General features: G+C 39.3%; 2 protein-coding genes across 4 annotated transcripts; both read right to left on the reverse strand.

The window, feature by feature from the left end:
- Nucleotides 1–17,706: 17,706 nt before the first annotated feature.
- Nucleotides 17,707–34,537, reverse strand: LOC104590720 (SWI/SNF complex subunit SWI3C-like). 3 transcript variants are annotated; one of them, XM_088887958.1, is made up of 6 exons: nt 34,273–34,531; nt 33,590–34,162; nt 32,970–33,505; nt 31,704–32,055; nt 31,493–31,566; nt 17,707–17,875 (listed from the first exon to the last, which is right to left on the reverse strand). In XM_088887958.1, the coding sequence occupies exons 1-6, from the start codon at nt 34,295–34,297 to the stop codon at nt 17,807–17,809; spliced, it is 1,629 nt and encodes a 542-aa protein (XP_088744084.1). In that variant the 5' UTR covers nt 34,298–34,531; the 3' UTR covers nt 17,707–17,806. The 3 variants fall into 3 exon arrangements, with proteins under 3 accessions (XP_088744084.1, XP_088744083.1, XP_088744085.1); XM_088887957.1 differs by lacking the exon at nt 17,707–17,875 and adding an exon at nt 18,747–20,508 and having other exon boundaries at nt 34,273–34,537; XM_088887959.1 differs by lacking the exon at nt 17,707–17,875 and adding an exon at nt 22,735–29,110.
- A 5,641-nt stretch (nt 34,538–40,178) lies between these two features.
- LOC104590721 (wall-associated receptor kinase 2-like) lies at nt 40,179–44,948 on the reverse strand. Its single transcript, XM_088887956.1, has 3 exons — nt 43,866–44,948; nt 43,611–43,766; nt 40,179–41,633 (listed from the first exon to the last, which is right to left on the reverse strand). Exons 1-3 carry the CDS (start codon nt 44,767–44,769, stop codon nt 40,441–40,443), a joined length of 2,253 nt encoding a protein of 750 aa, XP_088744082.1. The 5' UTR covers nt 44,770–44,948; the 3' UTR covers nt 40,179–40,440.
- Between the last annotated feature and the right edge of the window lie 25,481 nt (nt 44,949–70,429).

Raw genomic sequence — 70,429 nt, forward strand, 5'->3', positions numbered from 1 at the left:
TTGGTATGTAGCTCGTCTTCATTTGCCTTGTTGTCATATGTTTCCAGTCGTAGCAAGGGAACCTCAATCTCAGGTGGGATGACTGCCTCGGTGCCGTAGGTGAGGTTGAAGGGAGTCTCTCCTGTGGTGGTCTTCTCTGTGGTTCTATAAGCCCATAGAACGCTGGGTAGCTCATCTGCCCAAAGTCCTTTGGCTCGGTCCAACCATGCCTTCAGTCCGCGGAGGAGGGCTCTGTTCGTGACTTCTGCATGACCGTTTTCTTAAGGGTGTGCGACTGAAGTAAAATTCTGTTGGATTCGCAAGTCTTGGCACCAGTCTTGGAATTTGATGTCCTCGAACTACTTGTCGTTGTTAGAAATCAACCACCGAGGTAATCCGAAGCGGCACACGATGATCTTCCAAAAGAAGTTTTGGACATTCCGGGCTGTGATCGTTACAAGGGATTCAGCTTCTACCCACTTGGTGAAGTAGTCCACTGCTAAGAACTTCCTCCCACCCGTTGTTGGTGAGAATGGCCCGAATAGATCGATGCCCCATTGTGCAAAGGGCCACGGGCTGGTGAGATACTTGAGGTTGGCAGTGGGTTGGTGGTGAATACTGGCATGTCTCTGGCATTTGTCACATTTCCTAACGAACTCGATGGCGTCTGCTTTCATTGTTGGCCAATAATACCCTTGTCGAAGTGCCTTCTGGGCGAGGGCCCTACCCCTCAAGCGTCCGCCGCACAATCCCTCATGAGTGTCACGGAGTACAAGCTTGGCTTCGGTAGCTCACAAGCAACGCAGGTAGGGGAGTGTGTAAGATCTCTAGTATAGCCGTTCGTCTATCATGACGTATTTGGCTGCCTGGCGCTGCACCCTTCTGGCTGCATTGTGATCTGCAGGGAGGATCCCGTGTAGCAAGAAGCTCACGAGCGGGTCAGCCCAGCTCGGCTCTGCTTGAACAACGGAAGTGACCTCCTCTGCCCCCCCCCCCCCCCCCGAGAATGCTAGGCCGAGGCAAGTCCTCTATGTACACGGTTCTCATGGTGATGTCACTGGCGCTGGCTAATCTGGACAGGGCGTCGGCCTCAGTGTTCTCCGACCTTGGGATTTGCCTGATAAAGTGTGACTGGAAGTTGAGCAGGGCCTCTCTGACTTTGGCTAAGTAGGTGATCATGGTTGGCTTGTGAGCTTCATACTCGCCGGTGACCTAATTGACCACGAGTTGGGAGTCGTTGCATATAACGATGTGCTTGGCTTTTACTTCTCTGGCTAGAGCTAGTCCAACTATCAACGCCTCGTACTCCACTTCATTGTTAGATGTCGCGAACTCGAAGCGTAGCACGTACTCCAGTTTCGTGCCACTTGGGCCATGCAGAACTTTTTCGGTTCCGCTGCCCTGTTGGTTCGAGGAGCCATCTATGTGAAGGATCCAGGGCTCCTCATCCCAGTTCGCGCTTGGCCGGATTAGGAGAGATGCCACACTAGCTACTACCTCACGGGGCTCGGACTCGACCGGCCTGGGGGCTTCGGGCTCACCCGAACTGGGAGCCTCGTGCTCAACCGGCCTGGGGACTTCGGAGCTGAATGTGCATTCGACGATGAAATCTGCTAAGGCTTAGGCCTTAATGGCAGTTTGCGGCTTGTACCGGAGGTCGTACTCACTGAGCTCAGCGGCCCACTTCGTCAACCGACCAAAGACCTCGGGCTTAAGTAAGACTTGCCTCAGAGGCTTGTCGGTGAGAATGATAACAGTGTGAGCCTAGAAGTATGGGCGGAGCTTCCGAGCTGCAATTAACAGTGCGTATGCTAGCCTTTCTATCTCTGGTTATCTCGTCTCTGCCCCCTGCAATACTTTACTAACATAATAGACGGGTCGTTGAACCCGATCTACTTCTTTTATTAGTACCGAACTGACCACTTCGTCACTTGCCGAGAGGTACAGTTCTAAAATATCGCCCTCCACGGGCCGAGTTAAGATCGACACACTAGCGAGGTATTTCTTGAGCTCGTCAAACGCGAGCTGACAGTCTTGGGTCCATTCGAACCCTTTGCTCTTGATTGCCTTAAAGAACGGCAGACAGCGGTCCGCAGATTTGGACATGAAGCGGCTCAAGGCGGCTATGCGGCCATTCAACCTCTGAACCTCCTTCAATATCCGGGGTGGTCTCATATCTAAGATGGCCTTAATTTTGTCCGGGTTGGCCTCAATGCCGCGCCGGTTAACGATGTATCCTAGGAAATTGCTCAAGGTCACACTGCATACACACTTGTTTGGGTTCAGTCTCATATTAAACTTACGCAAAATTTCAAAAACTGAGTGCAAGCCTTGTATTAATTCACGTGAAAATTGAGTTTTGACGACCATGTCGTCTACATAGCATTCTACTTTTCTACCAATTAGTGGCGCAAACAACTTATTTACCAGTCTTTGAAAGGTTGCCCCTGCGTTTTTCAACCCGAAGGGCATAACCTTGTAACAGTATAGACCGAACTCTGTGATGAAGGTAGTCTTTTCTTCGTCCGCCGGGTCCATCTTGATTTGGTTATAGCCCGAATAGGCGTCCAAGAAACTTAGCAACTTGTGCCCTGAGGTCGCGTTCACCAAGCAGTCAATTCTGGGGAGTGGGAAGCAGTCTTTTGGGCAAACCCGGTTTAGGTCGGTGTAGTCGACACACATGCGCCACTTGCCGTCGACCTTCTTTACCAGGACGGGGTTGGCTACCTAGCTAGGGTAGTGGACTTCTCTTATGAAGTCAGCTGCGAGGAGCTTCTCGACCTCCTCGCCGACCGCTTTCCACCGCTCCAGGGCTAGGTTGTGTTTTTTCTGTATAACGGGCCTAACTTCAGGATCAGTATTCAGCTTGTGAGTTATAAGGTCGGGGTCTATACCGGGTATCTTTGCCACGAACCATGCAAAAATATCTAAATTTTGAAGTAAGAAGCTTACCAATTCGGATCGTAGAGGTTCCTGGACTGAAGCACCGATCTGAAGCGTCCGAGCTGGGTCAGCTGCTGAGGTCGGGACTGCAACTGTTTCTTCCGTGGGCGCGGCTCGTTCTTCGCCTTGCTCTGTAGTCCGCTCCAGTTTGAGGTCGTCGGCCACTTTGGTCTTTCCCTTCAGGGCGGCAACATAGCACTTGCGGGACTCGAGTTGGTCGCCCCGCGCTACCCCCACACCGAAGTCTGTTGGGAACTTCATAGCCAAATGATTGGTGGAAACCACCGCCCGTTGGACATGGGTGATCGGCCGACCTATTATGGCATTGTATGGAGAGGGGGTCGCGACCACCAGGAAGTCGTATTTGAATCTAACTACGCAAGGCCATGTGTCGACTTCCACAAGTACTGTTATTTTCCCAAGGGGCCGGACTTCTTCTCCGCTGAAGCCCACCAAAGGAGTGTCTGCAAGCTTCAGGTCACTTCTCTGCAACTGAAGCTGGTCGAATGCAGCTTTGAAGAGGATGTCGACCGAGCTGCCCGAGTCAACGAGTATGCGCCTGACCTCGAAGTCGTTGATTGTCAGCTTTATTACGAGTGCGTCATCGTGGGGGTAGTGGACCCCTCGCGCATCATCTTCTGTGAAGAAAATCGGCTCTTCTGTCCTCGGCTGCTTCGGAGGATTATGTTCTTCCCGGGCGGCTTCACGAAATGACGCCCGAGCTGTTGCTGAAGTACAACCCACGACGATCGAACCTCCCACTATCATGTGGATGGTCCCCCGAACAGGCCTCTCTTCCGGAGGCTGCCTCTGTGGCTGTTTGGCCGGCCTGCGATGGATGAGCTCCTCAATCTCGTCGCGGAGGTTTTTACAATTTTTGGTACTATGACCGTGATCTCTGTGAAAACTACAGTACAAATTCTTATTTCTCTCATTGGGATTTCCCCTCAAACGGGGTGGCCACTTTACGTATGGGGCGTCCTTGATCGTCATCAGGATTTCGGCCCGCTTTGCGTTCAGTGGGGTGTAATCGGTTCGGTCCGCTACAGGAGCTCGGAACGACTGACTCCGCTTTGCCCCCTGAGCTGCATCCTTTTTCTTTCGGTTATCCCCTTGACTGGAAGGCTCTCCTTCCCTTTTCCTTTTTTCAGGCACCCCTTCGCCCTTCTGGTTGATCTCTTCTTCGGTGGCTATAAACATGTCCGCAAGCTTAAGAAATTCAGTTATGGTCGCTAGTTGGTTGACGACCATGTGCCAGGCGTGGTATCTGCATACAAGCATCGTTGAACCGCTTGATGTAGCTCCGGATGGATTCTCCCTCTCTCTGCACTATGTTAAGGAGGCTTTTCTTCAGTCCGCGGGCACCGCTTGTGCGAATTGCGCCCAACTTCTTACTGATCTGGGCGCCAGGTTTCGGTACCATGTGCGGGCTGCTCCCCTAAAAGTGGTGGAGAAGGCTATACACTTGCACGACTCACTGGCTCTTGCCAGGTGCATCTGCGACTGGAAGGCATCTACGTGATCATTTGGGTCGAACGACACGTCATACTTGTCAAGAGGGGGGAGCTTGAAGTCTTTAGGCATTGAGACTGCTAGGAGCTCGGGAGATAGGGGGATTGAACTGAAAGGAGGGGAGCCTTGACTTCAGCCGAGCATACCTCCTCTTTGCCTCCAAGCTCGGGTAAATCGCGAGTGGCAGATCGGCGAGCTCGGCAGTGGCGTCTCTGCTTGGTGGGCTCGGCGTTTGTGCTGCTCACTTCTGTACTGTCAGGGATGGCATGTGCAGGAAGTAGCTCAGGCCGCCGATGATGACTGCGGACAGAGGGATCCTGTTTGGAGCCTGCGGCCAGAATCTCGAACCGGTTATCTAGGAACGGGGTATCGGGCTTGGAGAGCTGAGGCAATGTGGACATGGCGAGCTGAGGTCCTTTCGACCTAACTGCCCGTGGTGAGGTCGGAGTGGCCAGTCTTTCTTGTCTGTTGCGGGAGGAGGCCTGGCTCCTTGGAGGGTTCTGGGGGGCCTCTCCTTGGCGAGAAAGGTGCTCCTCCTGACGGCGAGACCTAGCTCGCTGCGAGGCCGGGTGCCGAGGGGGGAGCTGCGATTGCTGAAGTTGAGGTTGAGGCAGCTGGGGAAATTGTTGTTGATACTGGTACTGGGAGACTTGGTATAGCATATGCTGCTGATAGAGCTGAAACTACTGGAACTGTTGCATTTGAGCCTGCATGGCCTGCATGCACTGCATCAAGTCTTCCAGTTGGTTTGGGCTGGCCGCCGGGGGCACAACCGAGGGTTCGATGAAGGTTGCTCCGACTATAGTAGGGAGCGGAGCTACGATGGGTGCCCCTGTAATAGGCACGTTCAAACTAGGGATCCCGTCCGCTGAGAGGGGGACGGTGAACTGTCCAATGCAAACCGTAAGAAGCTGGGGCTGTTCCCTGGAGTTATCCATCTCCGTACTTCGTCCGATGTTGCTAGAGGAAGCCATGAATGTTGAGTTTTTTTGAAGAGTAAAGAGATGTGAAAGTTCAGAGAAAGGCTTTTCGAAGCGTTTCCCACAGACGGCGCCAATTGATGTAGCGCGATCCGGTCACTCCTACCTAGCACTCACGTGGCTCCTGAAAAATACTTGAGATGGAGAAGAAGAAGAATCCCTTGGGGGTTTGCCCGGCAGGGACCCTCCGATGCTTAAGTTAGTACTCTGTGGAAGCAAGAAGGTAAAAACTAAGAGTGCAGATAGCGCGTTATCACTATTCTCGAAAGATTAGGAGTCTCTAGAAGAAGTTTCTCTTCTGCCCTAAGGGCTTTTATAGGGCATCCATGTTAGGTCGGGCATAACCGCCGCTGGGCTCCTGCCATAGCCGTTACCTGCTAGGATTGCATAGGTAGCCGTTGTGACGTACTTCTCGCCCGGGTGAGTGACACGTCTCCAAAGTGGCAGGCACACCTCCGCCTGCTGAGAGACGTGGACGTAGACTATCGAAAGGACAGGGACTGCACAGTCAGTAAGGGACGTGGCGCAGTCAGATCGGTATGACCTGTCAGATAGAAGCTTCCTGAGGAATGCTCACGCGGCTCTTTCGCAAGCTACTTTGCAGCGAGCTCGGAATACTTCAGGATTACCCTTAATAGAATTGGTCCTTGGGATGACTTGTCTGCTTGGGAGCTCGGGCGAGCTAGTTCCCCTAGCTCGCGAGCTAAAGTTGCCTCGGAGTGTCCCTTCAAAGGTAGCTCGGGGAACCCGGAGCCCGTGTTGTGACGAGTTCCTCCTTTTGTGAGCCACAATGTAGCGAGCTGCTTTATGGGCCTGCCACTTGGTTGCACTAGGCTACAATGCTGAGCTGTTGCTCGTGATGAGTTAGTGTCCACATGTTACCGTTTCATAGATCGGGTCAAATCGTCCTCCATCATTTAATTTTAAATGGTCGGATCAGTGACTCATCACCCTAAAACCAAAAATGGGTTTATCTTCAATTCAGCCACAATTTCAAAGATTGACATCGATCAATGAAACCTGAATGACCTAAATGGGGATAGAACTAATCCATCCCCACAAGTAGCGTTCGCCGTTCAGCAATGATTGACGTTATTTGAGGGTTCAAGGAACAGAAAAATCAAAATAATCTGCTCCACAAAGTTAAAAAATGTCACATTTTCTTTTGATGCATGATTTATCTAATAATCCGGTATGTGGGCTTCAGCTTTGAAAGCGTCTCTTTGCACCACTTTGTGAATAAAAAGATTACTTATTCGGTGTAACATGTTTCAAAAGCTGAAATAAGCGTGCCTTGAGGGTTGGGCAAGGCAACAAGACACCAACAGGAGATTCAGAACTGACAAAGTCAAGGGTGAAAAAGTCAAGGGTATAAGAATCTAAGGCCATGCTTAGTTCTCCGCTGTAGGCCTCATGTTTTTTAATAATAGAACATTTGGTTTAAAAATTCTTGTCGTGAGCTTCATTACATTTTGGCTGCAACAAGAAAAATATTCATGTCCCATCTTGTTCATTTTCAATTTTTAAAGAAACTTTATGTTACTAGTCATAAACCGCTAACCTGCTAGGCCTACAAAATTACCCCCATAAATGTATATTGGCTAATTGTCATGGAAACTTATATCAGGGTATTGATTGTTGGCCATCTACCAGTAAACATCTATGCCGATGATTTCGGGCATTGGTGGAATGCATTTTATAAGAAAAATATGTTTGGTTGGTACCCATTTTTGTCCATTTTAGAATTTCATCTTAAATAAGAATGAGGAAGAATGAGAGTTGAACCAAACATGTCCTAAATCGTTACTTGAGTCAGCAAGAAATGAATCAAATTTCATCCTCACAAATCCGGTCTTCACACTGTCTTCATAACATCTGCAGTTGTACACTCAGAACATCTCTATATTTATATATTTTCATTTATGGGAAGATGTTTCCAATTCATGGATGGAAGTGTTGGGAGGACAGTGTGGGGACCCAATTTGTGAGGATAAAACAAATTAACAAACAATATGCCCTTGACATGGTAAGAATGTCATGGAAAGTGGTATACTTGGATGAGTTAAACACAAGAGAAGAGAATATGTGAATCACTTTGCATGCAAACAACTAAACACACAGTAACAAAACCTAAAAATTAAACTCATGACCAATCTATGTTTATCATCCAATTTTTAACTAATCAACTGATGCCATTCATTGTAATTCATGTGGGCTTCTCACTGGTTAACTTCTTCAGGTATTATTCCTTTCTAGTTGACCGGGGATTAGACCAAGATTGGATCAATTAATGAAGTCGGAATTTCCTATCCACTCTCTATTCATCATGAATTGGAGTCATACATCTCCGAATTGGAGTCATACATCTCTATTATGAATTAAGAGATATGTGGCTGTAGTTCAAGTCGGATAGAGAGTGGGTAGGAAAATGAGTAGGAAATCTGAGCTAATGTTTTCTCTAGATATCTAAATCACATAAATATAAAAATAAATAACCAAAAATAAGGCAGGAAACATCATCAATATTGCATTCGTAGGATGGACCAGTTTTATTTTTATTTTTTATTTCTTTTTTGTTTTTTTACCTGCAGAGTGTGTATCAATTGGTGTCGCATTTGGAGGAGAGTTTCTCTCTGTTAATAAAATTTTATGATAAATGTTACATTAAAAAACTCAATATGAGTTTTTTATTATTATTATTTGATTTATGACATGATGAATTGACCAGTTCAACCCCAACAATTAAACCAATGACCTATGCAGGTTCATAGGTTATTGGTTCTTAAAACATTCATCTAAAGTAATCACCGATATTTCAAATTAAGATATATTAATTGTCGGAAACTAACACAATATGAGTGAATATACAAACTGCTCACTTGTTTGTTGACATGGAGGTGCATGGATGACATAAAAACTTAAAAGAACATATACAAATCTTAGAAAGAACTGAAAAGAAGAAACACTAAGACTATGTTTGGTTTAAAGCAAAAAGTAGGAAAAGGAAGGGAAACCTTTAAAAATCTTGTATAGATTTTCCTACATTTCCCTTCCTTTCCCACTCTTTCTTTCAAATCAAACATAAGTTCATTAATTATAGATGGAAAAGGTCCATTTCAATTGGATAAATACTTTGGACCATTTTAGAGAATGTCCAATTCAATGCGTTGGGTACCATTTTTTTATATAAACTCACATTGGTTTTCTTTGAATCACAATGCAGGCTTTTAAAACATTTAGTTCATTTTGCCAAAATAAATAAAATAAAAGTTTTCTACCAAAGAAACCGGAAAAATGAAAATTTTCATTGGTTAGGAAAACGTGAGATTGTCTCTTATTTATCTTGCTTTTAATAATTTATATTAATAATAAACTATATATGATTTTGAGCTTGACTTTGAGTTCATACTGATTCCACTTAAAATATTATTAAGCAAACTATATATAACATTGTTCATTAATTGACACTGACATATTGCTTAGTTTAACTAGTTACGTAAATTTTAAAACAAAAAATAATAATAACATAAAGTTGGCATTAAGTAATTAAATTGGGAACAGTTCTCTAATTCACATCCGGTTCTTTTTTTTTAAAGCGCGCATTTGGTTCATTTTCAATAAATAATCTACCAAAGAAACCAGAAGAATGCGAAATTTCTTTGGTTAGGAAAACTGAGATCGTCTCTTGTCCTACTTTTAATAACTTATTTTATTAAACTATTAAAATATGAAAGCCCCACATCTCATCTTGGTAAAACTATCATTTTTGAGCTTGACTTTGAGAGCATGTTTTTTTTTGCATGGGCACTGTATAGAAGCTTGGCAGTCCGCGCTTTCATCTTTTTCCATTTGGTTGGGAGAAGACCTAGTTGTTGAAAGACTCTTCATTGAAAAGATGCGGAAAGCTCAATTTTAAGTTTATTTTGGATAGCTATAAATGGAGTTTCTCACTGTTTTTTATATTGTCTTTGTAGGGAAAGATGTACCTCCAACCAACTCCTCTACCCATGCCGGAGAGGCGACTGGGTCTTATATTATGCCAAGGTCTTTAGTCAACTCCGCACCATATCTCTTAGGCTTCTAGGAGTGAATTAAGGTCATCTCTCCAGTTCGTCGTCCATAGGATCAGCTTAATGGTCTTATGGACTTAGTCGTTTTCTGCTTGCATTGAGGCTTACAGGTAATATCTCCTTAGGTGTCAATATTCCAAGCTCGAGGTACCTACTTCCCTTCCATGGTCTCGAGCTCGTAGGTTCCTTCCGAACACCAATCTCACCCGGTAAGGACCTTCTCAATTTGGGCTGAACTTACCCACGCCGGGCTCAGGTACCATTACCTTACGAAGAACCAGGTCATCGACTTGGAATAGTCGCTTCCTGACCCGAGTGTTATAATATCGAGCTATTAATTGCTGGTAAGTTGCAATTCGAATGTGGGCCAAATCGTGTACCTCCTCGGCGAGGTCCAAATTAGTTTTGAGCTCATCGTCGTTTGTCTCTTTGTCATAGGTTCCGAGCTGCAACGTCAGTACTTCAATCTCTGCTGGAACCAGAACTTTGTCCCATATATGAGGTTGTAGTCTGGTAGGTCGAAGGGACACTAGGCAGTTCGTCCATCCACAAGCCATTATCTCGTGCGAGGCGAGCTTTCAGTGCATGGAGGATAGCCCTATTCGTCACTTCGGCCTATCCATTCGCTCGTGGATGCACTACTGAGGTGAAGTTTTTCTGAATCCTATCTTGACGCACCAGTTCTGGAATTTGATGTCTTAGAATTGCTTCCCATTATCCGAAATCAAGACATTGGGCAGTTCAAAACTGCACACGATGTTTTTTAGAAGAAATTTTGCACGTTCCAGGTCGTAATGCTCACCAACGGTTCAGCTTCCACCCACTTCGTGAAGTAGTCTACTACCAAGACTAAGAACTTCCTCTACCTGGTTGCCGGCAAAAAAGGACCGAAGATGTCGATCCAACTCGGTTCCACTTGCAACACAGGAATGATCTCTTTTGCCCCCCCCCCCCGAAAATGCTGGGCAGAGGCAGGTCCTTTATGTACATAGTTTGCATAGTGTTGTCATTTGTACTTGCTAGTCGTGATAAGGCGTCGGCCTTAGCGTTCTCGGATCTCAGAATTTGCCTAATGAAACAAGAGTTGAAGCTTGGTAGGATCCCTCGGACTTTGGTTAGGTAGGCTGTCATAGTTGATTCACGTGCTTCATAGTCACCATTGACTTGGTTAACCACTAATTGAACTGTTGCAGATGATGAGGTGTTTTGTTCCCATTTCCTTTGCTAAGTTCAGCCTTGCAATTAGCACTTCATATTCCGCCTCATTGTTCGATGCCTCGAGTCTGAACCAGAGAGCGTACTCCAACTTCACCTTGCTTGGGCCGTAGAATATCATTTCCACATCGCTTCCTCGCTGGTTGGACGAGCAGCCAACATGGAGGATCCAGGGCTCCTCGTCCCATGGAGGATCCTGGCCATGCTCGAACCGGATGTCGTACTCGCTAAGGTCGATGGACCACTTCATCAATCTTCCTGATACCTAGGATGTTCATAAGAGGTCTATCAGTAAGGACGACGATGGTATGGGCTTGGAAGTATGGGCGTAATTTTCGAGCTGCTACCACTAATGCATACACCAACTTCTCGATATTTAGGTATTTGATTTCTGCATCCTACAACACTTTACTTACATAGTAGACGAGTCGTTGGACCTAGTCTTCCTCTCTAGTTAGTACCAAGCTGACTATCTCGTCACTCGTAGAGAGGTACAACTTCAACACATCTCCTTCCTTAAGTCGGGTTAAAAGCGGGGCGGTACTTAGGTACCTTTTCAGCTCATCAAGCACGAGCTAACACTCTTCAGTCTATTCAAAAGTCTCATTCTTTTTAATTGTTTTAAAAAGGGAAGGCATCAACCTACCGATTTAGACATAAATCAGTTTAAAGTAGCTGCCTGGCCAATTAGTCGTTGTACCTCCTTGATTTTCTAGGGTGGTCACATCTCTAATATGGCTTTGATTTTGTCCAGGTTTGCTTCGATGCCACGTTGGTTCACTATGTAACTGAGGAACTTTCCCGACATGACCTCGAAGACACACTTAGTTGGGTTTAACTTCTTGTTGTATTACCTTAAAATTTGAAAAACAACATCTAAATCATCAATTAAAGATCTAGAAAATTTGGTCTTTACGACTATGTCATCAACATAACATTCCACTTTATTGCCAGTCAAAGGTTCAAAAATTTTATTTACAGAATAACTTTATAATAGTATAGCCCAAGTTTGGTTACAAAAGAAATTTTGTCTTGGTCAGCTGTGTCCATCCTAATTTGATTATAATCGGACTAGGAATCATGAAACTCAGCAACTCATGCCCAGAGATCATGTCTACTAGGCAATCAGTTCTGGGCAAGGGGAAGCAATTCTTTGGGCAAGCTCTGTTCAGGTCGGTGTAGTCGACGCACATGCGCCACTTATCATTAACTTTCTTCACAAGCACGAGGTTAGCGACCCAGCTCGGGTAATGGACCTCCTTGATGAAGTCTTCGACGAGGATTTTTCCGACCTCCTCATCGACTACCCTCCACCGCTGTAGGGCGAGGTTGCGTTTTCTTTGTCTAACTGGCTTGACTAGAGGGTCTACATTTTAAATAATTAATATTTATTTATATTTTATATACTATTTTTAATATTTTTATAATAATAATTAATTTCAGCCAAATTAATAGTCTAATATCTAATAAATAACAATATTTTTATCTAATTATTTAAATTTATTGTGAAAGCACGTAATTATCGAAAATAAAATAAATAACTAATAAAAATACAATAAGTACAATAAATTAAATTTCAAAAACTTAAATAAGAATAGTTTTATCTTGAATAATTATTGAAAATATATTTATCAGAAAAATACAATAAAGAATACTGAAAACATAACAAATATTAATTTTAGTATATATAAATATATAATAGATATAGATAAAGATATTAAAACTATTATTAATAAATATTAATTTTATTGAAAATTATTTTTTATAATTATTAATTGATATAAGTGAAAAAATGATTTTATTATTACTTTAGTAATAATTGTAATTATTATTCTCTTATTTAGTATCTTTTAAAAAAATACATTTTGAAAGTTATTACATATTTTCATTATTATTTTCTAAAAGCTTGATTTTCAACAATAATAATAATATATAGTTTCAAATTATATTATCTTTATTGATTAAATTAAGTAATTTAATATTTAGATTATCATAAAATATTAATACATGGTTCAATTTGTCATTATAATTTCAATTTGTCATTAAAACAAAAATAGACAATCAAATTAATTGAGTAATTCAGTGGTCAAGTAAAAATATTTTGGGGTCTATTTCAAGACAAGTTTTGTTCTAAGGCCGGTTCCACCAAGGCCAACTAAGGTCGGTTTATTGGATCTGTTCGGGTAACAGATTTAGGCGGGGCCAATTTCAAGAATTTAAAACCTACAAACACTATCCCGTAACAGATTGGATAGGATTAGTCTACTGGTACAAGATTGATTCCATTCGGTTTCCGATAGAACCTACCCTATTTACTCACACCTAATTTGAAATTAATGTATAGATCACACCATATTTAGGAGGGGTTACCCATGAATTTGAATGTATATATATATATATATATATATATATATATATATATATTGACAATGAAATCTGGGCAAGTAGATCACGTGAGGGGTCTAGTAAAGAGAAGGGCAGGTTTGAATGTATCTGTATGACCAACTCAACTCATTTAGGGGATCGATGAATTTATAGTGTTCAAGTTGGTAGGAAATTTCCGTGCCTAAACTAAATACAATAGATCATTCTGAGGTAACTTTTGCCTAGAGATTGGGTAACGTCTTTTTATAAACTCATTAAAAATCCAAGTGTATGTATATTAGGGTCATTTATTATCATATTTTATAGTTTCAGATTTTCTTCAACCTATTTTATAGCTTTTATTTTATTAAAATATTTTTATAGTTTTCAACATATTTACTTAATCAACTTTTCAATGAGAAATGTTTGCTTCTTCCTCTAAAAATAGTAATACGATCACTTAAGCTGAATGAAAAATGTCCAAGGGCATAGGCCTATGACTGTTTATTCCAAGAGTATTCCTAATACTTCTTCATACAAAAAGATTAAATTGATCAAATTGAGTCAAATAGAGTGGTTGCTTGTGTCTTATTAGGGGCAAAAATGATATTTTATTTTCTTTTGATTAAGTTTATTCAAATTGGAATTAAGATCAAAATTGTCAATTTTCAATGTCATCTAATGGAAGGTTTATTGGGCTGTGTTTGGAATCGGTGTAAAACGCCGTTGTTGTAAAAGTACAGCGAAGACGTTTTTATATTGAACCATGAGAAGAAGTGACAGTTGTATTTTGAAAACTTGAAGTTAAAAGTATAAAGTTTTATATCAATTTTATCAATGTAGTACTTTACACCGATTCATGACATAAAACTCCACTCCATCCAAAAACATACAAAACTGAACCTGAATGAAGTTTTACATAGATAATGATTACACACTCCTATCCAAATGCCCACAAATCAAATCAACATAAACTTTTACATAACTCTCGATTTACACCCATTCCAAATACAGCCTTAAATAAATGGGTTACAATATTTGGACCCCACGTCTCTACTTGGGAAGACTTGTTCGGACTATCATTTTGATCTTGATTTTGAGAGCACCGAGTCCACTTAAAATATTTTTTGAAATCGATAAACAAACCATATATAACACTGTTCAGTACTAGTTGGCTGTATGATATATCGCTTAGTTTATTTAACTAGTTAAATGGGGTTTTTATGGTTCAATCCACCTCAACTAATTTTGCTGAGTCTTTAACGAAAAAGTCATAGGACAATTCAATGCTTATTTACCATTGACTCCCTCAACTCTTCGTCTCTTGAACTGGCGACTGTACACTGTCCAACCTGGAGGGCTGACGTTAGCTGGAATTTCAATGCATGATGTCAGGTGTGATATCGGCTTCAATCAGAGCAGAGTCCGTTCGAACACTGTTCGAACAGTTTTTATAGCAGCCTTGCATCGGGAATATTTCCATACTTTTATGTTTTATTTCATGGAAGATATTCTCAATTAAAGGCTATGATCGTTGTTCGAACCAACTTTGCTTTCACTGATTCCTGTTTCGACTGAATGTGCTTGACTTCAATCAGATGGTGGGTACAATCAGGTTTTTGTTTACAGTTGAATATATGGGATTTATAGAGAGTTCATTTTTTTCTGGGCATCATTTATCAGATAAGTGATACTTTCTTAAGTGTGTAATTAGTAATTTTTCCCTGTAAAATTGTCAATATTTGAATGGGAAAAAATTACTTTCTTAATAATGGACTCTTAAAGTTAAAACGGCCATTATCTTTTTTACTTGGAAAATTAAAGAACAAATGCACTTACTTGAATAATTTCATTTACCCAAGTAAATGGCTTCTTGAAAAACAAATGTGCCTAGAAAAACAATGATCCCTAATTGCCCAAATAAATAGTTTGTCGAAAAACAAATTGGCTTAGAAAAAGAGCTATCACTAACATTGTGGAGATGTTTATGTTATCATGTGTAAATAGGCCAAATTTCTTTTCATGTTTTTAAGGGTAAATTTATTAAACTACCCTTATGGTTTAGCTAATTAACTAAGTGTACCCTTACTGTTTGAAAATTGACTAACACTACCCTTACTGTTTCTGACAATTGAATAATTCTTCCCTTACCGTTAATGTCCGTTAACAGAAAAATTAAAAAGACCATTTTACCCTTTCTTCTTCAAAATATCAAAATAAAACAGATTCATCCTCCGTTTATCCCTTCTCTTCTCTTCCTTATTTTCCTCCTCCCCACTTTTGCAATCTCTCTCTACTCATCTTCACTTTTGCTACCATTTCTACTCTGGGTTTGAGATAAGAAAGTTGTTTTTTTAGGTTCTGCTACCTTAACATCTCTAGTGGCTCTCATTGGGTTATGTTAGATATGGGTTCAAATACAAGTCAATCATTTTTTCTCTCAGATCTCCACTTCCGCCGATCTCTTTGGTCTTAGCGGGGTTATTTGGGTTTCTCCAAAAAACACTACACTAGCTCACCCAAATCCAACTAAGGGAGAGAGAGAGAGATTAAAAATCAATATGATCTGATGATTTCAATTGTCTGATTAAGTTTGAACAATATATTATATCAGCGTCTAATCTTTTCTACTCTCTAAAAAATAACCAATAATTTAATAACTAGGTGGTTGATGCTAACAATAGGGGTAGAGTTAGCCAATTGTTAGAAGGGTAGTGTTAGTCAATTTTCAAACAGTAAGGACACACTTATTCAATTAACTAAACCATAAGGGTAGTTTAAGAAATTTACCCTATTTTTAATTCTTATTTCTGTTTTTTAAGTACTCCTCTATCTTCACTCTTCAGTTGCAAATGACTTCTAAATCACACTAATGCCCCATTTGGCAATGTTCCGTGAAAGTGTTTTTGTTGTTCCCAATATTCTTGTAGAACAAAAACACATTTGGCAAGAAAAAAAAAAACAAAGAAAACGAAAGAAACGAGCCATTCCTGCATGAGAATAGCACCCAAAGAACGCATTCTTTGGGAGTGACAAATGGATACTCTCAAAAAGCGAGTTCTATAAGAATGTGTGATTCCCACAACATCTATATCTAATAATGAACATATATGCGACATTCCCACGTGAGAGAAGGGGCACTTTTATATTCACACAAAATGGTAAACTCAAGCTCTAGAACTGGATTTCTCATTCATTCGACCTCAAAAAATACTATTGCACAACCCAAAAGAGGGTTGAACATTCTTGTTGCATCAAGAACTGGACAGCGAGCGACCAGAACACATCTTTAACAGGATTTCATCTATTTCTCCCAAACTTATACATCTTCGACAACCCTCTCTTCTCTACCTGTGGATGAGCTTCATTTTATATGATTCGAGTTCATTCCTTTATATTATTTTCTATTTTTTTGTTGAATATCAGGAAATGTGGGGTTAGTTTGTTGTATCGATTGAAATGTGAGGTTCTGCTTCGATGTCTAAACGTGGAACCGAATAAACTAGCTAGTAGCTAGTAATAAAAAATATGTTATCAATTTATCACATATGACATCCTAGAGGCAGAATGAGGATCAATCATCTTTAAATTTTAAACTCTAGGATTCACATGCTTTAATCACTATAATCATATGGGCTTGAAGCAATGATGCTTGAAGGCCGAGTGTTCAATCAAATAAAGATTTTGTTACGATTATAAAGAAATATTTTCATTATCTAAATGTTGTTTTTGTTTCTGTAGAACAAATATCTGTCCTTGAAGAATAAATTGCCAAATAACTCTATTATTTTTGATGAGTAAGAAATAAAATTCTTGTTCTAGAATAGTGATAAGGGATAAATACACCACCCAATTTCTCATTTAAGCTATGAAATACCCCTTAATTCTCTCTCCTCTCAAATACTCCATTAAATTTCCTAAATTTCATTAATTTTATTGCAATTATATCTATTCCATTTCAATTTAATTTTGATTTATATCCATTAATTTACATTAAATAAAATGGACAATAAAACTTAAATTCAGTCAAAATACAATTAACTTAAATATGATTATTATTTATTTCATAATAAAAATTAAGTTCTATTTAATTGTAATTTATAACCCATTTGATATTCAATGGTAGATTATTATAGGCTAAATAATCAATTTCCATTTAAAAGAATTATTTTTTAGTTAATTAATTTTCATAATAAAAATTATTATTATTTAATTGTAATTATAATTATTAGCAAATTTATTTTTTTGAGAAATGATTTGATTATTAACAAAATGTCATTATAAATGGTAAAAGTATTAATAAAAATCGTCCCATTTTAAATTTATTCATTAAGAAAATTTAATAATAATTACATGGGTATTTTGGACATTTTCATGCCTCTTGTTAGAGGATTTTACAAAGGGGGTGACTTGCAACTATTCTAAGAAGTTTAGGGGAGGTGATTGCAATTACCAAACTTATAGGGAAGGTTTCAGCAACTACCATAGTTTTTCTTCCAATTATTGAACAAAAAGAGGGATTTTTGTGTATTTTCCCTAACAAACATTAAATGGGAATGTTAAATAACATTTTTGCCATTGACTTGTTTTATAATATAATTATGAACAAAAAGAATGGATTTTGTGTCTTTTTTGTAATAAGCATTAAATGAGATAGAAGAGTTACTTCCTAATAAATAAAGCTATAAAATGGGCCATGCTGGACTGGCACAACATGACCTGGACTGGCAATAATCCATAACTTCACATCAACTCTATTGGCTCAATTGTAGCTGGTTCTAGCCAAGACTTGAGATCTGTTCTTGCCTTCGCCTGAATTGGATCATGAACAACATAAGTATTTGAAGTTGATCCAAGGGATCATGAAATTCAAGATAGCTTGTGGTGACCAAAATTTGCGCAAGGGATCATTAATAGGAGTGTAATCAAATCTAGCTAGCTTTAATCAAGCTTGATGGTAATTGAGTTTGAATCTTATTATGTGTTTGATTAGTTTTTGAACTCAAAGTAAACCAAGAAAATAGTAGGCTCAAGATCTTGTAAGCCTGACTATATATGATACATTATGCACAATTGAATTCTGAAAAGCAATTTTTCTTTTTTTCTTTTGAATATAGGCTGGAATAATTTATGGGGCACTTTTTACCCTCTTGGTCTCTCACTGTAAAAGGCCTAACAATAGGTGTTCAAAAATCGATTGGAAGGTCAAATATACTTATATCCAAATTTTATTTATAAGATTTGAAAAGATTAATCTTGTCCATTGGATTTAGAATATTAGTGCATGGTGCAAATGCATTGGATTATCAAATATGTAAATGAAACAAAATTATTAAAGTAATATATATATATATATATATATATATATATATATATATATAGAGAGAGAGAGAGAGAGAGAGAGAGAGAGAGAGAGAGAGAGCTGAAAATGACTTTGGATTCTTATAACGAAAATAAAATTAAAATAAGGGAAAATTGTTGAAACCTTCCCTGAAGTTTGATGATTGTAATCACCTCCCCTGAACTTTTTATATAGTTGCAAGTAGCCCCCCTTTATTAGAATCCTCTAAAAAGAGGCATTAAAATGTCTAACATATTCATATTTGTATTCGTACTCCATCCAAACTTAGCCTATTGGGAAAAGTTGTTGAATTTCAACATTGCTTCTTAATTAAAACACTCCTTTAAATAATCACCAATATTAAAAATTGAGATATACTTATTGTTGGTAACACAATATGGTTGGACATACAAAGTGATCATTAATGACATAAAAACTAAACAAGAACTGAAATGAAGAACAATATAAAAAGATAACAATAAGGAAAAACACAACACTGACACTAACACTGACATTGAACTGAAAAGAACAACAAAGAGAAGAATAAGGCAAAACACAACACTAACACACTACACTTCTCTTGCACTTAATTTATTTCCTAACACTAACACTAACATTAACACTAATACAAACACTGGCACTGAATTGAAAAGAAGAACAACAACATGAGAAGATAACAATAAGGAAAAACACAACACTAACACTACACTTCTCCTGCACTCACCTTTTTCATACACTATTCTTCTATGCTTCCATTTACTGTGTTACAGATGTGTCATCAAATGTGTGTTTCACATGAATGAATATTTACACATGTGTAAGGAGACACCTATATATATCAGATTGAATGGAAGTATAGGAGAAATTTGAGGAAAACGATGGTGTAGTAGATCCAAACTACTATAGAAAATTATCTCGCACCATCTAGGGATAATATAACTTGATTCTTTAAGCTGTCAATTCCCCTGCTAGAACTTTCAACTTGAGAGTCCAAAGAAGATTCAACCAACAAGTGCACAGATTCATCATCATAGTTCTCTTTCACCCATGAGTGTTTACCAACTCCACGTCCTCATAAGTAGTCTAAGTCCATAGAAACTTCTCTCATTGTTGGTCTCTCTTCCCCGCTCAATCGTAGGCATTGTTCTGTAAGATCAGCAACTCCTTGAAGCTGCATACGATTTCCTCCATGCATCACTTCATCGTCTAGGATATCAAAGAGACGGTTCTGTTTCATTGACAAAACAAAATACTTTGCCATATTTTTCCGTTCTTCAGGCTTGTCATCAGAATAAATCTTCTTTCCTATTAATAGCTCCACAAGGACTGCACAAAAGCTATAAACATCACTCTTGTCAGTTAATTGTCTTGTTTGCATATATTCTGGATCTATGTACCGAAAAGTTCCTTGTACAAGCGTAGATAACTGCATTTGATTCAGGGGGACCAATCTTGAAGCACCAAAATCTGATACTTTTGTAGTGAATTTATCATCTGAGAGTATGTTCATAGACTTGATATCTCCATGAATGATTGGCGGATCACCTGCCGAATGCAGATATACAAGTGCTCCTACAGTTTCTGCCGCTATTCTTAATCGATCCTCCCATGAGAACACAAACTTTTGTCTCCCATCACCATGGATTCGGTGAAACAAGGTCCCCTTTGTAATAAACTCATAAACTAAAATTGGAACTGGGATTTCTAAACAACAACCTAATAGCTTCACCACATTTTCGTGATTGAGACGAGCAAGAATGACAATCTCATTTATGAATTCTTTAACTTGGCTCTTGTTTGTCTCTTTGGATTTTTTTAATGGCAATATCTCTCTCGTCTAGCAGTGTCCCTTTGTAAACCGTGCCATAACCTCCTTTACCAACGATTCGACTCTCATTGTAATTGTTAGTTGCTTTTATAAGTTCCTCTGAAGTAAATATCCTTAACTTTCTCTCTCTATCATCTCCATGCAAAGAAAGTAATTGATTTAAAAATACACCTCCATTTTCTTCGAAGAATTTCTGTTTGAATTTACGTTTTTGAAAAATCCAGCAGCTCCATGCAACACCAATGATAAGGAACAACAACACACAGGATCCTCCAACTGCATATAAACAAACCAATTTACAGATAAGTAAAAATTATAATATTATTTAATTTATGTATAGGAATTCAGATCAAGAATGGAGCTGTCAATGGACCGCATATTGATCCAATCCAATTTGGTCCACTATGAATCTATTACAAATGGATCAGTCCAATCCAATCTGATGAATACTTTGGATCGTTATGGATTGGCCCAATTCAATGTTTGGACTGTTGAATCTGTTTAAACTGGGTGTATTTTAGATTGGGTCTAACCCAAACCCAAATTTGGTCCTTTGACACCCGTACTCCAATTATATATCTTCTGTCAATGGACCAGATGCTGCTGGTTCAATTTGACCGAATTCAATATAAATCGATTACAGATGGACTAGATCCAGTCCATTCTAATAAACACTTTGGACTATTAAGTCAGGACTGGTCCAATTCAATATGTCTTATTGGATTGTCATTCAAATTGATTTTGATTCGGACTGGGCCAAAACCAAATCTGGTCCCATTGATACCCCTAACCATGTGTTTCAATTAAAAAACAAACATTTTCCCTCCAAAGTGGTAAGTCAACAAGTCAATTTATTTTTCCAACAAATCAAATAGTTGAACCTATGACACTACAATCAAATAATAAAAATATAAACATGGATAAAAATATGTAACATATGTAGAAAATGAGATTAACACCTTTAAAAATATACTAACGGGGGCATGTGCGATGCATGAGATGGGACACTCTTTCTTGTCCTTTGCCCTAGTAAGTCAAGACGCTCTACTCCATCCCTGCCCCAACCCCAGTGGCGGGATGGGTTTTGGGTGAGGCACTCACTCCCCATTGGGAATGGTTAATACCCAAATTTTTCCGACCCTGAGGCAATTATCTAAAAAAATCTAATTTATGGATATTTATAAAGGATTATGGGTATTTTGGAATAGGGGTCGATTCGAGCCAAGCCAAACTGAATAATTAGCTATTCAAGCTCGACTCACCAAGGCAGTATGAGAGTCGAGCTCGGTTAGGTTGCACCATAATTTGGGACAGATTCAAAGAAATATTGGGGCCTGCGAGATTAAAGGCCCAGGTTAGGTTGCACCAAAATTTAGAGAGGTTGATACAACCTGAGGCTTGTTAAGAAAGTCATATACTGTAGAAAGAGTCTTGGGTGTTGGACAAAGAGGAATTTAGTTAGGGCTGGCTCAGGTGGGCCTGAAGACTTGGCTCTTATAGGGGTTTGAGGGTGGGAGAGAAGGGGGGCTCTTCGTATCTTGATTTGGGGGCTGGTTGGACCTCTTGTAGACCCTACTACAACAAGTTTAGTAGAGAAAGAATATTCAGGTAAGTAAGCTCACTAGGTATCGTTCTTTTTGATTGCCCAAGAAACAGCAAGAAAGGAATCCCAGATTTCTTATTCACTTTCTTTTACCCACATTCACAATTCAAGATGGCGATGCGTGGCTACAATGTGCTAGAGTGTGGGTAGAAACTAGAAAGTAGAGGGAAGGAAATCTGATTGTTCTTGGAAGCAGAAAACGAAGGTGAATCTCAAACCGTTTGGAAAAGTTCTTGGTTTAGACATCAGGGTGAGGGAAGAGCAACCGGAGTGCAATTATTATTGCGGTTTGGGATGTAGATGTTTTAATTGAGAAAATGAAATCAGGGTGCATGCTAGGAGTGCAAGAGGAAGGGGTAGAGGTGGCAAGGTTTTGTAATTGTTATTGCGGTTTGGGATGTCGATAGTTTGGCTTGTATTGGTCCTGGGGGCTTGTTTTTGTTTAATTGTTTGCTTTTTTTTTACATTCTTTTTTTTATTTAAGCTCAGTTTGAAAAGAATACAAATGCAAATATGTACAACGTAAATACATACAAAATAATATAAAATATAAGATTTTGTTCTCTACTTATTTGTATCTGTACTTCTTTCAAATTCAGTCTTAAGCTCAGTTTAATTAGAAAGAGAGAGTACAAATACAAATATGTGCAATACAAATATATGAAAAATAATACAAAATATAAAATATAAGGTTTTGTATTTATACTCCTTCCAAACTGAGCCTTAGGGTTTGGTGGTGCTCTCTATACCAAGCGGAGTGTTATTGTTTTGGGACATTGATGACCACAACAGAACCGATATTCCATATGCATGGTTGGATGGGTGTAACCAACAGTGTATTATTGTCAGCACATCCAAACTCTCTTGCTTGTGCTATCCTTTTTCCCTTCTTTGTCATCTTTTTCAAATAAAGTTTTCATTAGGAGGAAATCCAGACTCATAATGGAGACCTGAATATCAATTAACTGGCTGACAAATCAACTGGTCCAACCAGATAAGTTGATATATGGCAAAATTTTCCTAAATGGTGAGGAGTGGATTTGGATGGAGGGTTACTTCTCAACTACAAACGAACTTGCCAAATAGAAGTTTCTTATTGGGTTTGTTTGTCTAAACTCTTTCACAAAACGGCTAAACCAGCAAACCCACTAGTTGGGCAAAGGAAAATGATAATAAGTTGTATTAGATATTATAGTAATCCAAACTACAAATTAACTAGAAGTCAGAGCAAAGGCATGGATCTTTGGAAGTTCATTCGGTGAACAAAATCTAATACCCATTCATCACATACAATTGGGATGAGGTTGTCCATATCATCTCCTTAGAAGGAAAATCTATGATGTCAGAAAGACATAATACCGAAAAGGATTTGACCAATCAAAATCCGTGTGAATTTTGATGGAAATCCACTTGATGAGTTACAATTAGAATTGGCAAAAAGTTGACTCAACCCGCAAACCCAACCCAATCCAACCCAAAAAAACAGGGTTAGGGTTTCATATTTAACTACTTGAATGTGAGAATGGCCTGACCCGACCCAACCTGGAAAAAATTGGGTTGGGTTGGGTCATGGGTCAACCCGCTGACCCGATTGTCAAGTCTAATTGGGACTATTTATGCATTGTTAGAAGTTTCCACTATTTAATTTTTTTCTATTTAGTCTTTACTCTTTATTGTTTACTCTTTAAATTGTTAAATGTTCAAGTTTTTTATTTTATATTTAGAATTTTAAGGTTAGTTCTTTTAATTTTGACATTTTTCATATAGTTTTTCTTTATTTTTTTTGGATGACCCAAATTGACCCATGTGTGAACCCTAGCCCGAACATTTAGGGTTAGCATCTAGCATTTGACAACCCAACTCGAAATTCAACCAAAAGGGTCTTGACCTTAACCCGAATCCGACCCACCCAACCCAATTGCCAGGTCTAGTTACAACTTTTATGATATGGGTTGATTGGCTATATACTTTTCTAGTATCATATCTTTTAGGTATCATAGTCAAACCCCTCGAGCCCACGTTAATTTCTCCCACATATTAAGCCAAAAAAATTACCACTCTGAATCTATTAGTAGGGGTGGATTCGAGCCGAGTTGAGCCGAATAGTACGAGGCTCGAGCTCGGCTCACCTATGAAGTACAAGGCTCGAGCTCGGCTCACCTATGAAGTACAAGGCTCGAGCTCGAGCTCAACTCGAATCAAAAGATTGTAAGCTCGAGCTCGATTTGAGAAAAAAATGTTTTATAAAAATAAAAAATTATGTATAAGAATATTTTTATTTGATATTTAAAAAATTAAGAATTATAATATTTTTATTATATATTATTTTCTATAATTTTATTATTATATATATAAATATGAACTTAGCTCGCGAGCCTCACCAGTCGAGATCTATTAGGCTCGAACTTGACTCGTTTATGAATCAAACTTCTAAGTTCGGCTTGAACTTAACTTGAAGCTCAGTTGAAACTGAATTGAGCTGAGCTTTTCATGAGCCGAACTCAAATAGCTTATAAAGAACTCGACTCGTGGCCACCCCTATCTACTACTTATCTATATCTATTGGTAGGATCCATTACTGCATCCCAAATTAGAATACACCCAAGTATGGACTACCACATATTATGATGCATGTTACATGTCTAAGGTGAAAATCTTTTGGGGTTATTTTTAAAATCAAGGTGGACTAGAAGACATGAATTTTTTTCGGTAAAAGGAAAATGAGGAAAATTTTGACCATCTACTTTGACAGTCTGCCAACAACAAGCTCTCTCAATGTGATGCGACATGTTCGTTCATACAGGGATGCTTCTAGCGGGTTGGACCACGATGAGAATCAATAGTCTGGTCCAACCCTAGGACTTAAAATATTGGGCTCAAGCCGGATCCAATCCATGGTTAATCCTTATTAAGTTTATCTAAGGTAATCTTAATGCTGTACGTCTCAAATATTTATGTTTTACAAATTTATTTCTCAAATCGTTATTTACATAAAAGTAAATAAAATAATTAATATAATATGGTATTATAAAAATAATAAAAACAATAAAAATTAAAAAAATGTTAAAAATGATAAAGCAATTATAAATATAAAAGTAAAAAGCTTCAAAAATATAATAAATAGAAAAAAGTAATATAATAAATACAAATTAGTAAAATGTTATAAACAATAAAAAATAATAAAATGAAAATAAAAATATAAAATATATCATATAATATTATTAAAAATAATATAAAACGAATATAAAATGTAATAAATAGATTTATAAATATTAAACTAATGTAAAAAATGTAAAACAGTAAAAAATTATTATAAATATAATAAAATGTAAAAAATAAATAAAAATTATAAAATAACAGTAATAAAAAGTAAAAATATAAAAATATCATATAATATTATTAAAAAATAATAAAAATAAATATAAGTGATAGTGCTGAGGAAAAATAAAGATATTTAAAATATTTTTAGTAATATGATTAAAATATAAAAAAACAAAAACAAAAATTAGATTTGGGCTTGGGATGATTTAAGCCGTGAGGGTAGTTCTGGATTATCCGAATTCTCAAAGGGGCACCATTGGAATGAGGATTTGTGGGCTACCTCCCATCGCACTTGGACGTAGCTCAAAATCTGAAAAAATTGGAGGAAGTTTCAGCGTTCAGTGGCTCCATTAGGAGGTGCAGCTGAACGACCACCAAGCGCTGAAAAAGCAAGTTTTTCAGCATTGGATGGTCATTCGGCGCTACCAAATGCCACCTACGTTTTGCTACTGCTGCAGTCTGTAACTTAACTAATTTTTTTATATAAAAATTATAGGTTATAAACTGAAAATTTTAATAATCAATTATAATCATAAGAAAGCCCAACTAAAATTTATGTCCGGCTCGAATTTTCTGTCATAAGCCCATCCCGACCGACATCTCAAGCTCAAGCCCAATCCATACATAATTTCAACATCTTCCGTAGGAGGGCTCTGCGTTACTACCCGAAGTTGGGGTAGATTGTGCAAACTTGGGATGCATATAATTTGGACACTCCACCTACTTCGGACAACATTGCTTATGAGGAGGTTGATGGGGATGAAGATGGTGAGGATGGTGAGGATGCTGCTGATCCCCCCACTGAGGATTGATTGGCTACAGATTTCTCTGCTCCTTTTTTTCTTGTAATGGCTCGGTATGCCAAGCCTTAATCGTTGTACTTGAACACTTAACTTAATGAAACTCTTTTGTTCTAAACTTGTACGTGTACGTGTATATATATATATATATATATATATATATTTTCTCCTTTTTTTTTGTTCCTCGGCCTTGCCTTAGCTGAGGTTTAGGGTTGGCCGAGATCTTCAATCTCCGACTAGTGGGGCTGGAAGGTGCTTCGGGCTCTCATCTTTGGGATGCTCAATTTCGGGTCTCAGGAGCTTTTGGGGCTCTTCAAGGGCTAGCCATTCTTTGGCTAGCTCTATCCGACAATTGGTTAATGGACGAGTGAAGTTTGATGACCACCCTCAGACCTTGGTGGGCAGGAGCATTCTTCTCCACCTTAGGCTTGGTCGTCAACAGCCGAGTCGAGTTACTTGGTTAGTGATACATTGTCGAGCTATACGTCTTGGGCTCAGGCTGTTCAAAGATCAGCTGAGTTAGTGAGTTGTGCCGAGCTACGTGTGTATTGTGCGGTGAGTGTTGTGCAGCTGTGTAGTATGGCAGTGTAGTACGGTTTACGTTGTGCATGCATGTAGTGGTGCGTGTGTGTAGAGTGTAGGACAATCAGAGGTGTAGATTGAATAAAACAATTTGCATTAGTCATCAAACTACTGATAATACATTTAAAGGTTCCCTGTGTTCCAACTTCTCAATATTCGTCGGCCATCGAGGTCTTCGAATCTATAGGTGTCCAGCCCAAGAACCCTGGTGACTCTATGTTGCCCTTCTTAGTTTGGTCCAAGCTTTCCTTCCCCGGGTGCGAGTACAATGACTTTGCGGAGGACAATATCACCTGTTTTGAAATCGCATCTTCTGACTTTGGAGTCATAGTATTTCGTCATTCTCTGCTATTGTGCTACCATCTTGATATGTGCTCGATCTCGGGCTTCTTCTACCAAGTCCAACTCTGCCTGGAGGTCCTCATGGTTCTAATCCTTGTTAAAAAGCTCAGCCCAGAGACTTGGGGAGCCTATTTCCACGGGCACCATGGCCTCAACCCCGTAGCTCAGGCTGAGGGGTGTCTCTTCGGTAGTCGCCCACAAAGTGGTCCTATATGCCCAGAGTATGCTCAGCAGTTCCTTGACCCACCTTCCCTTGGCTTGATCCCGCCGAGTTTTCAAGTTGTGCAATAGGGTTCGATTGGTTACCTCGGTCTGCCCATTGCTCTAGGGTCAATGTACGACAGTGGTTTGATGGTCAATCCTTAGGTTGGCATAGAGAGCTTCAAACTTTTGGTCGGTGAATTGCGTCCCATTATTTGTGATGAGGATGCGTGGAATACCGAATCGGTAGACAATACCTTGTTAGAAGAAGTTCCAAGCATTGTGTGTGGTAATGTGTGCAAAAGCTTCGGCTTGCACCCATTTGGTGAAGTAATCTATTGCTACCAGGAGGAACTTCTTCTGTGCAACCGCAATAGGGAAGGGACCGAGGATGTCCATACCCCATTGTGCGAATGGCCACAGGTTAGTAGTCGACTTTAAGGGGACTACAGGTTGATGGTGGAGATTAGAAAGTTGCTGACAACTCTCACATTTCCGAACTAGTTGGATTGTGTTTTGCTTCATCATCGGCCAGAAATAAGTTTACCAGAGTGCCTTGTGTGCCAGGGTGCGCATGCCGGGGTGGTCTCTGTAGATACCTTCATTGATCTCCCTAAGGACGTAATCTACTTCAGCTAGGGAGAGGCACTTCATGTATGTGAGAGTATGTGAGCAGCGGTAGAGCTAACATTGGATAGGGCAGTACTGGGTTGCTCTATGCTGTAACCTCTTTGCTTCTGTCCAATCTTTCAGAAGTGTGTCCTCCCAAAGGTACTGTGTAATGGGGTCCATCGATGCTGTACTAGGAAGATGAGGAGGGTTATCAATGCGATGCTTGGCTAGACCAGTGTGTCCAACCGTACTATCATATCGAGGTTGGTTTTTGCAGAGCTAGCTAGCTTGGATAGTGCATCGTCTCGTCTGTTTTCATCTCGAGGGATCTGCTGGATGTTGAAGTGCTCAAACCGGTGGACAAGCTCTTGTACCTTCTATAGATAACTCACCATGGTGGGCATTCCTCATCAAGTCATCCAAGGAAAAATCTGTGAATAGGTCCAGAGATTTCATCCAGTGAGCCACCCTTAAGTGTATCAGCTCCATTACATTCTCAATGGTTCTTTCCTTTTCTAAGAAGGTATGTGAGTTTCTTTCTTCCCAGATAGACCAGCAGACTGCAGCCCTAATACATCTCCACATGATTCTCCCTCTTTTTAAAGGCCAACTAAAATAAGGAGAGAAGAGGCTTTGCACATTCAAGGGACCAGCTGCACACAAAAAGGGAGAAAACCCAATCCCAAATAATTCTAGCAAATAGGCAAGATATCAAAAGGTGTAACCAGTTTCCCCTTCAACTTTGCAAATAATACACCTATGTGGGGATAGACAAGAATTGGGTATCTTTCTTTGAAGTAGGTCACCTGTGTTAATTCTTTCCAGGAATGTTTCCCAACAAAAACTACCAACCCGAGGAGGAATGGGCTTACTCCAAACCTCTTTAACAAGGAAAGACAGAACACTAGAGGCAGAAGGCTGAGATAAGGTTCCAAAGAAGGAAGCACAAGAGAAGGTACCAGAGGATAAGATAAGTTGTCAATCAATTCTTCAGTGCACTCTATCTTCTCATTCTTCCAAATTGTTAGGATGCCTCCTAAGGCTCCCCACAATTGTGCAAAAGCTCAACTTAAGCCTCTGGCTGACAACACACTTCTTACCCATCTTCTATCCACCTCTTCCAACTTTGTTTCTTGAATTAGTACAACATTTGACTTCTCTTTCCTAAAAACTTCCTTAACCACCCTTCTTTTTCTTTGACTCCCCAACCCCCCTAACATTCCAACTGATTATCTTCATGGGAAAAATCAAATGCTGAGACCCTGAGGTTTTTCTTAACCTAAACCATTTTCCTTTCTTTGCTCAAAAAAAAAAAAAAAAAACATTTTCCTTTCCTAATCACCCGTAATCTCTTGAATTAGTGCCCATGGACAATCAACTCTTTGACATTATCCGGCCAATGACCACTCTGAAATAACTTTAGAGGCATTTTTTTATCAGCAACAAAAAAAAAATCAATTTATTAATAATAGTAAACAGGAATTATACATCTAAGAGTAGCATTTTCCCGCTCATATCTGAACACTCCACCCACGCCAGATGACACTGGATTTCCAAAAGATATGGCATTGCTACATTCTTTTAGGCAGATTTTGGGGCATGAAATAGTTATAACCATCTTCTTAGAGTAAGCACCTAGTAGTCCTGTCCATGTTATCTATTTGCAATGCCAGACTCAACCTTACCTTCTTTCATAAATAAAACAGATAACCCTCTTCAACATTTCTTGCTTCCTTCTCTCCTCTTCCTTTCTTAATTGGCACCTATACTTGGTATGCAATTTTTCATAAAGAATTCAAGAGATTTTAACAGATTCTAAGTGATTCTAAGACTGAAATAATAGGAATCTTGAAAAGAAAATAAAATATACAAGAAAGAAATACTGTCCCAGATTAAAATCTCTTAAAGACAATGAGTCTCTGCAAGGGAGTTTGCTAATATTGGAATCCATCTGAAATGAGATGTTCATTCTAGAAGACAACATTCTAGACTCCCCGGTAAAGTAATGGAGAGTACATGTTAGATTCTCTTGATATTCTCAGGAGTCAGGACCAATAAAAGTCCAGAAGAGCTAGTACAGAGAGGTGTGGGTAAGTTGATGTCTTGGGTGTCTGTTACTCAGGACTTTAAGCACCTGAATTTGCCTCATTTGTTTAATTCTCAGTTTTGGTGGAGTCTGTAACTTGATTTGCTTCTAGACCTTTATTTTGGTCTGGGAGTTGCTGTAATTTCTCTTTCTTGAATAAAATTACTTTACCTTTTTCCAAGAAAAAAGTATTCTCATGAACAATAGGTGACAGGGATTGGGGACTCACTTTTCTCACTTGAAGTGGAACGTAACCCTAATGCAAGATTTGAAAGTGGGCTTTGCCTCAGGGATGAAGAGAACTCAGATTCAAGAAGAATCTAAAATGGTGATTCGCTACATGCATGAGTGGAAACTACTTTTTTGGCTCCTTTTTAAGACCTTGCACAACTTTATTAGTGTTAATCCCTTTCCCGTCAAAGCTCTTTGGTTTGGTCCCATCACACCTAAGGTGAAGTTTCTCTGCTGGGGGCTGATAATTTGATTGTTAATACCAGTGAAAGGTTCCAAATTTAAAAAAAAAAAAAAAAAAAAGCAAAAAGATTGTTGTCTCTCCCCTCATGTCTGCATCCTATGCTTCAGGAATGGGGATAAAACTAACCACCTCTTCTTACATTGCCATTTTGCTACTAAGTTATGGAATTACTTCTTGGGTGCTCTGAATACAGTTGGGTTGCTCCAACAGAAGTTATAGGACTCTTCGACACTGACTTGATGGCATGTAAAACTTGAAGAAAAATATGGCAATGCATAAAGCCTCAAACATAGAGGAAATCAAAGATGCGACAATGGTGTTGCCGAATAAGCTATAGTAAGTAAAGATTCAAAGGGGTCACTCTCAATGATAAGAGGATGGCACAAGGTAGCCCAATACCAAATTGTGAGGCAACGTAGGTTGGTTTGTTGGACTGTTCCAGTCATGAGAAAATTAAAATTTAATTTTGATGGTAGTAGCTTTCGTTATTTGGGGATTCCAGGAGTATGGGGAGTAATTAGTGATCATAACAGCACCATTTTACTTAGATTTGCAGGCCCTACAGGATTCAAGGTTTAGGTTAATGTGTATGCATGGGATGATGATGTTGAAGTAGAGGTAGACTGCCAGACAGTTATACATCAGCTACAGAATCAGGCCCTTGATTAGACAGGTGCAATTTCTAAGTAACAGATTGAACAGTTCATTCAACTGTGTGCTTAGAAGTGCAAATTCTATAGATGACTCTTTGGCTAGGGCAGGGGATGTTAGGGATCATTTGGTGTGGGGATGCCTGGGGCCAGGCATTGATCTGTAAAGATATCTTAGTGGGCTGGTTTTATCTGTAAAGTAATGTTCACATGCTAAATGTTCCCAGCACAAGATGCTACAGCATCAACTTCCCTCACCTCAACGCTTACGAGAGTGAGGCACCTGCCACACATCCAACTATTGGTTTATCAAACATAAAATATACAGAATAGGGTCCCCTTTGCACTATATACTTAGATGTGATAGTGAAAGGAAGAGCTTGACTATATGAAGCTAGTTATCAAAATCCCTCTGAAGATGCACTGAGCCACGCATCCAACTATTGGTTTATCAAACATAAATATACAGAATAGAAACTAGAGATTATACAATGTAAATCAAATAAAAGGAGTTAATATTGCAAATATTAGTGACAGAGAAAAGAAAATAACTATAGAAATACGAAACTTGCAGAAATAATAACCTACCAGGGACATAAGAGGATTGCTGGCAGAAGCAAATGGTAGTCTGCTTTCTGAATCAAGGTTTGCAATAGAATGCCCTGGAAAAAAAAAAAAAAAAAAAAAACTTATAATTAACAAAAGGGAAATACATGATCCTAACTCTGCAGAAAACATATAGTTACTTATAACTATGAAAATAATGGAACCAAAAGTGCAAAAATATCCTGAGAATCACCATTAGAATTTGCATACTGTCTTTCACCATCAGCTATGTTTGGCACATTAGCTGAGACAGATTTGCTCAGAACTTCAATATTCTCCAACAGACCATCCTCCATGGGCAGACGAACAAAATGGAGGATACACTGTGCTTTTGACTTAGTGCCAACGTGTTCTGCAATTTCATTCCAGTTATCATTGTAGATTTCCAATGCCTCCAACAGTAGAAGTGTTTCCTGGTCAGTCCAACTATCCCCATCGATATCACATAATTCTCTCATGGAATCCACCCTTATGAAATCCATGCTTGAGTGACCAATAACAAATCTCCCTTCATGGAAGCAATCCAAACAAAGTAGCACATCAACCTGCTGGCAAGGTGTTGATTACTCACACAAGTGGAAACCAAAGAAACATCACAGCAACTTAAGATTTTATACTATATTAGAATTCATTTCAGATTTCACATCAAGATTCAAGCAGTAAGCACGGTTTAAAATTTTATTTACCAAAGAAAATTTGCCTCCAGAAACTTCTTAGAGAGACAGGGCTACACTAACCATCTTTTCAGTGTTCACATCAAAATGGTTTTAGGTGCAATTCTTGGATATTGCACTGACTATGATCCTATAATTAAGCATGTCTCTCAAACATGTCAAGCCTGGATGCCATTGAAAACAGCTATCATCATTATCCAGTATCCCCCATAAAAAATGGAGGGTGTACAAATGGTGTAATAAAATGTCCAACGCATCATACACCAGGTCAAACAAGACATCTAATGAGCTTAGGTTGTGTTTGGTACCATTGCCATTTCTTCCAGAATTGGGTTGATCAACACAAATTGATGAGAGATATGTTAAATTTTCAGCTAGAATGATTACACTTCCCCTTGCGGGTACTTCATTTACCAATAACTAACATGGAAAGAAGCTTACTTGATCATATTATGTTGTTCACTATGTGAGGTTTCTTCCTAGGTTAGCCTTTAGTTGATATATAGAATAGTAACTGAGTTGATTAAGATTTGTTCTACAACCCCCCATCGAGAGAGAGAGAGAGATTTCTTTTTGCCAAGTTACAGAATTTAGTTAGACACATGGGCTCAAATATTTCAATCATATCTGACAGCTTTGCAAAATAACCACACTCACCATCATTGCATCTACGTTCATATGACTAAAACCATGAAATCCAAAAGGTTAACGATGAACACGAACGAAAAGAGGAAGATGAGAAACCAGAAAGAAGAAAACGTTCGGGAGGAGGGCGACGAAGTTACCTCCTTCTGTGACTGATAGTACACACGAGGCAAGGGCCGAGAACAGCAATAGCAGTGGTTCTCAGATAAGAGCTCCCGAATTCTGCGGTCCAAATCAGAGAATTCATCACCAGGACAAGATGGTGATGAAGAAACATCTGAAGGCTTTAACCGACTCTTGGGTTTGTCAAAGTGGATCAAACTGTCAATAGACCTCAATGCAGGCGACGGGACATGCAGCTCCCCGTTGGGTTCCTCTCTCAGGTACTGCCCACTAATCCTAGGCTCATGATTCGTCGTTGCCGCACTGTAATTAATGATTCCCCAGTGGTCCAGAAACCGAACAATCCGGTTCAAGTCATGCATTTCAATGCTAACACCCAGCCCTTGGCAATCATTCAAAGATAACCTTTTCTCCGGATTCCCCATGTATTTAGCAACAATACGGTTCCGGCATTCCATGTACTTTTCCGGTGTGTGCTCCACAGACTTTCCGGAGAAAAAATGCGGCACCACCTGTCTCTCCAACCTGTGCACGGAATTCGGCGAAAACCAATCTGCAAAAGAGAATTTCAAGACCCAACTAAGCAAAACTAAGGCCGCAAACAGAGATAAATCAGGTTAGAAATCGAATCACATACCCGCATGCATCGGAACAATGAGTACCCGATTGTTCCCGAACCGCTTGACGACGCCCCGACCTTCCATTATTTGCGGGGGAGTACAGACATAGGCCGATGAAGAGCCATCTCTGTCCTGATCCGATTGGGCTAGAGACGGGCTGTCAGCAAGAGCGGCCGATAACGCCTGAAGCTGTCCATGAGATATATTCTCGAAAAAGTAAGAGTTTTGCTGAGCTCGGTTGTCTGAAAATTGAAGGGCACGCTCGGCATCAACGATTGCAAGCACCGACGAATGTGGGCGGTTCACAGTGTGCTTGATTACGGCCGGGATGTCCGAAATCCGGACTCCTCCGTCAGAAAGGACCTCGCTTTCCCGAGTGTCGTGGCCGGAATCGGGTGCCGCGGAAGCGGGGGCGCCGGTGGTGGTGGTGGTGGGGCGGGCAGTGTTGATGGGGTGAAGATCTTCGTCTTCGTCAGCGTCGACATCGTCGTCTTCTTCTTCGTCGTCGTCTTCATCTTCGGGTCTCTGCCTCTTGCTGTTGCTTCCGAGAGTAGTATCTTTCTTCCTCTTCTTCCATTTGCTACGGGAATCTGCTCCAGATTTTCAAATAAAAAGATTAAAAAAAGAAATTTAACGAGTTTCTAGGGGAGATCTAGATATATAGAGGAGGAAGAGATGGCTGGGTTAGGTTTGAGCTTACCTGGGAAAGAGAGAGAAGTTGACATTGTAAAAACAGGAGAGAGAGAGAGAGAGAGAGAGAGAGAAAGAGAGAGAGAGAGAGATTTGGAGCTCTGAGAGAAGTCGTCCTTCGTTGGAGTGGTAGTAGAAATTTCGGGAGAGGTCAGAGGTGAGAGAAAGGGCGCGACGAGGGCATAGAGATTGAGGAGGAAGCTCTCTCCCCTTCTGTCTTTTCTCTTCTTTTCCTTTCTCCCCCTTTTCTTTGTTTGGCTCTGAACGGCGGAAATGAAAATCAGTCTTTCTAAGATAGCGGCCGATTGTTGAAAATCCCAACCATCCCACCGGACCCAGCCCATGTAAAATTGTGGGCTTGGGCCGGTCCGGACTCGGTTGGGCCTGTTAAAATTACATCCATAATTGATCTCGACAATAGAGGCCTGGCGGACCGGTTTTGGGCCGAATTTGTCTTTGTGTTAATAGAATATACTCAGGCTCGAGTCCGAGCCTGGCCCGATCATCATGTCTAGGTCTTGAGTTCAAGCCCGGCTCTTATATAAAGTCCAAAGCCTAGGCCCAAGACCAAGCCCGACTAGGAAATTAGGATTTTTTTTCTTTTTTATTCAATAAAAAACTGTTTTATTTAGATGAAAAGACCTCAAAACTTAAAAAACAATGAAAGGTCACACTATTACTTGAAAAAAGAGAAGAATAATAATGAAAAAATATTATATATATATATATATATATATATATATATATTAAATAAAATATATTTTTATTATATAATACATTATCAAGTCGGGTTTGGACTCGCTTTTTTGAAAAAGTCTGATCCCAGCATGAAAAAGGGTCAGATCCAATGTTTTAGACCTGAACCCGAGCCTATAGGCTTGAAATCTTGCCCAAGCCTGACTTAGATCAGGCCGGCATATGAATAGGTCTAATCACGAATCAAATCTGGCCCTTTTTTTTCTTTTTTCATATTTTATGGAGGAGCTCTGCTATATTGCAAATGTTTTATGTAGGCTCACTAGTTTCGACCAAAATAAGAGAGATTTGGGCCAATACAAACAAATGGGTTCATTGCTTAAAACCAAATACAAACAACATAGGGATCAACAGAAGGAAATACATTCTTCACTGAAAAGAAAGAAATTAAAGAGAACATAAAACATATATGATAATTTATGTAAGGCAATGACTCCCATCTCCTACACTTCTCCATGTGCTCTTCTCTCCTACACTTCAATTCAATGGTGGTAGAAGTTCCCATCACATGAGTGGGTGTTTATACATGTGTAAAGGAACACCTACTGAATGGAAGTGTAAGGAGAAAGTTGAGGGAAAAAAGTATAGGCAATCCAAACACCTTGGCAATTATCTCCAATCATTCAAGATGATATAAATTGAATCTTCAAGCTGTCATTCCCCATGGTCTGGCTTTCATTCTAAGAGCTTGAAGAAGACTCAAACCAACAAGTGCTCTATTTCTTCAAGGTTATGTTCAATCCCTGGGTGATTGCCAACTCGTAAGTAGTCTAACACCACAACAACTTCTCTCATTGTTCAAACCATGAAGTTGTCTATGATTTGCTCCATGCATCACTTGATTTTCTAGGATATTAAAGAAACAATTCTTTTTCATTGAGGAGAATGCACAGTTAGATTTTTCTCTTCTTCAGGCCTATCAAAAAGAGTGGATCTTCCTTCCTGTTGATAGCTCCACAAGAACTGCACCAAAACTATAAACATCACTCTTATTAGTTAATTGGCCTGTTTGCAGATATTCTGGATCTAAGTACCCTAAAGTTCCTTGTACAAGAGTAGATAGTTAGTTGCATTTGATCCAAAGGGACCAATTTTGAAGTAGCAAAATTTGATACTTTTGCATTATAATTATCATCTAAGAGTATGTTGATAGACTTGACATCTCCATGAATGATTGGCAGGTCAGCTATTCTTAATCGATCCTCCCATGAAAATACGGATCTTGGCCTTAAAAGTTGACCCCCATTTTCTTAAAAGAATTTCTGTTTGAGCTTACTTAATTTTCTTTTTTGTAAAATCAAGTAGCTCCATGTACTACCAATGAAAGGGAAAAACAGCCTAGATCCTACACTTGCACATGAATAAAGCAGTTAACAAATGAGTAAAAGTATAAAATTATATGTTTATAGGAATTAGATTGACTAATCATGCCAAGCTTGGAGCTATTCTACATGATAATCCAAACCATCAAAAGGGTTCTATTGATTGGCCATGGGTTTTAACCAATGTGTTAGTGCTATTAGAGAATAAAAACTTAATTAGTGACCTCACTTAATAGCTTAAGCTTTTAGGTTGAATGGCTCCTTGAGATAGTATATCAAAAGTTGTTTAGAAGATAAAAACCCACACCTAATTAACAGGTTGTTTGGTGAGGTCCTAGAATGGGTTTTTATTATCTAACATTTAGAAAATTGATTCTAGAAAGGAAATTGCTTTTCCCTCTACATGACAAGTAGCAGTTAGATTATTTGGACTAAATAGGCAACTTAATTGTGACACTAAAAATCAAATGACAAAAATATAAAATAGACAACAGAGTCCTATTGTAATGCAAAAATAAATGTTTGTGACAAGTTGAATCTTAATATCAATGAACCACATATATTGAAGATGTTCATGGTTATTTAACTTTTCATTGGTTCATGTATCATAAGGTGTACTTATTCATCTTTTTAAATTGTTTAACAACATTAAAGATGTCAATTATGACATTTCACTTTCTCAACCGGTTCAGTTTTTTGTTTTAAGGTTAAATTTATGTACTACAACATTTTCCTAATAAATTAAATATAGAAAATTTACAAAATGGGCACAAATATAATATTATATGTTTATCATATTAAAAAAAATAATGTATATTATTGTTTTTAATAACGAAAAAGGACAAAATAAAGAAAAAGAGAAAAAGAGAATTAATGTTGGGTCAAATGGTCAGCCATAAAAGGCCCCTAGGTCATTGACCAAGTCAATGTTTTTCTTATTGGTAAATGGTTTGGGGTCAAACAAACCGAGAAACCATCCAACTAGTGATGGGTGGACCAATTCAACCAAACAATTCAACTTTGGTTTGAAAACACTATTTTCAACCTGTAGTTCACACTTGTGAGCTTATTTCAACCTTAGATTGGTGTTCTATAAACATGAGAGAGAGAGAGAGAGGTATTGACTCATCATTTATCTTTCTCTCCTTCACCTTTTTTTAAATGAACTCCTTTATTTATCTCTCTTCATTAATCATACATTCATACCATTAACATTCAATCGTCCAATAATTCATGCCACTAATTTTCTTTCCTCTCAAATACTCCATTAAATTTCCTAAAATCCATTAATGTTATTGCAATATATCTATTCCATTTCAATTTAATTTTGATTTATATCCATTAGAGTTGCATTAAATATAATAGGTAATAAAAATTAAATTCAATCAAAATACAATCGAAAATATAATTGATTTAAATTAACTTAATATGATTATTATTTATTTCATATTAAAAATTAAGTTTTATTTAATTGTAACTTATAACCCATTTGATAATTCAATGGTAGATTATTATAGGATAAATAATCAACTTCCATTTAAAAGAATTATTTTTTAGTTAATTAATCAAGTAAATTGCATTTTAAAGTAAATATTTATTTACTTCATCATCAATAAAATTATTAATATCTAAAATGTGAAATTAATTTAATTATAATTATTAACAAATTCATTTTTTTGAGAAATGATATGATTATTAACAAAATGCCATTATAAATGATAAAAGTATTAATAAAAATCATCCCATTTTAAATTTATTCAATAAGAAAATTTAATAATAATTACATGGGTATTTTAGACATTTTCATACCTCTTGTTAGAGGATTTTACAAAGGGGGTTGACTTATAACTATGTCAAGAAGTTTAAGGGAGGTGATTGCAATTACCAAACTTCAGGGGAGGTGATTGCAATTACCCAACTTCAGGGGAGGTTTAAGCAACTGTTAAAAACATCAAGGGAGGTTTCAACAATTACCATGGTTTGTTTTCCAATTATTGAACAAAAAGAGGGATTTTTGTGTATTTTCCCTAACAAACATTAAATGGGAATGTTAAATAACACTTTGCCGTTGACTTGTTTTACAATATAATTATGAAAAAAAAGTGGATTTTTGTGTCTTTTTTGTAATAAGCATTATATGAGAAAGAAGAGTTATTTCCTAATAAATAAAGCTGTAAAACGGGCCATGTTAGACTGGCACGACACGACCTTCTTGCGGCCTACACAAAGTGTAGGCTTTGACGTGCCAGCTTATGGGCCATTTCGGGACGTGCCTCCCTCCGCTGGAATATTTTTGCTATATTTTTGTATTTAATGTAAAAAGATTAGCTCATTTATAAATAGGGGCTCACCCCTATGAGTATTGTGTGTAATTCTAAGTGAAGTCGAGTACGTGTATGGTTTAAGTGATATATTATGTGTTTATTATGTTTGTATCTTTGTGTGTTTATTATTAGTGATATGCATAATTATTTTTAGTTATAGTGTATTTGCTTCTCTTTTATTTGAATATTATTATTCAGCTTTTTCTTGTACATGATTCTGCTTGTTTGTTGTGCTCTACATTCTTTATATAGTCCCTGAATGTACATGTGGAGTGGCAGAGCATTTTACAGGCAAAAGGTGAAAAGGAAAAATTCTACCAATTGTTAAAATGTGATCAAATGAACCCTTGCCTATTCTCAACAGAGCTGGGCTGGGCTGGGCTTCCCTATTGGCTCAGTTGTAGCTGGTTCTAGCCAATCTACATGTATTGCAATAACCCATAAATTCAACAACCAAGCTACAATCTATAAATTCACATGTATTGCAATAATCCATAACTTCACATAAACTCTATTGGCTCAGTTGTAGTTGGTTCTAAACAAGACTTGAGATTTGTTCTTGCCTTCACTTGATTGAGATCATGAACATATATAGTAACAAGTATTTGAAGTTGATCCAAGGGATCATGAAATTCAAGATAGTTTGTGATGACCAAAATTTGCGTAAGGGATCATAGCTATCTTTAATCAAGTTTAGTTGTAATTGAGTTTGAATCTTATTATGTGTTTGATTAGTTTTTGAACTCGAAGTAAACCAAGAAAATAGTAGGCTCAAGATCTTGTAAGCCTGACTATATATGATACATTATGCACAATTGAATTCTGAAAAGCTATTTTTCTTTTGAATATAGGTTGGAATAATTTATGGGGCATTTTTTACCCTCTTGATCTCTCACTTTTAGGGAAAAAAGATATTTGTCCCATTACACAAAATGAGATGATAACCAATACAACTGTTATGTGAGACCAACATGTATAACCTCTTAATCACACATCAATCTCATTGTAAAAGGCCTAACAATAGGTGTTCAAAAAGCGATTGGAAGGTCAAATATACTTATATCCAAATTTTATTTATAAGATTTGAAAAGATTAATCTTGTCCATTGGATTTAGAATATTAATGGTGCAAATGCATTGGATTATCAAATTAGTAAATGAAACAAAATTGTTAAAGTAACATATATATATTAATGACATAAAAACACAATATATCAAATCAGCAAATGCATTGGATTATCAAATTTGTAAAGGCCCAACACAATATAGTTGGACATACAAAATGATCATTAGTGACAAAAACTAAACAAGAACTGAAATGAAGAACAATATAAAAAGATAACAATTAGGAAAAACACAACACTAACACTGACACTGACATTGAACTGAAAAGAACAATGAAGATAACAATAAAGCAAAACATAACACTAACACACTACACTTCTCTTGCGCTTAATTTATTTCCTAACACTAACACTAACATTAACACTAAAACAAACACTGGCACCGAACTGAAAAGAAGAACAACAACATGAGAAGATAACAATAAGAAAAAAACACAACACTAACACTACACTTCTCCTGCACTCACCTTTTTCATACACTATTCTTCTATGCTTCCATTTACTGTGTTGTAGATGTGTCATCAAATGTGTGTTTCACATGAATGAATATTCACACATGTGTAAGGAGACACCTATATATATCAGATTGAATGGAAGTTTAAGAGAAAATTGAGGAAAACGGTAGTGCAATAGATCCAAACTACTATAGCAAATTATCTCCCACCATCTAGGGGTAATATAACTTGATTCTTTGAACTGTCGATTCCCATGGTAGAGCTTTCAATTTGAGAGTCTAAAGAAGATTCAACCAACAACTGCACAGATTCTTCATCATAGTTCTCTTTCACCCATGAGTGCTTACCAACTCCACGTCCTCGTAAGTAGTCTAACTCCACAACAACTTCTCTCATTGTTGGTCTCTCTTCCCCGCTCAATCGTAGGCATTGTTCTGCAATCTCCGCAACTCCTTGAAGCTGCGTACGATTTCCTCCATGCATCACTTCATCATCTAGGATATCAAAGAGACGGTTTTGTTTCATTGATGAAACAAAATACTTTGCCATATTTTTCCGTTCTTCAAGCTTGCCATCAGAATAAATCTTCTTTCCTGTTAATAGCTCCACAAGGACTGCACCAAAGCTATAAACATCACTCTTGTCAGTTAACTGCCTTGTTTGCATATATTCTGGATCTATGTAACCAAAAGTTCCTTGTACAAGCGTAGATAACTGCATTTGATTCAGGGGGACCAATCTTGAAGCACCAAAATCTGATACTTTTGCAGTGAATTTATCATCTAAGAGTATGTTCGTAGACTTGACATCTCCATGAATGATTGGCGGATCACCTACTGAATGCAGATATGCAAGTGCTCCTGCAGTTTCTGCTGCTATTCTTAATCGATGCTCCCATGAAAACACAAACTTTTGTCTCCCATCTCCATGGATTCGATGAAACAAGGTCCCCCTTGTAATAAACTCATAAACTAAAATTGGAACTGGGGTTTCTAAACAACAGCCTAATAGCTTCACCACATTTTCGTGATTGAGACGAGCAAGAATGACAATCTCATTTATGAATTCTTTAATTTGGATCTTGTTTGTTTCTTTTGACATTTTAATGGCAATATCTCTCTTGTCAGGTAACGTCCCTTTATAAACCGTGCCATAAGCTCCTTTACCAACGATACGGCTCTCATTGTAATTGTTAGTTGCTTTTCTAAGTTCCTCTGAAGTAAATATCTTTAACTTTCTCTCACTATCGTCGCCATGCAAAGCAAGTAATTGTTTTAAAAATACACCTCCATTTTCTTGGAAGAATTTCTGTTTGAGTTTACGTTTTTGAAAAACCCAGCAGCTCCATCCAACACCAATGATAAGGAACAACAACACGCAGGATCCTCCAGCTGCATATAAACAAACCAATTTACAGATAAGTAAAAATTATAATATTATTTAATTATGTATAGGAATTAGGCATATATACTGATCAGGTCAAGCGTGGAGCTTTTTTAAATGACAATCTAGACCAACAAAGAGGGGCCTATTGATTATCCATGCGTAGGGCTGTCAATGGACTGCATATTGATCCAATCCAATTTGGTCCGCTATGAATCCATTACAAATGGATCAGGTCTAATCCAATATGATGGTTACTTTGGGTCATTCTGGATTGGCCCAATTCAATGTTTGGCTGCTGAATCTGTTTAAATTAGGTGTATTTTAGATTGGGTCTAACCCAAATTTGGTCCTTTGACACTTGTACTCCAGTTATGTATATTCAGTCAGTGGACCAGATATTGCTTGTTCAGTCTGACCAAATTCAATATAAATCCATTACAAATGGACCAGATCCAATCCAATAAACACTTTGGACCATTAAGTCAGGATTGGTCCAATTCAATATGTCTTATTGGGCTGTCATTTAAATTGATTTTGATTCGAACTGGGTTGAACCCAAACCTGGTCCCATTGTTACCCCTAACCATGTGTTTCAATTAAAAAACAGACTATTTCAAAATAGAAACATTTTTCCTCCAAAGTGGTGAATCAATAAGTCAAATTATTTTTCCAACAGATAAAATAGTCGAACCTATGACATCCCAATCAAATAATAAAAATATAAACATGGATTAAAATACGTTAATGTGTAGAAAATAGATTAACATCTTTAAAAATATACTAGTGGGGGGTGTGCAATGCATGGGATGGGACACTCCTCTTTGTCCTTTGCCCCAGCAAGTCAAGACACTCTCCTCCATCCCTACTCCGACCCTAGTGGTGGGATAGGTTTGGGGTGAGGCACTCATTCCCCATTGGAGATGGGAATGAGGCTTGAGCTCAGTTAGGTTACACCAAAATTTGGGACAGATTCAAAGAAAAATTGGGGTCTGCAAGATTAAAGGCCCAGGTTAGGTTGTACGTTAAGAAAGTCATATACTGTAAAAAGAGTCTTGGGTGTTGGACAAAGAGGAATTTACTTAGGGCTGGCTGAGGTGGGCCTGAAGACTTTGCGTTGGAGAGACCGTTTCTTATTTTGTGCCGAAGCAATTTACAAAGCACAAGGCGAAATAGGCGAAATCAAAGGACATTATTTGAATGCTACTGCAGACATGTGAAGAAATGATCAAAAGGGCTGTATTTGCCTGAGAATTGGGAATTTCTATCATAATGCACGGCTCGCAACAACTGATTTAGGGAAAAGGGAGGGCTATTAATGGTGCATGGAGAACTAAATATAAAAAAAGAAAACAAAATCACAGAAATATGTTTACCGAGGTGGGTGTGAAGGCCATTATGTGAGGAGGAAATCCAGATTCATATTGGAGACTTGAAAATCAATTAGCTGGCTGACAAATCAACTGGTCCAACCAGATAATTCAACATTAGATTGAAAATATTGGTTTGAATGTGTAATCCACACTGTCAGCCCATTCCAACCTTGAATAGGAATTGTATTTGATCGACATTAACCACAGAATTTTTATGTTATCTTCAGGGATGACGAGTGGATTTGGATGGGGGATTATTCTCAACTACAAACAAACTTGCCAAATAGAAGTTTCTTATTGGGTTTAACTAGAACTCAGAGAAAGGCATGTATCTTTGGAAGTTCATTCGGTGAACAAAATCTAATAACTAATTTTAACTAATTTCTTTTACAGGTTATAAACTGAAAATTTTAATAATCAATTATAATTTATAATCATTAAAAAAGCCCAACTAACATTTATCCAATACAACTAAAATTTCTGTTCCAAGCCCATCCCGACCGACAACTCAAGCCCAAGCCCAATCCATACATTTTATTAAATAAATTTGATCGGTTAGTTTAATTATAAGATAAATTATAAATGGAACTGGAAAAATATAATTAATATTACCTAAAGCAATTTCAATCACTCGGCTTTGGTTTTTAATGCAACCAGTACCAGATAAGCCGTCTCCGTGAGTCCCCTTGGGGCACGAACATTTGTAACTTCCCACTGTATTTGTGCACACATGTGTGCAGTCATTGTCTTCCTTGCATTCATCAATGTCTACATTCAAAACCAGCCATGAATGGAAGTTATTAATTCTCAGTAGGGTGAAATGAATTGTGAAAACAAAAAATTATTAAGAGAGGTCGCCATCATCACCTTGGCATCCTTGGGGTAGATAAGGGTTCCCCCGGTAACCTTGCTTACAGTGACAATTATAGCCGCCGGTGGGGTTGGAGGAATCGGAGCAATAGGTGTTCTCTCCACATGCGTAGCTCGTCCGATTCTTTATTGCATAGGTGCAGTTGTCGTCGGGGATTACCCAGTCCAGCACCACTGGAGTTACAGTAGCTCCGTCATAACGGACTGGAAGTCTACTGCGGAGATCTCTGACGTCGGATGAAGAGAAATTAAACCAATCTTGGTCAGCCAGGAAGGCATAGCTGCAGGGATTGAAGCCCAACGAGTCGGTGTGGTTGTAAAAGCTGGAGAGGCTGACGTTAAAGGTATGAAGACCATTTGGAATGGAAGTCTGGCAGCATCCAATGCCGGAACAGGAGCCATTAATCAGAGTTTCGTCGCTTGTACAAAATGAGATGCAACCGCTCGCAAAAGAATCACCTGATAACAATGAACTCGACATGTAGGCCTTGGTGTCGCAACCGATCGCCGTGAATTTGGTTCGGGTGCTCGAGAAGCTGAATTGCTTTGCCAGTGTGATATCTATTTCTTGGAACCCGTCATAGGTTCTACCACTTTGATTGTAACAGTCCATAGCAATCAGGATGTGGACGGTGGTTTGGCCTTCTAACGATATATTCCGGAAGGGTATATTTCCTCTAGGGGAACCAAGAAGCACTGGATGGCCATATGAAGTGTTACAAACTAAGTGGAAATGTGAGTCTCTGAAACAGTCTGAATCATTATTTCCAACTCCAAAGGGATACGGGATGTTCACATCCCCACATTTTTCTTGGCAACCAGGCTTCGCCAAACTCTGAGAAGAAGTTGATGCCGCATTCAGAAGTAGGATTATTGACACGACGACAATCTTCCAATCCATCTCTCTCCCTTTGCAATTGTGCAGACCTGATTTTGTGTATCTGATTTTAGGTAGATGAAGAACAGCGATTTGCTCGTAACGGTATATATATACGATATTTTAGAACTCTGGGTAATTACTGAGACACTCCAACTGTTAGTCTGTTACCTTAGGGCCGGGGTGACACTTAATCCCCTAATCAATTTCTTCCACATTTCGCCCTCTATAATTATCAAAGCCCCTAGCCGTGTTAATAGGTGAACATGAACTGACCTAGTTGTCCTTATATATTATTTTTCTGCTAGCTTTGAAAGCAAAAGCAAAATGAAAAGGAAGAAATCAATTTATGTCGGTGGTTGGATCAAATTCATTAATTGGATACCAATCTCGCATACTCAATTAAAGTGATGTACCAACGATCTACACCACGAAAATGGCCTCAAATGATAACTCAATTTATGTCAACCATGCATCCAAAATCATAAATTAAATACTTTTAATTTAAAACTTGAATGTCTTTATTTCACCAAATAAAATTGAAATAGCAGGAGTACTCTTGTGGTACTCTCAATTAAATACTTTTAAAACTTGAATAATGTAATTATTTTTTAAAAGATTGTTTTTAAAATTTGGCTAAAATTCTAATGGGCTTGCCCCAAATCCCAATGCCAAACCCAAAACCCACTTCATAAACAGGTCCACTCGTAATTTTGTTTTTGATAATTAAAAAATATATCTATTAAATCACAGAAAAGTCAATAAAAGTCCACTCGTAATTGAACTGGAGGCCCCGTTGTATACATATTATTTATAGCGATCCCCACACGTAGAAAGAGAGAAAGAGACTTTCGTTGACTTGACTTGATTTGATTTGACATAGGAATTCACAGGCCAAAATAATCGGGTGCCCACCCTTCTCGTGTTTTGAGGCTTTATATTCTTCGTTCGTGTGCCAAGAAGCACACGGTCGCTTTAATGAACAGTATCATTTTCAATGTAAATCCTCGATTCACCCAACCCTCTCGTCTTTTGGGTAGAAGTAGAATCCTACAACATTCAATTACATCAAATGAATAAATCCTGATCGTGAATTGATGTCAATTCCATGGGCAGGATGTGGTTTAGGGGGGAGGCTACTAATAGATTATGGGAGCTATAATTTAAAATTCTGCGGTGAGCTACGGAGTACAAGTACTTTTCCCCTTAAAGGCTTAACCCACTAAATTGAATCAAATTAAATTGAAATTGACAGTTTGATTTGAACTGAACTTAGAAAGTGGTTGGGTTAAGAATGAAAAGATTGTTTTGCAAGCAATTCCGTGAATACTAGAAACCTTAACCAAATTTAATGTTTATATTAGCATATCAATTACGATGATTCAATGATTTTATGGTGAGTAAAAGACTATTAAGTATTATTGGAACGTGAAATACGGTCCCTTAGACTGTTTTTGATTGGATTGGAAATAAGAAAGACACAGAAAATTGTATTAAAGAATTTGACAGAAATTAGTTTCATTTGATCAAAGCTTTAAGATTTATCCTGAGTACCAAATCTACGATGGCCCCGGTAATACCCAAAACCAATTACCTGCAGGCAATAAGCCTAAGTTACATAAAACCCCCACCATAAGAACTTGCCGTGCCTGGACCGGATCCATTGACTAGCTAGAGACCCATCATTAGGACGATCAACTACACTATAATTATTAATGACACTTTTGTCTTACGTGGCCAAAGCCCAACTTATGGGGCATGATCAATAATTCGACATGAATACATGATCAATAAAAAAACACTTAAGAGGTTCAGTTCAGCCCAATACATGATCAATAATTATAGTAATAAAATAATATAATTTTGTCATTAATAACTAAAATACATAAATTATTGTTGCAACAATTTAGTATATAAACTAGCAAGAGAGCGCTTCCATTTACAGGGTACAAAGCTGCAGCATGCACACACGTAAAAATAAAAGAAAAAAATAAGTCTTTTAATTTTATAGGTGGTATAGAATAGTGGAGAGTTTTCAGGGAAAATTGTATATTAGTATCCTGTACTTTGGGCTTAAATCTTACTTTAGTCCTCAAACATTAAAACATGCCAATCTAGTACGTAAACTTCTAACATGTGCAAATTTATAAAGCATGCTAAAATAGGCGTGCCTTGAGGGTTTGGCAAGGCAACAAGACACCAACAGAGATTCAGAACTGACAAAGTCCAGGGTGGAAAAGTGAAGAGTACAAGAATCTAAGCCCATGTTTGATTCCTCTCTGTAAGTCTCATATTTCTTAATTCTTGTTCATTTTGGGCAAGAATGAATAATAATAGAGCATTTGGTTTAAAATTCTTGCCGTGGGTTTTAATTCTTTTTAAAGTGAAAAATCAGCCTCTAACATAAAAATTAAGGTAATTGACTGCAACATAAAAAATATTCATGTCCTATCTTGCTTATTTTCCTTCTTTAAAGAAACTCTATGTCAGTGGTCATAAACAGCCAACCTGCTAGGTCTATAAAATTACCACCATAAATGTTTGTTGGTGGATTACGTTGAAACTTGTACCAATGGGCATTGATCGTTGGCTATCCACCAAAAAACATCTATGCGGATGATTTTGGGCATTGGTGGAATGTATTTTATTGGAAAAAAATGTTTGGTTATTGCTACCCATTTTTTTATTTTAAAATTTCATCTTAGATTAGAATGAGAGTTGAATCAAACATGGCCTAGATCGTTACTTGAGTCAGTAAGAATTGAATCAAATTTCATCCTCACAAATCTAGTCTTCACACTGTCTTGGTAACATCTGCAGTTGTGCACTCAGAACATCTCTATATTTGTATAATTTCATTAATGGGAAGATATTCCCAATACATGGATGGACTTGTTGGGAGGACGGTGTGAGGACAAAATCCCAATTCACTCAAACGAGGACTTCCAAATTAACACACAGTATGGCCCTTAACAGGGGTAAGAATGTCATGGAAAGTGGGATAACAAAACCTAAAAATTAAACTCATGACCAATCAATGTTATCATCCAATTTTTAACTAATCAACTAATGCCATGCATTCATTGTAATTCATGTGGGCTTGTCATTGGTTAAGTTCTTCAGGTATCATTCCTTTCTAGTTGACAAGGGATTAGACAAAGATTGGATCAATGATCCATCCACCAATGTCATGATCGTTGTGTATTCCCTCGAATATATAAAACTCAATTAAACAAGCATAAGTGAGGTTGAAGGGTGTCTTGCCGATCGCGGTTTTGATGGTAGTCCGGTAGGTCCAAAGGATACTAGGCAGTTCGTCCACCCACAAATCTTTATCTCGCGCGAGGTGAGCTTTCAATGCGCGGAGGATAGCCCTATTCGTCACTTCGGCCTATCCGTTCGCTCGTGGATGCACTACCGAGGTGAAGTTTTGCTGAATCCCCATCTTGACGCACCAGTTTTGGAACTTGATGTCTTCGAATTGCTTCCCGTTATTCAAAATCAAGACTTTGGCCGGTCCGAAACTGCACATGATGTTTTCTAGAAGAAATTTTGCACGTTCCAGGCCGTAACGCTCACCTACGGTTCAGCTTCCACCCACTTCGTGAAGTAGTCTACTACCAAGACTAAGAACTTCCTCTACCCAGTTGCCGAAGAAAAAGGACCGAAGATATCGATTCCCCACTACGCGAAAGGCCACGGGCTAGTAAGATACTTCAAATCGGCAACAGACTGATGGGGGATGTTGGCATGCCTCTAACGTTTGTCGCATTTCTTAACGAGCTCAAGTGTGTTTGCCTTCATTGTGGGCCAATAGTAGCCTTGTCTTAATGGCTTTTGGGCGAGGGCCCTGCCCCTCAACTGTCCTCCGCATAAACCTTCATGGATATCGCAAAGTATGAGCTCATCTTCTGAGGGTCGCAAGCAACATAGGTAGGGGAGCGTGAAGGATCTCCTATACAGTCATCCGTCTATGAGAACGTATCAGGCTGATTGATGCTCTACCCTCCGAGCTGCGTTGCATTCCACAAGTAGGGTCCCGTGGAGTAGATAATCAATGAGCTTATTAATCCAACTCGGTTCCACTTGCAACACGGGAACAATCTCTTTTGCTCCCCCAAAAATGCTAGGCCGAGGCAAGTCCTTTATGTACACAGTTCGCATAGTGTTGTTATTTGTACTTGCTAGTCGTGATAAGGCGTTGGCCTTAGCATTCTTAGACCTCAGAATTTGCCTGATAAAACAAGAGCTAAAGCTTGGTAGGAACTCTCGGACTTTGGTCAGGTAGGCTGTCATAGTCGAGTCGTGTGCTTCATAGTCACCATTGACTTGGTTAACCACTAGTTGAGAACCACTGCAGATGATGAGGTGTTTTGTTCCCATTTCCTTTGCTAAGTTCAGCCTTGCAATTAGTGCTTCATATTTCGCCTCATTGTTCGACGCCTTGTGTCCGAACTGGAGAGCGTAATCCAACTTCACCTTGCTTGGGCCGTACAATATCATTTCCGCATCGCTTCCTCGCTGGTTGGACAAGCAGTCAACATGGAGGATCTAGGGCTCCTCGTCCCATGTTGGTACTGATCTGACTAGGACCGGTTCTGCACTGGTCGACGCCTCCGTCGTGTTAGCGGGCTTAGTCAATTCAGGGGCCGGTATGCTGAACGTGCATTCTGCTATGAAGTCTTGCAAGACTTGCGCTTTGATTGCTGGCCATGGCTCGAATCGGATGTCATACTCGTTAAGCTCGATGGACCACTTCGTCAATCTTCCTGACACCTTGGGCTTAAGTAGGATATTCCTCCGAGGTCTATTAGTAAGGACGATGATGGTATGGACTTGGAAGTATGGGTTTTATTTCTGAGCTGCTACCACTAGTGCGTACGCTAGGTTCTCAATATCGGGGTTTTTGGTTTCTGCATCCTACAACACTTTACTTACACAGTAGATGGGTCGTTGAACCCGATCTTCCTCTTTGATTAGCACCGAGCTGACTAGCTCGTCACTCGCAGAGAGGTACAACTTCAACACATCTCCTTCCTTAGGTCGGGTTAAAAGCAGGGAGGTACTTAGGTACCTTTTTAGCTCATCAAACGAGAGCTGACACTCTTCAGTCCATTCGAAAGTCTCATTCTTTTTAATTACTTTAAAAAGGGGAGGCAGTGACCTATCGTTTTAGACATAAATCGGTTTAAGATAGCTGCCTGGCCAATTAGTCGTTGTACCTCCTTGATTTTCTAGGGTGGCTTCGATGCCACGTCGGTTCACTATGTAACTGAGGAACTTGCCTAATGTGACCTTGAAGACACACTTAGTTGGGTTTAACTTCTTTTTGTATTTCCTTAAAATTTGAAAAACAACATCTAAATCGTCAATTAAAGATCTAGAAAATTTGGTCTTCACGACCATGTCATCAACATAACATTCCACTTTATTACCAATCAAAGGTTTCAAAATTTTTATTTACAAGTCGCTGGAAAGTTGTTCTAGCATTTTTCAAACCAAAGGGCATAACTTTATAATAGTACAACCCAAGTTCGATTACAAAAGCAGTTTTTTCTTGGTCAGCTGTGTCCATCCAATTTGATTATAACCGGACTAGGCGTCCATGAAACTCAGCAACTCATGCCCTGAGGTCATGTCTACTTGGTGGTCAATTCTGGGAAGGGGGAAGCAATCCTTTGGGCAAGCTCTGTTTAGGTTGGTGTAGTCGACGCACATGTGCCACTTACCATTGGCTTTCTTCACAAGCATGAGGTTAGCGACCCAGCTCGGATAATGGACTTCTTTGATGAAGTCTTCGGCGAGGAGCTTCCCGACCTCCTCATTGACTACCCTCCACCGCTCCAGGGCGAGGTTGCATTTTCTTTATCTAACTGGCCTGACTAAAGGGTCCACATTAAGTTTATGAGCTATTATACTAGGGCCAATTGCGAGCATTTTTTCCGCGGACCAGGTGAAAACATCTAAATTGTTAAGTAAGAAACTTACTAGCTGTGTTCGGAGCAGTTTGCTTATCAGTGCACCGATCTGGAGAGCCTTGGTCGGTTCAATATTTGACACTGGTATGTGGACCATCTCTTCCAGTTTGCTTATCACTCCTCGGTGTAGTCTGCTGGTCGCTCCAGTTTGATATCTTCTACTAGTTTTGCCTTTCTCATGAGGGCAGCCACATAGCACTTCCGAGACTCGAGCTGATTGCCTCGTATCACCCCTACTCCATAATTCGTCAAACTTCATCGTGAGATAGTAAGTTGACACTATCACACGTAAAACATGTGTAATAGACCGATCTATGATCGCATTGTAGGGGGATGGGGTCATGACCACCAAGAATGTGTGCTCAAACTGGACAATATTCGACCACTTGCCCGCCTCCACTGGTACTATAATGCGACCTATAGGCCTAACTTCCTCTTTTCTGAACCCTACTAATGGGGCATTTGTTGGTTTTAGATCGCTCTGCTGTAGTTGCAACTTATCAAAAGTTCCTTTGAAGAGGATATCGGCCGAACTGCTTGAATCCACCAAGATCCGCTTCACTTTGAAGTCATTGATTATCATCTACATGACCAGGGTGTCGTTGTGAGGGTAATGAATCCCACAGGAATCATCCTTGTTAAAGTAGATTGGTTCTTCGATTTGAGGTCGCTTGGGTGGGTTCTTTGCTTCATGATCCAGTTTTTGGACTGACGTTTTCCCAACTTCTACTATGCACCCCACTATAATAGATCCTTCAATGGTTATATTAATCACCTCGTGGATCGGTCTTTCTTCTGGTAGCGAGTGAGGTGCCTTCTCGTTCTGTTTGCTGCTTTCTAGGGCATCTTTCTTCCGATTTCGCTGTTAGTCCCCCTGCCTTTTTTCCTCATGCAAGATGTATTTCTTCAAGTACCAACGGCGGATTAGCTCTTCGATCTCGTCGCGATGGTTTCTATAGTTTTTGTGTTGTGACCATGGTCCCGATGAAAGTGACAATAGACGTTCGAGTTCCTGGTCGTTGGGTATCCTCATAGCTTGGGTGGTCATCTGACGATGGAGGAGTCTTTGATGGCCATTATGATCTCTCCTTGCTTTGCGTTCAGGGGAGTATAGTTGGTTCTCTCCACTGGCGGGGTCTTGGAATATTGACTCGACCTGTAACTTCGTGAGGGGGACTTACTCCTCAAGCTTGGGGACTTGCTCTTTTTCCTTTTCTTGTTGCTCGTTCCTTCTTCCTCTCTCTTCCTCTTCTCTCCTTGGTTGTTGGTCTTCTGGTTTATCTCTTCTTCTGTATTGATAAACTGATCGGCCAACTTGAGGAACTCGGTGATGTTCTTTGGCTTGTCGGCCACGACATGCCACTTGAACTCTTTGTGAGTGATTAATTTTTGCGCTGCGTTGAGATGTATTGCTGGGTTAAGGTTTGGTATCTACAGGCACCATGTTCAGAATTAACTCTCCTTCCCTTTGCACCATGTTCAGAAGGCTCTCCTGTGACTTCGAGCACTTCTTACTGGTGATGAAGTGGGTCGTAAACATGTCTGCGAACTACGCCCAGCTTCTGATGGAACCTGGTGCGAGGTATTTATACCAGGTCCGAACTACTCCTCTGAATGTGGTGGAGAAAGCCACGCACATGCAAGCCTCATTGGTCCTTGTGAGATGCATTTGAGACTGGAATGTGTCTACGTGATCGTTAGGATCAAAGGACCCATGATACTTGTCTACCAGCGGTACCTTGAAATCTTTTGGCATTGGGGCCGCCAAGAGCTCAGGTGACAGGGAGATGGCCGGCTTAAAAGAGCAGGCATCGTTCTTGTGGCCACCGAGCTGACCTCCTCTCTTTCTCGACCTTGATCTACTAGATGGCTGGGCTTCACGGGTGGATTGTTCCTTATTGATGAACTGCGAATCTTGTGACGTCGTCACTGTTGCTTCTTTGGTGGTGCAGCGTTTATACTACCATTCTCTGTGTTGTCGAGTACCTCAATCTTACTCCGAGTGGTAGGCTGAGGTGGTTCAAAGGTTCTCCTCTCCGCTTCTTCTCCGCTATGTGTTCGATTCTGGTTGTCGTGGGGAACTGAGGGGTCTCTTCTCGAGCTAGCAATCTACCTCACCTTGATGTGGAATTTGCTGACTGTGCCTCTTGGGCTAGTTGGGTTTGGGCCTATCCCTCGAGCTTTCTCTTCGGGAAGCAGGGGGAGTACGCCAGCCGCCTATTGTACCCCGTGGCAGGGTCTGTCATGAAGGAGGAACCAATACCTACTAAGTTCTCTCATCGCCGGGGGGGGGAGGGGACTGGCGGACGTTCTGGTGAGCCCGTTGCTGATTTTGGTTCTACGTTTGCCCTTGATGATGGTTTTCCTTTGGATGCTCTAGACGAGGTCATTGAACTGGGAGTGCCCGACCCCAAGGGGAATCACGAAGGGCTCTGAGAATGTGGCGCTCACTTGGGGGAGCGGGACACTCGCCTGTTGTGTAGTGTGCGGCGCAGACAGTGATGGGACTCTAGAGACAGTCAGGGGAGTGGTGAACTGGCCAATAGTCACTGAGGAACCCTGGGGAGTGACTGTCGCTCTTTCCATTGTGGGTGCATGATGCCATTGAGGTTGAAATTGAGACTGAGACTTTAACTAGGATTGGGATGAACTTTCGATCGTTTCCCACAAATGATGCCAATTGATGATGCACGATCTGGCAGCTCCTAGCTGGAAGATTGCCTGGACGTAATCACGTGGCAAGCTCGATCAAACTGCAAAATAGGGATCAGAGAGACCAAGGTGGATGACCCGGTAAGGTCGCTCCAATGCTTAAGTCAATATTATAGTTGTAGTTGCGAGTTAAAATTTGAGTGCTAGAGAGCTTGAATGTAAGTAATCGTGTGTACCTGGGCCCTGGAGGTGGTTGTTGCCCTTATATAGCTGAGCTGCCGTGGGTCTCATAGAACGGTCCTGGGATCTTCGGCCCGAGTAGATGAGATCCGTTTCCGCTTTAGCCGGGGAGTAACATATCAGTCAATGATGTCTATCATTACCGCTCGGTCTGGGCTGGGAGAGGATAAGGCCTACCGTTACGCGGCGTGATCCTATGAGCTTCAGAGTCTACTAGGAAACTTCTAGAGTCGATTATGTGTCACTTCGATTCTTGGGCCCCGGGCTGGCTTAGGTGCCGAGATGCCTTTATGATGAAGTGACCCTACGCCGAGGTGATTTTATGCCGAGGTGACTTTGTGCTGAAGTGGCTTTGTACCAAGGTGACCGAACACCCAGGCTCTGAAAACTGCTGACTAGGCTCCTCTTGCTGAATTATCATCATACTGACAGATCACGTTCACGTGACTTTTACTTAACAGGTTGTGCCAAATTACCCCTCATCAATTTCCAACTCCAAAGAGATATGGGATGATCACTTCCCCACATTTTTCTTGGTAGTCGCATTCAACCATACGATTGTTAATACGACGTTAAGAACATATAAAATCTTCCAACCCATCTCTCTCTCTCTCTCTCTCTCTATCATCCGTGCCGTGTTGGTCGTTGCCAAGGAGTCCTTCGATCGTTGGTTGCAGAACTTAAATAAGAATCGAAATTTCGGTTCCCGAACCACTCCCCCAGTTCTACTTTCAAGGAGGGGGAATGCTCAGCCAGACTATTGCGCGGCCTTGTGGTCATAGGCCGCCTAGTCCGAGGATTTGAATGGCCTAGCCAAGCATTTGAGTGGCCCATCCGAGGATTTGCGTCGAAGGCTGAACTGGTACGGTGGGTCTCCGCGTCGAGGGCTGGACCGGTACAATAGATCTTCGAGGGTTGGTACGGTGTGTCTTCGCGTTGAGGGCTGAAGTTGCTGGGATGACCATGCCTAATTAGATCTTCGATATAGTTGCGCAGGATGATACAGTTCTCTGTTTAGTGGCCATGGTCCTGGTGGAACTCGCAATATTTGTCTCGGTTCCTCTTGTTACCTTGCATCTTCATCTTCTTGGGCCACCTGACATTGTTGTGGTCGTGGATTTGCATCAAAACTTCGGCCCGACGATCTTGCCTCTTGTGGTCTTCGTCCGTCCTCTCGGACCTCCGCTCGTCATTCTCCTTCCTTTTTCTATCGGGCTTCTCATCCTCATCTCTAAGCTGCGCTTGGGCCTCTTCAGCATTGATGTATTTCTGTGCGCGACTCATTAGCGCGACCAACGTTTGAGGAGGATTCTTGGAGATGGAGAAGTTGAACGGGGAAGGGCGAAGTACGTGTTGTATGGCCGTCACTGCAACTGATTGATTTAAGTCCCTGACTTGAAGTGCTTCTTGGTTGAACCTCGCCAAGTAGTCTCTAAGGGACTCTGTCATTTTCTATAGGACCTGCATAAGGCTGGCCGAGTTTTTCCAATGCTTCTGACTAGTTGTGAACTATGCCAGGAACTGGGTCTCTAGTTGGGCTAATGATGCTATAGACCTCGGCAGCAGGGAGGAGTACCATGCCAAGTCTGGGCCTTGCAGTGTGGTTACAATGGCTTTGCACATCAATCCCTTCGACGGACCATGTAGCATCATCTGGGCTTTGAGTATCGCGACATGGTTGAAAGGGTCGGAGTTCCCATCGTACTAGTCAAATTTGGGGGCTCGCCATCCGACAGGGGGTAGCTCGTCCACTATGTCCTGGATGAAGGGTGGCTCTTTGGTGATATGCGCGGTGGCTTGCACAGGTTGGTCTACGACGGGAATTGCACTCTTATGGGTGGAAGTGCACTCTAACTCTTCTAGACGTTGTCGGATCTCTTTAATTTCGACATCTCTATTGTTTTGGGCTGTAGTGTGTATGTTCTCCCTCTTGGGTCATGTTGGGTGATCCTTGACCGAGCTTGACTCGACGACTAAGACCACGAAGGGGGGCGTCCTTTTACCGAGTCTTTCTTTAGCGGGGATGCACTCAGGTAGTCCTGTCCTTGAGAACGAGTAGTGGTGGTGGGCTTTCGGGTTGTGTCTTGCCTCATATGTTTGGATCGCTCTCCCCTTACATCTGACCGGCGCACTTTGGGGTCCTCGGTTTGAGGATCGTCCTTCGTGCGCATCAAGGCGTGAAGGGGGACAGCTCGGTTTGGTGGCACAACAGACCCTAGTGTTTGCATGAATTCAAAGATCTTATCAACCTTCTCCTGCATGGCTCGGAATTGCGTTGGATCTACTGCGGCCGAAGGTCACTGAACTTCTTGGTTCTCCCAAGGCGGGGAATGGTCAGCTGATCGTTCAGACTGGTTTTTAATCGCTTCCTTAATTGCGCGGCGAGGAATGAGACTTTTGGGAAAGGCTTTTTGTACGGTTTCCCACAGACGACGCCAATCTGATGCTGCTCAATGCGAGGTGGTGCATGAACTGAGGAGAGAAACCAGATAGTCCTTGCTGGCAGGCGGGGCCGAGCTACAAGGACGTGGCTGCGCTTCAAGACCTGTGATCAAGGAAGCAAAAGTCAGAGGCCCGAGGAGTTATCCCCGGGTAAGAACTTCGACGCTCAAGTCAATAGGAGGTGATAGGGTGGACGGGCTGAGCTATAAGGATGCCTCTCCGAGCTAAGTAGCGGTGTAGGTTTCAGGAGTTGGATCCCTTACCTCGAGCATGGAGTACCTTTTTATAGCTGAAGATCCATGTCCTAGTTGGATTGGGCTTCCGGGGTTGTCGGGATGAGGTTACCTACTGGGGTATTCGGGATAGAGTCCTGTTCCCCAGTGGAGTCATCTTCCTTATTATTCTTTATCAGTAGTTGTGCTCACCCATATGATGTGCAGTTGACGTGGCTGGAAGGATAGGGCACCATAGAAATAGCGTAGCTTGGCCGAGCTAGCCCAACGTGGTCGGGCTAGGCTGATGTGGCTGAGTTAGGATAACGTGGGAGGGTGGTAGTTGGGCCGTGTGTTTCACAAGACCAGCTCAGTCATGACCCGAACAAAAGAGTTTTAGATTTAGAGGGTTCTTTGACACCTTGCAGAAAATGAAAGCTCACAAATATTATACAAGAATCTTCTCCCGCACATTTAATTTACAAAAGAAAAAAGAGAAATATTACAGAGCTCTGCAAATCCACACTTGTGCCCGCACCGCCCACAATTTTTTCGGTCTCCAAGAACATTGAGGCAATGCGTCTTGCAGTACTGAAGAAGCTGAATCCGGTTGTTCACCGATATCCCATTACAAATGTTGTTCCTAGAGACGTCATAGTGTGAACCCTTTCTGATTCTAGTGAGGAACGTTTTCCGTCGAGGGTATTGATGAAGGGGTTGTCCACCACATAGTCTTAACTGTTTTCTATGTCCTAGGAGGAAACTATGTGGGTGTATAGGATCAAAACTAAAGCAAGGATTACAGTTACAGAGAGAATGGTGGGAAGCTTGAAGAAAGTGGTGGCCATTCTCTCTCGAGGGAAGGCGTCCATGAGAGTGAGGGAAAATTTCCTGATAACTCTAATAGTCAAAAGACGCATTGAGCTTTTGTATGAAGATCTGAGCAGCCGAAAGCTAGTTTGGTAGATGCACGTCTTTCCGTGTCTTTTTGCATAAGAATAAAATCCAAAAAACGTGAAAAGCTTCATTTGAAGTTTCCTGAAATCAGCCCAAAATGGGCTTCTCGCATCTTTTTGGTGCTTTGTTTTTGACAGCTAGGTCTTCAGCGAACAAAACAGATATAAATTGAAAATTGGTCCGCCCAACTTATAAACAACCAAAAGATCGCACAAAAAGACATGCCAAATATGCCCTCACATTATCCTCACAACACCTGCATTGGAAAAATCTCCCTATTTTTATATTTTCATTTATCAGAAGATATTATCTTCCCAATATATGGCTGAAAGGGTTGTGAAGATGATGTGAGAACGGAATTGGATTCACTCAAATGAGGATTTGCAAATTAACAAACAATATGACCCTCGACAGGGGTAAGAATGTCATTGAAGGATGTTTGAATGAGTTAAACATGATATAAAACAATTAGGTTCCACGTGAGTAGCCCTCTCCTTCTCCCATTATCCCACTCTTGCTTTCTCCTTAATTCTCTCTCCATTCTCTCTTACCCCTTTCTAGCTATCTCATTAACTCTCTATCCTCCCTCTCTTTCCCCAAGGTTCAAAGTATCGACACGTATCATTCCGGGAACTCTCTGATATGCAAAGGATGTATCGGGGTTTTGACCGGTTTAGGGGGTGGAGGAGCCTTAAACCACCCCTGAACCGGTTTTGAAAACAAATTAAAAAAGGGTAAAATATAAAAACCTTCCTTGAAGTTTCTGAAAATCATAAAAACCTCCCCTAAATTTTTAAAGATCTCGACAAAATCCTCCATTAATTGTTCCTAATTAATTGTCAAAGTCAATAAAATATTTTAAAATGTCAGAATTGCCCCTACTTCCCCTTCCTCTCGCAATAGAAGCCTAGAAGGGAACGTCATGAAATACTTCCCCCGATCTCCCCTCATTGGTTTTTCTCATTGATTTCTTCTTCTTCTTCTTCTTTGTCCCCACTATCTCCTCTTTCTTCCATCAAGTCACTTGTGTCGAAACAACTGAAAGGCATTGTTCATCTACTTCACCGTAGCAGCGAATAGAGTTTCAACAACTGTCAACGGCGACCACCTTGAAGCTGCCACCCAACACAGAGTAACAGAACTGATTAGTGAACGAAAAAGAACTTGCAATTGGCAGCAATGGCAGTGAGTCCATCAATAGTGAAACCCTTACAAGACGAGAGGACCAAAACACTAAAATTCTTAAACAAACGCGAGATCAGTTCCAACACCTCATCAGTCACCACCATGCGCTTCAACCTCAACTCCTCTAAGCACGAGCTTCGACCATGGACAAGATCCAGGGATGTACATACCCTCCCCACCCCTCCGGCATGAGATTGAAATCAGCAAAATGCAGTTTCCCCTTGAGCGACACAAATCGGAACTCCGGGAACTTCTTGATCAATTGTAGAGGGAGCTTGTCCCTTATCTCAATCTCTCTCCTTGTTAAATGGATCAACGTTTGATTTGATTTCCGTTATCCCGTCTGCCATTTCACTAATTTCTAAAATTTCTTAAATTTGATTCTAGTTTGGGTTGGAGTAATCTTTTCTCTCCATTTGTCTGCGTGTTTTTCTACTTTCCTTTCTACATCTCTTGTGGGTTTCAACTTTCAAGTTAATCTTGTTATTGCTTTATGGGTTTATTGAGTTTACCCTTTACCAATTTTGAGTCAAAATTTGTTGTCTTGCTCTTGGTTTTGATAAGAAATGGGCAAATAGTAAATTTCAGTGGTCAATCACCTCAATTTCATTACATTCTATTAGAAACACAATTGGCAATTTTGGGTATATGAATCAATCCTTCAAAGTTCTTTCTTCTTCCGAATTATTCATCGTTTTCTGTTAATCCAGGTGCATCGATTGCTCTGACTCAATAGACTCAATGGAAGAGAGTGGGGATTGTGGGGACGGAGAAGAAAGAGAGAAGAAGAAGAAGAAGGGGCAGTGAGGTGGAAGTAGGGGAAGCAGTGAGGGGCGATTGGCGGAAGGATTTCATGTTGTTCCCTTCTATTGTGAGAGGAAGGGAAAGCAGGGGAAGTTCTGACATTTTGAAATATTTTATTGACTCCCTAACAATTAATTAGGGGCAATTTTATTGGTTTTCCATCTGAATCAGTGACAAAAGGGAGGTTTTTGTTGAGATCTTTAAAAGTTTATGGGAGTTTTTTGCTAAAGTAAAACTATAGGGGTGATTTTTATGATTGTCCGAAACTCCAGGGGAGGATTTTATATTTTGTTGGATTTTAATCTCATAAGAGATTAAATCCAATGGGTTTTATTGGTTAATTACATGAGAAATTGCACCTACACACTTGATTGAAAAATTAGCTTTTCTCTTACAAAACTCAGTTTTGAACTTGTCCCACATTGGAAAATTATATGCTTTGTTTTCAGTATTTTAATAGTAGCTGATTTACACTCCTTAGAAATAGTAGAGCTGATTTACGTTCTAAAGAGAGTGTCTTCAGACATGCCTCATAGCTTCTCCTCCAAAGTTACAGTGACCCCATTTTCCAACATATTTTAGCCTTAAAAAAAAATATCAATATCACCCAATACACCCCTATAGCCCCTTCCATCTAACCACCCGATGACGGTTCAAAAACATTGTACGAGGGCATCATTATGGGGGTAGTATACTCCGAATGTGTCGTCTTCGGTGAGGTAGATCACCTCTTCAACTCTTTGTCACTTTAGTGGGTTCTCCTCACGGTCTAACCCTCTGTGCCAATGACGGTTCAAAAACATTGTACGAGGGCATCATTGTGGGCATAGTAGACCCCGAGTGTGTAGTCTTCGGTGAAGTAGATCGCCACTTCAACTCTTTGTTGCTTTAGTGGGTTCTCCTCACGGTTCAACTCACAAACTGGGATTCAACTAGTTGAAGTACTGCAGCCTGCTTCTATGGACTTTCCGGTGATCATATTGACCATTCTGTGAATTTCTAGCTACATGTCGACGCAACAAATGTATTGCACTAGCTCCGGGAATTGCTGGCCATCAACTCCCACAGAAGCCATGGAGGCCTTGACTTACAATAGCGGCTCTATAGTCTGTTGGCCATCAACTCCCATAGTAACCATGGAGGGCTCGACCTGTGGGGGCGGCCTTACAATCTGTTGGCTGTCAACTCATATAGAAAGCATGAAGGACTCAACCTGTGGGGGAGGCCTCATAGTTGGGGCTAGGAGATTCTGTCCAAGTGAGACCACTAGAACTTGTCCGGGCTGGTCATTTTGATTCTGCCCCCATACAGGGTTCCTTCAATCTAGGCATTATTGTTGTTGTTGGTAGAGAAAGCCATTAGTTATTTCGCAGAAAGATAGTGAGAACTTACTTTTTCATAGCGGTTCCCATAGACAATGCTAATTAATGATGTACAAGAGAATAGTATCAGAGTACCTGAGTTGCTTTACTTGGGGTGGGCACTCCGATGCGTAAGTCGAAAAAGAGTTGTTGTGAGAGCTAGAAAGCAAGAATGGTAAAGTGATTGAGAACTAAATCGCCCGTACCTCTTCTAATTGAAGGGGGTGCCTTTATATAGGTGGAGGTAGCTATGACCTTCACGTAACGTGTCTGAGATCTCTGGGAGGATGTGGCCGTAGCATGTTCAAGATCCTTAGGAATTTGTCCACCATGCTCAGGAGCAATTTCACAGTCGGAAATGGAATCCGTGTAGATTAACTCTGAAATGGGCGACGCGAATGTAGTTCGCCAGCTGGTTCTCTGTCAGGTCAGCGGAGATAGGTCGCCTCTTATGCCATCAAGTTGGCAGAAGTGTAGGTAGGTCCATCATCACGTCATGTAGTTTGCAAAGTGGACCTCAGTCAGGTCGGTGAGACCTTGACGAGAGGTTGCCCTTCATACCGAGGTCTCTAACTCAGTCCTAAGGTGGCCGCCCGATCCTGATGAGGTGTCTACAAGTCGGCCATGGCGAAGTGGTGATGAAGTGCCCTCAGGGCGTGCAAAGCACATTCGACATGATTCCGAGATGGTCTCCGTCATTTTGGCTGAGACAAATCATCGTCTACATGGTGCCAAGGTATCATGTGACAATTCTAGGATTCCACGTGGCACAAACCAAATTTCCCTTCATCAATGCTTATCGAAAGATTTTGATAAAATAAATCATGACAGTTAATGAGTTCAATTTCAAGTTAGTAAAGCGATGCTTATTGCAGGAATCTTATATAATATCCCAATTGGATGGCTCTGTAAATGCGTTGGCTCATTGAACTACAAAGTAATTTTTTCCAACCCATGATCGACAGGTTGGACCTCAAACTTTTCATTTCCCAAGAAACAAATATCGACTAGGTCAGCAATTTAGTGATTCATTCAGTTGAACAGCTGAACCGTTTGACTTGGTCAACGGGTCATAGGTCAGATATCAAATTTGTTTTTCTACTTCTTATGTATTTTTAGCTACTTCTAATCTATCATCAATAGCAATAATTCTCATTTATTATATTTATTTTTATTTAATACAATAAATATATAACAATAAATACATGTTCAAGTTTTCTGCAATTTTTTTTTCAATTTCCAATTTTTTATTTTATTATTTAATTTATGAAATAACAGATTGACCCATTTGACTGGAGCAGTGAAACATCTGATCCTCTATCTGAAATAAAGAAAAACAGTTTTTGTTTCATGATCAATCCTGAAAACAATGTTATAAAGTAGCTAGTAGGCATTAATATTACAAATTAAGATATATTTATTGTTGGAAGCACAGTATGGGTGGACATACAAGGCTAATCAATTAAAATCAAATATGAACAAGGACATGAATATATAAATAGAACTTAACACTGATGCTTAATAGAAAAGAAAAAAAAAGACATAAGGTAACATGACGACTTAATCACGGAGGATGAGGAAATACTACACATGGACGATGCCCAAATAATAAGGTTTTCCATCCGCTGATAATATAATTAACTTGATCCTATTTACAGTCCAGAGTCCCGACCTCTCCTGCAGTACTTACGGCTTAAACTAATGCAGAGGCGGAGCCCATTTCAGTCTAGCCGCAATATAATGAACTTGAAAGTATTTCCCAATCCAATACAACTTATTATGTTAACAGAGGCAATCGAAATAGAGGGGAAATGGGAAAAAATACATGAAAAAATAGGGAGAAAACCAAAAAATGCGTCATTTAATCATTTAATTGATTGTTCAATGATGAAAACAGAGAGGTCAAAAAAATCCTTTCCTCCCTTCAATTTGAATTCGTGGGTTTGGGCAAACCATTCAATACTTGACACATGTTGGCTCTAATCAATGAAGAGGTTCGTCAGGTAAGCCTGTTAATGATTCCCGAAAATCTGAGGCTCAATTCAACATCCAATCTAATTATCTTGGATTCAGATTACGTATTTATGTAATTGGATGAAATTTGAATGTTACAATTTACATCTAACTACTAATAATCAGATCGGATTTGGATTTGACCCAACATGATTTGATTAAAATTTGAATATGATTATATTATAATATTTATTAGTTTTAATATATAAATTCTATATAATTATATTAAAATTTATAAAAATATATTTTAAATATTATATTATATATGAATTTATATATAATAAATTTAGTATGCTATATTTATATTAATTTATTATATATAAAAGTTGAAAAATAAATAATTTTTTAATTTTACTGGTATTTTAGAGAATTTAAAGTTGAGTTAGATAAATCCGAATCCTATATGAGTTTGTTAGGATTCAAATTTGAATCCGAGTCTTTAAATCCAATCGAATTTCGAATCAAATTTGAATGTAGGTTCTTAATATTCAGATCGAATGTGGATTTTGCTACATCCTATTAGAATTCGACCCAATTGCAACACTATTGGGGAGAAGATCAGATAAGGCTTAAGAGAAGAGAGGAGTAGGTTCTATAGCTGTTTTATTATTATTTTATTTGTTACAAGTGTGAACCATTAATTAAATAAAATTGGAAAAATAAAATTATTATTATTTTATTTGCTTTATCCAATTACAAGTGTTAACCGTTAATTAAATAAAATTAGAAAACTAATAAAAGGTAAAAATGGAAAGTGAAAATTAGGCTTTTACACGAAACACTGTCACCATCCTTATTTTTATAAATGGTACAGACAACATTTTCATTTTTTAGTATGGTATAGAAATTTTCATGATTTTCTATATTTTTTGAGTATTTCTTTTTTTTTTCTGTAATTTATATTGTTTTCTTCATTTTGAGGAGAAAGGTGCATAGGATAAAAGAGATACAATTTGTGCGTCCTCCTTCCTACTTTAAAGTAGGGGGAGTGGATAAGATATACAATATGCAGAAAAGGGTTTAAAGGAGAGAATTGGGGTTTTAGGATTTATGTCTTCACTTCATGTGTGAATGATGACATTTGGCCTTTTGCCTCTTGTCGTTCTGTTTGTCAGTGGTTGGGCCATTATTTGCATATCAAATGGTTAGCATTAGGATATAGGTTAATCCTAATTCATTTATATTCAGATTCGAATTGAACTTCCATTCGATTTATATAGAAGAATCCGGATCTCTTGCCAACAAAATGCATTCCAAACCTCTATGGTCCTACCAAGTACAATCCCTACGATATTATGTGGGTAGAGTTTTAGATTACTGGATTGACCCGATGATCATCGAGAAAAAACACCTAAAATGAATCAATATAATGAACCTAAGAGCATTTCCTGATCCAATACAAATTGTTACGTTAATAGAGACAATTGAAAAAAATAGGGAGAAAAAGCAACTTCATTTAATCATCTAATTATTCCTTGATGAAAAGAGAGAGGTTGAAAAAATCCATTATTTCCATCAATTCAAATTCATGATTTGGGCAAATCTGATACTTCACATGTGTTGGCTTTAATCAATGAAGAGGTTTGTTAAGTAGGTCCTTCAGGACAAGATTAGATAAGGCGAGGAAAAGGTTCCACAGTCGTATTATTGTTATTTTATTTGTTTTATCCATTTACAAATGTTAACTGTTAATTAAATAAATTTGAAAAATAACAAAACATAACAAAGGGTAAACATGGAAAGTGAAAATTAATTTTTAAAATAAAAATGATAAAGGGTAAAAATGGAAAATGAAAATTAGGCTTTTTCAACAAGTGTTAGCTCTAATCAATGAAGAGGTTCATTAAGTAGGTATTTCGGGAGAAGATTAGATAAGGCAAGGAATAGGTTCCACAGTAGTCTTATTGTTATTTTATTTGTTTTATCCAATTTCAAGTGTTAACCGTTAACTAAATAAAATTGAAAAAATAAAAAACATAACAAAGGGTAAAAATGGAAAGTGAAAATCAAGCTTGAAAATAAAAAACATGAAAAAGGGTAAAAATGGAACATGAAAATTAGGCTTTTTGATGGAACATTGTCACCATCCTCATTTTTATAAATGAAAATGATGAGATGCAGAGATTATCCAATTACAAGTGGTAATTGTTAACTAAATAAAATTGGAAAAATAGAAAACATAATAAAGGATAAAAATGGAAAGTATCATTTTTATAAATGGTACAAATATAAATATATTATATTATATCATATATATATATTATGGAATAGGATTCAAAATATAAAATCAGGGAGGGATAGGATTAGAAATATAAAATCAGCATTTTAAGAGGGGATAGGATTGGAAATATGAAATTAGGGAGGGGGTAGGATTGGACATATAAATCAGGGTGTTGGGCAATGGATGCTCATCCATTTCTCTTTTCTATAAATGGGTAAGTCTTTACTTTATCTTTTTCAAAAATAAAAAAAACAGCTAAACCATTTGACTTTAGTAAGTTCTTTTTTGTGTATTTTTAGCTATTTCTGTCATCAACAGCAATAATTCTCATTTATTATATTTATTTTTGTTTAATACAATAAATATATAATAATTAATACATGTCCAAGTTTTCTACAAATTTTCATTTTTTTTCAATTTTCAATTTTTTATTTTATTATTTAATTTATAAAATCACAGATTGACTCATTTGACTGGAGCAGTGAAACAGCGGATCCTCTATCTGAAGGGAAAAAAATAAAGAAAAACAGTTTTTGTTTCATGATCAATCTTGAAAACAATGTTATAAAGTAGCTAGTAACCATTAATATTACAAATTAAGATACATTTATCGTTGAAAGCGTCTTCGGTCTCCCTACTAGTAATAGTTCTGTATGTGGGTTTCAGTGTGACATGTTTCAACTTTCAAAAGCTGAAATAGGGGTAGTGCCTCGAGGGTTGAGCAATGCAACAAGACACTAAAGGGGGATTCAGAGTCCAGAGTTTTAAGAAATTATGGCAAAATTTGGGAATGATTAAAAATAAGTGTTATTCGAACAAGTACTTATTTTCAGTTTTTCTAAGTGTTTGTTTTATTTCACTTTTAATAAGTACTTGACAAAAGTGTTGAGACTACACATTAAGTCGAAAATAAGCACTTGTGGGTGTTTGATAAAAAAGTATAAAAAAGTACTTATTTGATAAAGAAGTATTTATTAAAAAAGCCACTTGAGAGTTGTTTTTCTTTTTAAGTACTTGTTAATAAGTGGACATGTGAAAATTTTGGGACTAAAATGTCCCTATTTTTTTTTTAAATACCCAAAATACCCTCCTCTCTCCTTAAACTCCCTTCTTCCTCAATTAAACAGGGTCGAGCATGCTAGCGGCAGCAACTTCCTTGGGAGCATCATTGAACGAGCTACAAACTCGTTGGTGACCAGGTCGGTTTCATGTTTGAACTTGTTTTCTACATATATTTTTGAATATTTTGGGTTTCTTTTTTGAGAATTTAAATGCCTAAAACCCTCTTGACTAGATATGGTTTTTTTGTGGCGATTACAAGCATTCTCATTGTGCTCTCGCCGGCAACACTCAGGTCAGCCATCCTCATCCCTCGTCTTTGTTTTGAAACTATTTTTAGTGTAATATTTTAATTAAAACCAATGTATGAGTGAGGGCTAAAGTTGTTATTTGTGTCAATATAGAACTTATGAGGAAAGTAGTTTACCAAACATCCCCATCCCAATAAGTACTTAAAAATATAATAAGTGATTTGGCAAGTGGATCACCAAACAACTTTAAGTGATTGTTAAAATAAGTACTTCTAAAAAGTACTTATGCAATAAGTATTTCTTTTAACAACCACTTAATCATAAAACATGGCATAATTACTTAAACAATAAACACTTATTTTATTTTTTTCCCCCAAAAACAATCTCAAATAATTTTTTTATAATTCTATTAATGCCCTTCGAATATAAAAAAACCTAGGGTTTGGCTCATCCACTATTTCTTCTCCGTTACCCTCTACAACCAGCGATAGCTACGGATTAGAGCAGTATCAGTTGATAATCATTCTCAAACTGTTACAGACTTTCAAGAAAACCTCAGACGACTCTCCAACTCCCCAAACCATCACAATCCCTCTGAAGATAGCAGCGCCTCTGCAATCACCGTCTCTCTGGGAATTGACCTCCTATGTGGCGCCTCTACAAGCGCCTATTGTTACTCAGCATGCATGCAAGGCGCACTTGCTTGCCTCTACACTGGTTCATAGGATGATTTACCCACAAGGCCACAACTAGTGTTCTTTTGATTCCTCAATGCAATGCTCCTCTCTCTTTCTTTCTTTTTCTTAGTTTTGTTTCGAGATGAGTCTGAGTCTACAATTTTATTTTCATTCCTAGAATCCTAGAGACCCGGATGCTTCAGCTCGTCCTAGAGAATATTACAGTGGAGAATTTTTTTATTCCTTTCTTTCGTTCTGTTAAGTCTGCAAATTACACCTGGCCAAGCAATACTTTTTTTTACTCTTTTTTATTTTGAATTTACATTTCCATTATTGTAGTCTCTGTGTTCTTTGAACCACATAATTTTCAAAAAATCATGATATATTTTGAAATTTGAAAGAAAATAAAGACCAAAAGAGTTATAAGTACTTATTAAAGTGCCGAGAAAAAGACCACTAAACGTCCATTTTAAAATAAACATTTGAAAAAGCTGAATATTAAATGCAAATAAGTGTTTATTTGAATAACTATTTGTTTTTAAGCACTTATTTTTAACATAAGCACTTTCAAATATGTCCTAAATCATCATTTGAATCAGCTGCCAAAAATGAATAGGATTTCATCCTCATAAATTTGGGGCCCATTTAGTAAGTCCTTTTGGGATAATCTCCTGGTAACTCTAATAGTCAAAAGACGCATTGAGCTTTTACATGAAGATCTGAGCAGCCCGAAGCTAAGTTGGTAGATGCACGTCTTTCCGTGTCTTTTTGCGTAAGAATAAAACGTGAAAAATGTGAAAAGCTTCATTTGAAACTTCCCGAAATCAGCCCAAATTGGGCTTATCACATCTTTTTGGTGCTCTGTTTTTGACAGCTAATCTTCCGCGAACAAAACAGAAATAGATCAAAAATTGGTCTGCCCAACTTATAAACAGCTGAAAGATCGCACGAAAAGACATGCCAAATAGGCTCTTCCATTATCCTCACAACACCTGCATTGGAAGCATCTCCCTATTTTTATATTTTCATTCATCAGAAGATATTATCTTCCCTATATATGGCTGAAAAGGTTGTGAAGATGATGTGAGAAAGAAATCGGATTAACTCAAAGTTCATTCATCAGAAGATATTATTTTCCCTACGAGGAGCTTCTTGACCTCCTCATCATTTATCCTCCACATCTCCTCGGCAAAGTTCATTTTCCTTTGTTTGAATGGTCTAACTAGGGGTTTACATTTAGCCTATGGATTATTATAGAGGAGTCTATGTTACGCATATCAACAGTTGACTAGGAAAAAACATTAATATTTAATTTTAAAAAACTTATTAGTTCGAAGCATAGGGGTTCTTTGAGTTTTGAGCTGATTTAGACCATCTTCTCAGGGTCGGTATCAGAGACCAACACTAGGATGGTTTCCTTTACTGGGCAAACTCTCTTGTCACTGTTTTCTGGGAGCAGCTCTAGGTCTACCTCCTCCAGATTTGCTTTTCCCTCCAATTCCTCCATGTGGCATTTTCGCGACTTGAGTTGGTCATTGCGCATTACTCCTACTCCATGGTCGGTGGGGAACTTTATTGCGAGGTGGTATGTGGAAACCACCACTATGAGGGCATGTAGAATTGGGCAGCCCCAGATTGTGTTGTAAGGTGGCGTTGTTGCCACCACTAGGAAGTTGTGGAGAAACGTCATCCTGTTTGGCTTGCTCCTTGCTATCACAAACCACCTCTCCATTGAAACTGACCAGAGGTACGTCCTCTTAGACCATGTCTTTCTTCTATAGTTCCATTTGCCTAAAGGCTCTAAGGAATATGATATTTGTCAAGCTACCAGAGCTGACCAAGATCCTTATCACCTCATAGTCATGGATGATGAGCTTAACTATGAGGGCAAGGTTTTAAAAACCAATCGGGAAATGGAATCGTTGTAGCTATCAGTTTTTGGGTCAATAGTTCAACCGTCTGGGTTAAACGGTTTCGACGGTTTGTATATTAGGGTTAGGGAAAATATTTTATATGAGATTTGAGGAAGGAGAACCGAGAAATAAAAAAAGAAAGAAGAAAAGAAAGAAAGAAATAAAGAAAGAAAGGAGAAAGGAAAAAAAGAAAAGAGAAAGGAAAGGAAGATGGGAAGACGTAGGAGGGAAAAAGAAAAAAGAGGAGGATGGTTTGACATCACTGACGACGATAATGGCTATGGCGAAGTGGTAGCAACACACATATCTGAGTTCTTAGATCTGAGACTTGAGACCAAAGACCTGAGTTCTCGGATCTCAGATATGAGATTCTCTACAACCTCTTCTTCTTCTTCTTCTTCTTCATCTTCTCTCTCTCTCTCTCTCTCTCTCTCTCTCTCTCTCTCTTCTTCTTCTTCCACAGATCTAAGACATAAAACTCAGATCTAGTGTGTGTTTCTCTGCATCTTTATACAGTGAACCAGTGTCTGGGTCAAACGAGTCGACAATTCAGCTGCCCAAGTCAGTGGTTTTCTAGCTAGTTGCTTGGACGGTTTCTGGGCCGAACGATCTAACCACCTGATGACGGTTCAAAAACATTGTACAAGGGCATCATTATGGGGGTAGTAGAAACCCATTGTGTCGTCTTCAGTGAGGTAATCACCTCTTCAACTCTTTGTCGCTTTAGTGGGTTCTTCTCATGGTCCAACCCTCTGGGTCAATGACGGTTCAAAAACATTGTACGAGGGCATCATTGTGTGGGTAGTAGACCCCGAGTGTGTCATCTTTGGTGAAGTAGATTGCCTCTTCAACTCTTTGTTGCTTTAGTGGGTTCTCCTCACGGTTCAACTCACAAACTAGGATTCAACTAGTTGAAGTATTGCAGCCTGCTTCTATTGACTTGCCGGTGATCATATTGACCATTCTGTGAACTACTAGCTTTAGGTCGATGGCACAAATGTATTGCACTAGCTCTGGGAACTACTGGCCATCAACTCCCACGGAAGCCATGGAGGCCTTGACTTACAATAGCGGCTCTATAGTCCGTTGGCCATCAACTCCCATATTAACCATGGAGGGCTCGACCTGTGGGGGCGGTCTTACAATCTGTTGACCGTCAACTCATATAGAAGGCATGAAGGACTCAACCTGTGGGGGAGGCCTCATAGTCGGGGATGGGAGATTCTGTCCAAGCGAGACCACTAGAACTTGTCCGCGCTGGTCATTTTGATTCTGCCCCCTTACGGGGGTTCCTTCAATCTAGGAATTGTTGTTGTTGTTGTTGGTAGAGAAAGCCATTAGTTATTTCGCAGAAAGACAATGAGGAATTACTTTTTCGTAGCGGTTCCCGTAGACGATGCTAATTAATGTTGTACAAGAGAATAGTATCAGAGTACCTGAGTTGCTTTACTTAGGGTGGGCACTCCGATGCATAAGTCGGCAAAGAGTTGTTGTGAGAGCTAGATAGCAGGAATGCTAAAGTGCTTGAGAACTAAATCGCCTGTACCTCTTCTAATTGAAGGGGATGCCTTTATATAGGTAGAGGTAGCTATGACCTTCACGTAACGCGTCTGAGGTCTCTGGGAGGATGTGGCTGTAGCATGTCTGAGATCCTTAGGAATTTATCCACCATGCTCAGGAGAAATTTCACAGTCGGAAATGGAATCCATGTAGATTAAC

This window comes from Nelumbo nucifera, chromosome 5 (assembly GCF_055504915.1).
Source record: "Nelumbo nucifera cultivar China Antique chromosome 5, China Antique-T2T, whole genome shotgun sequence".
In the NCBI taxonomy this organism is placed as follows: domain Eukaryota; kingdom Viridiplantae; phylum Streptophyta; class Magnoliopsida; order Proteales; family Nelumbonaceae; genus Nelumbo; species Nelumbo nucifera.

Bases quoted from the DNA above. Each gene is read 5' to 3' on its own strand.
- LOC104590720 (XM_088887957.1), bottom strand. From the start codon at position 34,297: ATGTCAACTTCTCTCTCTTTCCCAG. The intron at 33,506-33,589 runs GTATGTGATTCG...TCTCTTTTGCAG, and splicing joins CATTGTTCCGATGCATGCGG to ATTGGTTTTCGCCGAATTCC. The intron at 31,567-31,703 runs GTGATTCTCAGG...TTTTTTTTCCAG, and splicing joins ACAGTATGCAAATTCTAATG to GGCATTCTATTGCAAACCTT.
- LOC104590721 (XM_088887956.1), bottom strand. From the start codon at position 44,769: ATGGATTGGAAGATTGTCGTCGTGTCAATAATCCTACTTCTGAATGCG. The intron at 43,767-43,865 runs GTGATGATGGCG...TTTTGAATGTAG, and splicing joins TCTACCCCAAGGATGCCAAG to ACATTGATGAATGCAAGGAA. The intron at 41,634-43,610 runs GTAATATTAATT...GTTTATATGCAG, and splicing joins AGTGATTGAAATTGCTTTAG to CTGGAGGATCCTGCGTGTTG.